General features: G+C 29.2%; 3 protein-coding genes across 6 annotated transcripts in view; 1 reads left to right on the top strand and 2 right to left on the bottom strand.

The window, feature by feature from the left end:
* LOC107446883 (required for meiotic nuclear division 5 protein souji) overlaps positions 1 to 3,965 on the bottom strand; it is a 22,602-nt gene extending 18,637 nt beyond the window's left edge. The window contains exons 1-3 of one of the 3 annotated variants that reach the window (XM_016061660.3): positions 3,543 to 3,965; positions 2,196 to 2,341; positions 653 to 790 (exon numbers count right to left, since the gene is read on the bottom strand). In XM_016061660.3, the coding sequence (XP_015917146.1) occupies positions 653 to 790; positions 2,196 to 2,341; positions 3,543 to 3,678 (420 nt within the window). In that variant the 5' untranslated portion in view covers positions 3,679 to 3,965. Of the gene's footprint in view, positions 1 to 652; positions 791 to 2,195; positions 2,345 to 3,235; positions 3,255 to 3,542 lie in introns of those variants that run through there. The other 2 variants (XM_016061659.3, XM_043042042.2) reach the window with 2 other exon arrangements.
* A 241-nt stretch (positions 3,966 to 4,206) lies between these two features.
* On the top strand, positions 4,207 to 15,157 carry LOC107446886 (E3 ubiquitin-protein ligase RNF103). Its single transcript, XM_016061665.3, has 4 exons — positions 4,207 to 4,599; positions 4,715 to 4,994; positions 9,467 to 9,719; positions 12,801 to 15,157. Exons 2-4 carry the CDS (start codon positions 4,760 to 4,762, stop codon positions 14,305 to 14,307), a joined length of 1,995 nt encoding a protein of 664 aa, XP_015917151.2. The 5' UTR covers positions 4,207 to 4,599; positions 4,715 to 4,759; the 3' UTR covers positions 14,308 to 15,157.
* A 23,731-nt stretch (positions 15,158 to 38,888) lies between these two features.
* Positions 38,889 to 71,135, bottom strand: LOC107446876 (early growth response protein 1-B). 2 transcript variants are annotated; one of them, XM_021145621.3, is made up of 4 exons: positions 68,338 to 71,135; positions 58,091 to 58,171; positions 47,801 to 48,564; positions 38,889 to 47,033 (listed from the first exon to the last, which is right to left on the bottom strand). In XM_021145621.3, exons 1-4 carry the CDS (start codon positions 68,648 to 68,650, stop codon positions 46,449 to 46,451), a joined length of 1,743 nt encoding a protein of 580 aa, XP_021001280.1. In that variant the 5' UTR covers positions 68,651 to 71,135; the 3' UTR covers positions 38,889 to 46,448. The 2 variants fall into 2 exon arrangements, with proteins under 2 accessions (XP_021001280.1, XP_021001281.1); XM_021145622.3 differs by lacking the exon at positions 58,091 to 58,171.
* Between the last annotated feature and the right edge of the window lie 954 nt (positions 71,136 to 72,089).

The raw sequence follows: 72,089 nt of genomic DNA, 5'->3' as shown, positions 1-72,089 counted from the left end.
AGATTAGCTGTGTTTGTACTGTGTATAGAATAACATTAGAACATATAATATTGGAGTAATAATATTAGTGTATAGAATAATATTGGAACATTTTAAAATAGGAATTGTAGTCAAAATTTGTAGAAATATATTTTGATCTTAAGTTTAGAGTTGAGATTAAATTATAGAACCTTAAATTATATTATTCAGAGTTGTTTTATATCTTTGAAATTTCATGTTTTTCCTATGGAGTTCATGTTTTCTATGGAGTTTTATAAATCATGAAGTCATCTTTAAAATCTAAAGCCTTTAACATATTAAATGAAATCACACTGTGTTCAATAAATAAGAAATATTGAACACATAGCAACAACTACAAAATCTAAAAAAAATATTCAGTTATGGATTTTTAATTTTATCTCAACAATACCTACAAAACACAAGACTTATTCCTATAAAACATTTACTTATTCCTACAAACATTTCTACTATAGTTTAGTTATGTATTATTTTTTTTTTTTAGTATATTAAAAAACATAAATTTATTATTACGTTAAAAGTATTTTTTTAAAAAAAATTATGAATTTAAGAGTTAATTATTGTCTGGCAGTCAAGAGGAATGATTTCAGTGAGAACGGAGGCTCATTTTGTAATTACCAGATATCTTACTTACTTTAATTAATTCTTCAGCAATTTCAAGCATTCCTTGTCTCAGAAAATGTTCACTAATAACTTGATTTAAAAGTTTTGCATTTTCTGAACCTTGAAAAACATCTTCATTGCTTGTGGTAGCAAAATCTGCTATGAAATTCTAAAAGTAAATAAAAAATATAGTTTAAAATACATAAAACTCAAGTCCTCATATCAGGATCATTTTTATTAGCATATAATTTTTTTAGAAGAAGAACTGAAATAGATAAAATGAGTTAGTGGCACTATTGTGCTACTTCAGCCCTGAAAGAGGGGGAGGGGAGAGGAAGAACTGCTGAATCACAAAATAAAGATGCAAGTTAAAACTACTAATTAAGTAACACAATTTTAGCTAAAAAAAACAGTAGACGATGATGATTTAGAATTTCTGAAATTAAAAAAGAAAAAGCTATTGAAGAGCTAATAGTTATTAAATTCTTTAATAATGAAAAAAATATATATATAAACCTGTATATATTTTTAAATATTTACGCTTTTATTCTGTATTTTATTTCATTCAAAACTTATGATATAATACGGTTTTCGTAGCATTCTAAACCAGTTTCTTTTTTTAACTAATTGTGAATAATTTGACTTTTTAAAATTAAAAACAGATCAGAGATATTTATTTTAAATTTGACAATTTAGGAAGAAATATATAGCTCAGAAGATAATCAAAATCAACAGTAAGTTCTTTAATTGAAAAGCTAAGAGGATGAAAGTTACAAATGAGACTGAGTATATTAACTTCAAAGTCTAAGCATTGACAATAGAAAATAAAGATTACGCCTATGATTTCTTTCTTTTTAGAAACACAAACATCTCTTAAAAACTTCGTTCACTACTTCAACTGATTCATTTGCAGCTGGAAAGATAGTAGATACAATATAATATTAAAAAAAATATAAGGAATTCATATCATTAGTAACTTTTAAGCTATAAAAAATCTCACAGAATTATTGATAGTGTGGCTAAAAATCTACAAATAAAATTAAACCAAAAATATTAAGACTAGATGCAGGAAAGCACTCCAAAGCATGCCATCAGCTATTGTACTTTTTTTTTCCTTCCTCATGGGTAGTAAGGGTAAATGAAAAAATTCCATAACCTTATTTCAATTTAAAAATACACATATTGTCAATTTCGCCTACTTTTTATTCTTACACCTCGAAACTTATTTAGGAGCATGACAAATTATCTTAAACACCACTCTTTTTTAAAGATAAACATTTGTTTAAATTAATTAAAATTATGATTTAAATCTCAACGGGCCAAAAAAAAAAGTAATTAATAAAGGGCAGAAGTTTCAGTTACCCAAAAAGAATAAAACATCAGCACATTTGTAGAATAAAAGAAATTTAGATAATTTTCAATTTTTGTATTGGATAAAGCTGAAGATTCTTTACACATTTATTTATATAATTATGAAAACAGAAGATTGTATGGGTAACAGTGATAAAGAAAAAAAAGGTTAATTAAATCTTTAAGAACTAAAAAATATAATAATGAAATATTCTTTTATTTACTTTATCAATAGCTTTTCCAACTTTTGAAACAGTTCCGTGAAGGTCACGATGCTCAGTTGCCAAACTGGTAACAACATCTTTAACTCTAGTTGAACATCTGCTAAGAATGGAGCTTTGTGCAGGAGTAATAGTCTCCATCACTGAAGCTGCTACAATAAAATGGTTTTATTAGATGGTACAATGAGTCAAGAATACTATTAAAATTTATTGAATATTACTGTAACATAAATATATGTACTTGACTTTAAAAAACAGAGGAAATATGATTTTTTTTAAAACTTTAACCAAATAAAATTGTAATCAACAAAAGTAGGAATAATATGATACTTAGTCTTTTAAGCAAATATGTGGGGGTTAGATAAATGTTAAAAAAATAAATCTTAATCACTTATTAAAAGTTTTTCATTTACAAGGAAATTATACATCTGTACTATTACTATTGAAACAGAATCAAGCTTAAAATAAAGAGCAAAGTTAAAAATCTCGTATAGGCTTTAATAACATACATACATCTCCTTCTCATTATTTATTATCATAAATTTTTTTGGCAACAAATTGAATAATAGTAGTTAAACAGATTGAATAATAGTAGTTGCACATATATACTTAATGTAAAACTAGAGTAGTAAAAAATATATTAAAGATTTATATTAAAGTATGTCTTTAGACAACTTGGAAAAAGATTCTGGAATGGATAATCTTAATATTAAATGAACAAGCTGCATCTGAAGTGAAAACATTTGTCTGGCATCCTTAATGTAGCCATTGCTAATATTAAACAGGAGACATGTAAGGAGGGTATATTTCCATTTTGAAATCTATGCCAAGTCTTGGTAACTCTCAGGGCAGTGGGCTGCGAGAAACTAAGAAAAAATGACAGAAGGGGGACCAACTCCAAGGGTATAACTTGTAACCACCCCCAGACAAACCTTGACTTGCTTTTTTCTTTTTTTAAAAATTGCAAGTTTAAAACCTCATTTTAATGCATATAATAAATTGAGTAACAAAGATGTAGATCAAAATTTAAAAAATTTTATTACCCATATTCCTAATGATTTTTTTTGCAAATATGAAAATTAAATTTATGGATATTTAAACCCATTTTTAAATATGATGTGTCCTTTTTATTCAGCTATAAATTTCTTATCCACACATTAAAATATACATAAAATGCAAATAGAATTCTGAAAAAGAAACTAATCAAATTTCAACACGTAAGTAAATCGAATTTGACAAGAAACATTTCAAGTACAGAAAAGAAAATCTTGAGCAAATGCAATCTTTTCATCTATAAAATATGCAAGTCGGGAATTACAGTTAAAGTATAAACACACAAATAAATCATACATTCAATGTATTCTTGTTGAAGATTTTGAACATATTCAATCAGTTCATCCAGCGTTCTGCGGACATGCTCATTGAAAGCTCCAAATTTAGTCAAGACTTTTTCTATTTCTTTCTCAACATTATTGCAGGACTCCATGACTTTCAAATTAGATAATTAATTTATAAAAGTTAAAAAAAGCTTTTCTCTTTCTTAAATTTTAGACCCCATTACTAAACAATTTTTGTAATAGTTCCATTATCGTTCTTTTTTTCCTTTCGAGTTGGTAAACAAGCATACAAAAGTTACAGTTAGTATTTTCAATAATAGTATTCATTTTCCATAATTCATCGAAATTTTTCAACTTTATCAACTTTTTAAGAACTAAAATTACAGTATATTTTCTCCAATTACTAAAGAAACTGAAAATACAGTTCATTCGGTTTGCAGAGTTGAGAAATTTTTATTCAGCATATAATAATGAAACAAGAAGAAAACTATTGTTTTTTTTTTAAAGGAAAAAGTATGTTTTAAAGTAATTTATAATTAAGTTATTGCCTTATCAATTCCAAAAATATTTTCTGTTGTGGTAAATTAGTAAATAGTTTAAAATAAAAATTATTGAGAAATATCGTCGGCTAAAAAGTGTTTACTTTCGTTTTCAAAACCCTGAGTTTAATTGAAATTAAAGGATAAAAATCGAATTTCTTTATTCATAAGAACTTTAAAACGGAACTTCAATTATTTATTATATAATTCTACTCTCATCAGAACTAACCTAAAAAATAAAAGATTAAAACTCATGATAAAAGTTGTGCAACATGATGCCTGTAGGCTGTATTTGTATTATTATTTACACTACATTAGCTGACTTACGTCAGGGCTTCTTTATTCAAAGGGCTGCATTTGTATCAAACTTTCTTAGATGTTTGATTAATGCCATGCCCCTTTGAGTTAATATGGTTTAAAATAGCTGAATTTTTATTTCTTTTTTCTAAGAACTGTTCTTAAATTATCCAAACAGGAAAAGGATAATTCAATAACTTCCGCTATTTTTTATGTAAACAAAGGAATCAACAGGCAAGTTATAATTGCTCGTATTCGTTCCATTATATTTTCACATCTTTTTCAAAAATTAAAACAATAAATATTTTTAAATTTCACGATCGTTAACATTTTTCTTTTTTCTTAATAGGTGATTTCTGATGCTAATTTTGAAAATTGAGTTACGAGCCTTACTATGTGGTTAAAATTGTTATTGTTGACTCTGTATTTCGTTTTTTTATTCGTCTTGTGTCGAATGTTAGAAACTTTCTCCTGGTATAATGATACAGGATCATTAGTTACATCATTTGTTGTTTTGGATCCGATTTCATTGAGTGTGAAGAAGTTGAAAGAGCTGCTGGATAACCGAGGCGTGAGTTATTCTGGAGTATTTGAAAAGCCAGAATTAGTGGAACTGGTGAAGTCTTCAGGTTACATTTTTACTAAATTATTATTTTTCATTTCAACATATGCTCATTACATGTTTTTATATGTTAGATAATTAAAAATGTTGATAAACATTCTGTAGATTTGTAACGAAACAGATGGTAACCTTGAGGGTAAAAATTGATTACCAGGATCTCATTATGTTATAGGAAGAAGCAACATTTACTCCTGGCATCCAAATTTTAAGATTCTGACAATGTAGTTTTAAAGATTATAATATAAGGTTTTTGAGATTTTAAATTTAAGCTTTCTTGGGGTTTGTGACTTGCTAATTCAATAAACTTTTGTAATACTCCAAAATTGGTCTTCATATTTACAAAAAGCTTTGAAATTAATGGAGAATGTTTTCTAATAATTATGTTTATTACTGTGAAAAAGTAGTTACAATGTATTTCTATTTCAATCGAAAGTTTTTTGGATTTAATAATAACAGTGCACAAAATCTTGTGCATAGAATCAATGCACTAATCAGATTCTCTGTTGTTGGGTTGACACAAATCATACAATCTTACAAAACAGTAATTTTATTATCGAACTACAAAAGAACATTAATGCATGACAGGATAACATGCGAAGCGAGAGTAAGTAAAAACATTCAATCAAGTTTTAAAAATGTATCAGCTACTGGATATGCACAGTGTTAGGCTCCATCTGCAATTGCACTTAATGACAACTTCATCTGCACATAAGGGTGGATTGGTAAAGGTATTGATCTTTATATTTAAAACCAAACCTAGCAGAAGGTTTACCCGATGAATTTAGAATCTGATTTTTACCAATATTAAGATGCAAAGTTAATATCACATTGTGCAAGTTGTTTTAGACTTGTAAAATTTTTATTAAAATAAGAATCAAACAAGTTCTAAAGTGAAAAGATTTCGGCTTCTAACTTAGTAATCTGCCCGGGTCCTCTGCTTGTTTTTATCTTGGTAATATCACACATTTTTAAAGCTTTGAGGTAAACAGATTTTCCTCTCATATATATTGCAGTAGATGTGTGACTTCTTATGAAAATATACCTGTATTGTACCTTTATTTCTCCACAAAGGCTCAAACTCTTTGGGTATTGTTCATTAATGTGTTGCTATAACACTTACTTTGGTTAATAAAAGGTAGCAGAGATAAATATTGCTTACCTTTGTCTTGTGCATGTTAACTTGTCTGTCTTCACTTTATATTCTTCAATAGTGCAAGTTCTTGGTGACATACTCAAGGATTAATAATTCAGTCTAAAGTTCAGATTGCCTTTTAATACGAGTTTATTATTAATTAAGCATAATAAGTATCAACAATGTAAGTGGGTGAGCTAGTGTTCTTCAGATGAAGGATAGACGAGTAGTGAAGTGAAAGTTATATATTGCATAGTTCAACAGCACTATTAAGTGGCTAAATTAATAAACATTGTATTTTAAGATTAGTAATAAAATATCTAGTTTTATAACGCACTTCCTTAATCTTACAAGTTTTATTTTGAAAAGGAATACTCTTATTTTTATGTAACAAGCATTCTGCTTTAAAATGATAAATTTTTTTTTTGACAATATGTACAAAATTTATTTTCAATCTTTCCTTTATTAATTTTTGAACATTGCACTTTTAAAAGCCTTCAAAGAGGAAAAACTATTAGATGCGTCTGCTTCGATTCTTCACCTGTATTCATCTACAAGTTTTGATTTTATATATTCAGGAATAAGTTCTTCTGGCTTAGCTTCGAGAGCAGTTATTAGATTTTCATAGTCATGGGTAGACTACGCAGCAATAAAGCTAAAATGTGAGAATTAGAAATATTTTCATTAATTGCTTTCAGTCTATCAACAATTTCCAAAATTGACTCAATATGCTTTTGCATGTCATCCCCTCACTAACTTTAATGCTGTATAATTTTCTCGGTAAATATAATTTACTTTAGATAAATTTGTACGTTCATTAGCAGTTTTGAATTTCTCCCATGTGGTTTTTGTACTTGTTTCGTAGTTTACGTGTATAATTTGACTGTCATCTATTCTATATACAGTACAGAACCCGTTATCCGGAAATCAGAAAACCGGAAAACCAAAAAACCGGAACGAAATTCGATTAATTTTCCCACCATTTAAAAGAAAATTTTTTTCCTCATAAGATTTTAGGATTTTTCTTTCTTTTTTTAAAGATGTTTACCTTACCATCAATTTGGAAATAATTATTAGTGTATTACTTCATCGTTTTTTCTTCTTTTTAAGATTATTTCCAATATTTTTTTTTAGTTGGGTTTAACATTAAAAAAACGGCTTTTAGTAGCGATTCAGAAAACCGGAAAAATCAGTTATTTGGAATAGCGATGGTCCCGATCGTTCCGGATAATCGGTTCCCTACTGTATAAATCTATAATGAACGTGCGTGTTCATCCGTTTTTATCCATTTAGTGCTTGGCGTTTCGGGAGTTTTTTTTTTCTGTACCCATGTTTTACTGTATTTATATTTGATTATTAAAGCAGACAAATTAAAAATGTTTAAATTAGGTTTGATATACTGAACACTTGACATAATTTTTTTATATTTTATGACACTACATTTATTAAAATTTATATTTCTTAATAAAATGTGATTCTTGAAAGTAAGAATTTGTTTGACTTCGAACTTTTGTTTTAAATATGATAGGCAATTGCTAAAAGTAAGTAGAAAAAATTAAAAATGAAAATAAATTTGTAATACATAATAGATTTGTTTTTAAAAAAAAGTTTCGTTACATGAAATGACATGTATTGTACACCAATCTCTAACCTCCATTATGTGTAATAACATGTATTTCTGACATGTTATGTATAAACATTACATGTCATAAATATTAATAGAAGTGCATTGTACACACATTGGAATCAAAAGTGCTTAAAATTTTATAACAGTCAGTGAGATTTCATTTGTGAAGGGAATGCACTGGTACACCAATCTATAATATCTATTACATGTTATAAATACATATAATAACATGTATTTATGACAAGTAATTTATAAAAATTACATGTCAGAAATTGTAACAGAAGTTTGCTTAAAATCTCAAAACAATCAGTAGGATTTGATTTCTGGTGGAAGTGCATTGGTACGTAACTCTATAATCACCAACTTAAATATTTAATTATAAAAAATACATTTAATCAACAAACGAGTTTGTTTTTATACTATTATAAGTCTAAATTATATGGGTTCTATAACTTTCCAGCATCAAGTTATTCAAAGATTTTTTAGGAAATACTGCAGGTTGGCCTACATGGCAGGGAAAAGTCAAAAAACTTTATTAATTTGGAGAAATCAAGGTAATTTATTCAAATAATCTTAAAATATAACCTTCATTATTTGTACCTGTTCCCACCTACTGAATTGCCTACTTCTTGTTCTTGGAATAAATTAGAAAAGCACTGGATTAATCATAGGGGTTATGAGTTTTTGTGTCAAAGTTTTCCTCATTTTGTAATTTTTTTTTAGTGTCTTCCCTACTTATCAGGTCAAAATTATGCAATCATTTTGGTCTTTGTACTGATGCACAAATCTTCCAGTTTTATAAAAGGCTTTATATTTATTATTTAATTACTTGATTACTCATTAGTTATTCAGTTGCTAATTTCAGTTATTAATTGTTTGTCTTAAGAATCATTTACAAATCATTTGACTTTATTTTTTCCCTATGAAACTATTTGACCAACATGCATATCTGCCAAGTCTCCTGTTTTTTAACAAAGACTTCTGTATTTTACGACTATCTCTTGTTTACCCGTGTATTCACAAATTTCTCCATACTTCTTAAAGAAATTTAAACAAAAAAAAAAAAAAAAAAAAAAAAAAAAAAAAAAAAAAAAAAAAAAAAAAAAAAAAAAAAAAAATGGCGATGAAATATTCATTCACGGCAAACATATTTCTCTTATTCCTCAACTGATAGTGATATTGCCAGTACTGCAGTATGTTGAGTGTTAATTGTTTAAGTTAAGTAATTATAAATATTGGTTTTAAAAATTTTTCTTTAGATTAAGATGTATATATGTATATTTTACTTTGGCTAAATGTAAGTGCTTATATTTCCAATTTTGAATTTCTCTTTTCGACTTACATGATTATGCATGATGTATCAAAATTTTATTTTATTAAATATATTTTTAACCTCATACATCTTAATACATCTTAATCTAAAGATACATCTTAATCTTTATATACATCTTAATCTAAAGAAAAATTTTTTCTTTAGATTAAGATGTATATATGTATATTTTACTTTGGCTAAATGTAAGTGCTTATATTTCCAATTTTAAATTTCTCTTTTTGACTTACATGATGTATCAAAATTTTATTTTATTAAATATATTTTTAACCGAGAGCACTAGTCTTTAAAAACTTTATCGATGTAATATTTTTTAAATTATTACCAAAAATTAAGTGTTTTTTCGTATCAATTCTTTTTTTTTAAAACAATATGTACATTTTTTTTTAGGTCAAGTGACTAAGGAGGAGTTGATTGATGCCTTGTTTCCTTCCAAAGCTGCTCCCGAAACCACACATTTCACATGTGGCTCACATTTCTATGAAGAAGTGGAGGACACTAAAGATAGTGCCTGGTTAGTCCAAGTTGATGTTGATGGAGCAGAGTCAACTCTTCTCTCGGAAAAATCTTGGGAAGAAATTAGACAAACAGCTGGGAATTTTGGAGTGAGAAGTGGAGTTTTTAAATGCTCCCTAGATAGAAGGTTTGTTATTTTAGAGCAAAATGTAACCTGTTCTTTTTCCATGTAAATGTAACCATGCTTTAACCTCACTCTGGGGTAAAGTGGTTATATCAAAATATGTTCCTTTAAATGCATTACTGTAAGCAAACAATCAAACTAAACACATAAATTATGCTTCATATTTAATCTATATGAATTCAATGTATATGTTACCGTTAAAGTATATGATGCAGATATTTCATAGAATACCTAGTTATTCCATGAAATAACTGATCGTGTCCAATAAAGTGTGTAATATGTTATTAATTTGACACTTCAACTTGTTATTCTATGAAATAACTAGGTATTCTATAAATTAACTAATGAGAATCAGTTAAAGTGTAAAATAAACAATTTATCTAAAATGAAATAACTAGGTATTCTATAAATAAACTAATGATAGACAATTAAAATGAAAAGGAAGCAATTTATCTGATTTATGCAGCGTATAAATGGTATTTATGGAAACGTACCATAAAATCATTTGTTACAACAAGGATTACTAAAATGACACTTGGAATTACAAAGAACATTATTTATAAAACAAAAAAAATTTTTGTTGACACACTGGGTTTTACACGAAAATTTTTTTAATCCCTGACCAGTACCTAAACTTTGAGCTGTAGCAACCGACTGGAGCGATATTTCTACATCCGGTACTTCTTCGATTTTAATTAATTTTTGTTCGCAGACACTGAACTGGGATCGGGAATATAATTGTTTTATGCGGCCGTTTCTTGTACCCAATTGGAAAAATCATTCTTCAGTTATTTTTATGATGATAGCTAAAATAGATTTGGCATCACCTTTTCCTCTGTCAACTTCAGGCACTGGGATATGGACGGTAAACCCCACAGAGGCTTCAGAATGAGATTTATGCGACATTAATTTAATCTTTTTCGCTTGAATTTCTAAACATTTTTTAGACTTTTCTCTTTCTCTTTGAACATTAAGTTCATTATAACACAATTTTCAGATTTTCTGCTCAACTTCATCTTCTGAAACATAATCTTCCAAACAGGATATATGGACAGGCTCCATACATTTGAAGCAAACTATATCTTCACTGCATTCTTTTAAACAGACAACACATACTTTCGTAATGGGATTATTTAATACTGTTTGTTCAACTACTTTTTCATTATCAGGTTGAGAAGAAACATTCATTGCAGTCAAAGTATTTTGTAATTGATCTTCGTCGACCAACGAATTAAGTGCTTCCTTCGGAATGGCAGTTCTTGACAGTCCAACTCTAGCTGCGCAACCAAGCATAGCCTCGTAGGGAGACCTTTTAATACCAGAATGGAACACTCTGTTCTTCATAAACTGGATAAATTTTAACCCGTAAGTTGACTGGTTGTCTTGCATCCAAGTTGTCAACATATTTTCTGTGTCCTGATTGGCTCTCTCAACACTGCCTTGGCTTTGGCTATGTCTTGGTTTGCCATGCACGATCTTAAGCTCTGGCCAAGTTACTTTTAAGTCATCAATAAGTTTGTTACAAAATTCTCTTCCATTGTCCGACTGCAATATACGTGGGGCTCCAAACAACAGGAATATATCAAGCAACTGTCCTGCAACTTCTTCTGCTCTCTTTGTTTGAAGAGGTCTTGAAACCACAAACTTTGTAAGGTGATCTTGATAAACTAAAATAAATTTATAGTTTCCATCAGGTTGTGATTGAAAATCTATGAGATCAGCCAGACATCTTGAATTCATATGTGAAAAAATCATGGGCTTATCAACAACACCTTTTCCTCCCGCTTTGCGTTTTTGTTGACAAGATTCACAAAAATTCAGGAAAATCTTAATATGATTTTGCGTAATATTTTTGTAACGACGATTAAGTTCTTTATCATTCGGTCTCAACCACCGTGCCCAATAGATAAATGAGTTTCGTACAAAATGTCAAACAAAGAATCACTTAAGCAATAAAACATTACATCTGGTGTTGCATTTGTTACTGGGACTATAAATTTTTCTACTCCTTGAACTTCAAGGACATCGTAATGTTGAAGTAACCAATAATCATGTGGCACTTTCTTATCTGATGTTTTTTATTTCTTTACATCAGCTATCAAACTTAATAATTTTTCACGGGTGAGCAAAGAACTGTTCTCTTTCACATCACACTTATTTAGTAAAGATTCAAACTAAACGTTTCATTCATTGCAGCTTTTTTTTCGTTATCACTTAAAGAATTAATTGTTCAAGGCATTTTAAGGTCTTAAAAATAACTGCACTTTAACGTAAGCAAACTAAATTAACATAATAACAAATGACTAAGTTAATGTATCTCAATACCTGATATGTTTAAACTGTATTTGACAAACAGCAGCTGGCACTGTATGTGTAAGCAATCAATTAACTGGAATGAACTGGCGCCAACATGCTAAACAAGTTCTCTCCCTATGGCCTGGAATTAGGTTCATAAATGCAGTAGAGGTGGAAGGTAAATGTATTTGTCGTGCGAGATATATGATATAGATTATTTTACACTTTAATGGGCTGCAGATCGTTATTCTATGAAATAACTAGTTAAACCATGAAATACAAGAGAGTTTTACACTTTAACGGACACGATCAGTTATTTCATGGAATAACTAGGTATTCTATAAAATAACGGATTTCATACTTTAACGGTAACATGTATAAAATGATCAAAATATTTGGTAAAATTAGTTTCATGGCTGGTTTTAGAACCTTTTTTTTTTTTAAAGAAAAGCTTGATTTTATGCCCACTGGACCCTACTTTGAGTAAACCATGCAGTTTGAAATGCTAAAAAAGTTTATTAAGAGACTGACAAATTATGACAGGATTGTGCAATAGAGAAGTTATCCTGCAACAATTGGTTTTCATTTTGATATTTTGAAAATATTTTTCAGCGTTTAAAACTTCATGGTTTGGCCTAATTTTACTTTTCGTTAAACTTGAAATTTTTAAATACCAATAGAGAGGAAAGAGAGTTTGCCATGAAAAGTTATTTCCACAGTGTAACGTCCTCTTAATGGCTTTCATTACAAAACATCGTATTGATTCATGTTTTCTGTCTCTCCTGTTAGATTGTGCCATCGTAAAGGTTGGACTACTTCCAGACTCATTTTAGCTTTACCACGTGGTCATAAAGCCAAAGAAGATGTCATTCTTCACAACCATCTACTACCTTCCACGCCTTCATCCATTCTTCATTGGGTACGCAAACATCTCGCTTCACGTGTTCATGAAATACAAACAAATGAGGAATTGGACAAATGGCTAACTTATCCAGATGGTAAAAATTCCGAGATTCGAATTCTGTTTTTCTCTCTGTTGAAATCATGTCCCATGTTCCTTTCTGCAATGGCCATTAAATTCAATGGCCGTGTTAAGATTGGGACTGTGGATGTGACTACAGTAAAATCTTATAAAAGATTTGTAAAATCCGAAGATATTCCAGCATATGTTGTTATAACTCCAGAGAAGACTTCTTCCTATGGAGCACGCCGAGGAGAGTGTTACAATTCCAAATCTTTGGAACTTTATTTGAGGACTTTTGTTCCAGAAATGAACGATGTCTTCCTTTGGTCGTTGCTGTTGGTGAATGTTCTTGCAGCTTTTGAATTGTTTTATATGAACTGTTCTTTCTGGAAACATTTCATCCTTTATGCTGTGTGTGTAGTGAAATACAACTGTGCACTGTTCTTGCTGTGGCTTTTAATTTTGGCCTTATACCGATTCCCCGTTACGATGACCCTTACTGAAATTTCTCTGAAGTGTTTGAGAATTGTTAGTGGGTCCAGTGTGGGTGCCATTTTGAGGAATGATTATAAATGTTTTTATTCTAACCCTTTTTTGCTATTTACATTCGCATTTTTTGCCAGTGTATCTGGATACTTCTTGAAAAAATTTAAATGGTTACAACTGGTGGAGGAAGATACAATATTCTCTTCTTTTCAATCTCTGGCAGCTTCTCGGAGAACCGTGTCTTTCCAAGAAATCGATTTGGAAATAGACATGGATCTTTTCGTAGAGCGGTTGTCTGTCCCAAACTTGTATATTCAACCTGTGATATTGATGGATTATATAAAATATCTACCCATGTGGAAATACGAGGGATGGTGCGACGCTGACGATGAACTCGAGCGAAGAAGAGATGTATTATTTTCTAGTGATGATGAGAGTGTAAAAATTTCAAACAAACCCCCAGTGCCTGAAATTAAGACATATACCTCGGATGGTATCAATTCCATTGATGTATCAATCTCAGACAATGTATCTAGTCAGACGCAGTGTGATGTGAATGCCGGTGTTGTTCTTCAATCCAGACCTACAATACACTCAGAACTTGAATCTTCCAGATCTATATTACAGAAACCTAGAGCTCCAGATGGAATGCTTGAATTGCGTGAATGTTCTATTTGCTTAGAAAATTATCGATATTCAGAATGTCTTTGCGGATTACCTTGTGGTCACAATTTTCACATGAACTGCATTATGGTCTGGCTTACACGTGATAATCATTGTTGTCCAATTTGTCGCAGGCCTTCCTACAAACCTAGAAATGCAATGTATCATCAGCATTCTCAATGATTTAAAATGAAAACTAAAGTGAGTTTTCGGCTTCTGTGAAAATATGAATAACAAGGAGATATTTTTTGAATCTAAGTTTAAATAGTTTTTTATCTCCAGAGTTATACTTTAATTGCTATGTATTTTTAAAATCCTTTAGAATATTTATAGAATAGCATAATAATTTTACTACGTGTAATTTAAATTTTGTAAAATGTAACTACTTTGTTTCTTTATTGTTTTAATCTTTTTTTCCTAATAAATATAAAAAAATAAGTCTAAACCGAACTTAGATTATTTTTTATTTGTTAAATTAATAATGCCTTTTTCTTAAATTTTATTTTCCTGCAAATTTCTAGAATATTTATTTTTTGTAATTCTTTTATTTAACAGAAAGTGCATGCATAAATTTCCAAAAATTTTAACCACCTAAAAACGTTGAACTTAAAAGACTAACAAAATAATTTTGCTTATTGTAGTTTATTTATTTTTATTTAATGATGTTAAAAATGTATTAAATTAAATTTTAACATTTTAAGAAGAGAATATAATTGTTTGTATTTGGTCACTCATTTAGTGTCACTTTTATAATGTATGACATTCTGTTTGTAGATTTCTGTCGCAAAATTAGCCTTGCCGAAAATAATTAGAGATATTAATATTGTAAATGTATATTTTGTAACGTTATTGCTTAATGAGACGCATACTGTTGTGTAATTACATTCCTTATAGTATGTTGTTTATTGCTGTTACATTATCTTATTTTGATATACCTAAATCTCTCTTTTATTTTATTGTAAATCTTTATTTTCTTTGTTAATGTGGATGCTTAAAAATTTATATAAAATAAACACATAAGCGAATTTTGAAATTGTTTGCTTAGCTAATTATAATTAATAGTTTGATTAATAAATTGTTTTTTATTAGATTATTTGATTAAAAAAAGTTACTAATTTATAATATATATTTTGAGTTTTTAGTAATGTACAAATTTAATTTATATTAACCTTTCTTTTCAGCAATGTAACATTAAATTTTAACTGTGACTACAACATTTAATAAGCCTGATTGCAGTTTAGAACCATGTTTTAAGTATTTCATTTGAATTTTTCTAAAGCATTCTCTTTTAACTGTGAAAATTGCAATTAAATGTATGCTAGAAATAACTCTGAAATTTAGTTAAACATTTAACTGTTAACCAACCCTGAACTCAGTTTTGATTACAGCCTTATTATGGTTTTCATTGCTTTCAAGCATAGTAATTGGAAAGAGCTAAAAATTACAAAATTAAATTTCATGTTTTAAACAATTCAGTTTAAAATTATAAAATATTTATTTTATCTTTAAAAGAAGATATGAGGAAAAAAAAAAGCTATTTTATTACTAACCAGAATAATGTGGTATTTTCTTTCAGTAGGGAACATGTATCACACAAGCAAATTAGTTAAATAAAATACCATATATCCTTGTGTATAAGTTGACTTTTCAAACCCCACGCTTACACAAGAAATTGTGATGCATTATAAACAATGAAATAGAAATGAATAACGCAGTATCATGTTGAGCAGTTATGTTTTCATTATAAAGAGAAAATATTAGCTTTTTGCACTGTTATTGTACTATGACTATGCATTTTGTGATGTCATATACAAAAGTTAAACCTGATTGGTTAATGCATCTTTATTTGCGGGTAGACTTGAAAATTTAAAATTTCAGGTACTAGCCAGTGATCTGTAGATTCCAGTGACTTGGTAGTCACTTATTCCTCAAACCTAATGAGTTAGTGACCGATATCAATTAGTTTTTTTCATTAAATGACCACGTTTTGCGAATTTTATTTTTAGAAACATTTCATATTAGAAATAATCTAAGGCCATAAAAAGTTAATTTAACAATCAAAATAATATGATTATGTGACAAAATTTAGTTAAACGTACTGAAGAACTTAATGTAAAAATATTTGTGGAGGCAAAATATATTTAGTTACTTTACAACTTTGTTTGAAGAACATGAATCTTTTCACCCGAAATTAATGGATTCTAAAGGATCAAAATTTTGAATAGGGACTTTTTAATGAAAACTATGTTTTCCAGAATCTCTTTCTACATTGATGTACTTTTATCACTAAACGATTTTTTAAAAAAAAGTTACGGGAAAAAGGTTGTTTATTTAAGTCGCCTTTTTTTCTTGTTTACTTGCCATGTGGTTAGTGGTTATTTTCAGATCTATTTGAGGGTAAATGTATCATATGCAGAGAGAATCGTGAGAAATATTTTCAACTTGACAAAATTTTGTAAACTTATTAAGATTTTTTTTAATTTTAGAAATTTACAAGTTTTTAATTTTTTTAGTTGATTAAAAATAACTCTTAAGAAGCCATTAAAATATTTAATAGTTTAGTAGTTTACATTAAAGCAAATAGGAATTTCTTTTTTCAAGATACCACTTTAAAATTTTGAGATATGGCAGGGTAGAGTTTTTATAAAAATATATTTTATTTGAAAAAATGATAAATTGACAGGGTCACAAATATTTTTAAATGATTTATATTTTCTTAGTGTTACCGTTTTTAAAATTTTTTTAGACATTTGAAAACCCTATAAGACGCATGTGTTTCTCCCTTGTCAGCAAATCACAAATATTTATGTATGAAAATCACATCTTTCCCTTGTTTTTCACCATCACTTTGACTGTAGTAATATAATTTTAAGATTAAATTCAAGTTGATGTAACTTTGCATGAAACAAAATTTACATTTTGACTCTTTGATGCAGATTTTTTATTGAACATATTTTTCACACTTTTTTCATTATTTTGTATTAGTTTAGGTCAAATTAAGTAAAAAATATTATATTTAACGGTTTAATAATTTATGGTTATGAAATGCGGCATGAACCACTTGTCTTTTCTGCGTTGAAAGTGAAATCTTCCAAACAATAATTTTTCAAATTTGCACTTATTTTCATTTATTTAGATCTGAGAAAAACAGTTAATCTTCATTAAAATTTCTTTAATTTACGAAATCAGATATTGATAAAGTTTTCATGAATGAGGAAAACAATTTCAAACTACTAATTTTTTTTATATTTTAGTACAAATATAATTCTGATAATCTAATAGATTTTTTTAAGGTAATTATTAGACTGTTTTTTATAATTAAAAAGTGCCAAAACGTATTTTTACTTCTAATTAGAGTATCAGAAAAAAAAACATTTAAAAGATTCACTGATGTCCCATCTGCATCAAAGAGTTAATATATTTTATTAAATTTTTAATAAAATAATCTTTAAACATCACTTTCTTTCTTTTTTTTTTTTTTTTTTTTTTTTTTTTTTTTTTTTTTTTTTTTGCTTTTCTAGTCGTCTTGACTTTTAAAGCCTTTAGAAGAAATTGGTTTTAAATTTTTCTTCTTCTCCAAATTAAACTTTTTGTTTGTTTTAGATTTGCAATTTTTCAAAGTGAAATTTTTTTCCTAAGTGTAATTTTTTACTACAGTTACAAATAAATCAAAGATGATACAGTTAAAAATAAATTAATGATTTATCCAAGCATTGCTCATACATCATTTTCTTGTCAGCAAAAATAATCAAACCTTCTCACCCCTCAGGTGCTTAGATAAAATTTGTAGGACCCCTAAAATAAGAGATATGTTTCAAGCATCTGAAATTAATTATAATTAGTGCATAAGAAAAAATTTATAAAAGAGACACTGATGTCCCATCTGCATCAAACAGTTAATTTATTTATTAAATTTTGAATAAAATAATCTTTAAACATCTTTTTTTTTTTGCTTTTGTAGTCAAAAGTCTTGACCCTTGAAGAAATGTTTTTTTTTTTTTCAATTCCCCCCCCCTCTCCAAATTAAGCTTTAGTTTTAGATTTGCAATTTTTCAAAGTGTAATTTTTTTCTTCATCTAAAAATGAATCAAAAGTAAGGAGACTTACCATTTTACGCGAGCATTGCTCATACCTTTCTCATTTTGTCAGCAAAAATAATCAAATCTTCTCACCCCTTAGTTTGCTTACATAAAATTTGTTCGACCCCTAAAATAAGAGATATATTTCAAGTTTCTAAAATTTAACTACAGAAATTCAATTATGCTTTAAAATTTTCATAAGTCATAGAAAAACTAGAAGAAAAAAAAGCTGTTTCTATTTTGAAAATTTAATAAGAGTTTTTAAATCGAGTTGAATTTTGATGCTTTTTCTGCTACCAAATGTAAAAGAAAGCCTTGAAATAGATGACCTCTTTTGAATAAATTTTTCTTAATTTTTTTTTTTTTTATAGAATGCATTTTTCATTTAATTTCATTCTGGTTTTGGAAAAAATTGTTTTTACATTACAAAATTACTTTTAATGTAAAAAGGTATTTTATTTGTTATAATTTTTATTAACATTTATAATTTAAAATGAGAAATGTATTTTATAGCCCTTCTCATTTGTTGTTATTGCATTTTTTGCTAGGAAAAAAAAATTCCATATTACAATAACTGTGATAATTGCATAGCTCTGCTGAGCTTCAAATTGTAAATAATTTTGTCTTTCTTCTTGTTGGATTTATTATGATTAAATTGATATCTAAACAAGACATTTTCCAAACTGATATATCATATAGATTCTTTTCATTTTGAAAGTTGTAAAACTTGTTAATTTGAAATAGTTTTAGTAAAACTTGTTAATTTGAAATAGTTTTAGTAAAACTTGTTAATTTGAATTTTATGTCACAAATTACATAAATAATATTGTGTTTATTGTATTTAGAACATATGAAGGGTGGTAAGTTTCTTCCATAGCGGTATAAACCGTGGTAAAAAACCGCCCTAGCAGAAATTGGTTTCTTCATATTCAAGTGGAAGAATATGTTTTTATTAAGAAAAATTATAAAATAATTTTTAAAATTTTTTTTAATTGCAATCCAATATTAATAAAATAGTAATAATTTCTAAGAAAATTTTTCAGTAAAGGAAAACTAAAAAACAAACCATCAGATAGAAAAATAAATGTATTGATTTTTTAAGAAATTAAAATAGCTGTATCTCTTCAATATTTTAAAAAATTGAGTTTAATGAAACTTAATTTTTTTTAATTATATAAAGAACTGTTAAAATATCATAATCAAATTTTGCTATTGCTTTTAAATTAACTAATTACCTACTAAACATAAACACTACTGCAAATCACATATTGATATTCACAATTGCAAATAGCTTGTTAATTTTTAAAATCAAAAGCAGTTAAGTATGAATACTCAATCTTACTCTTATATAATATGATACATTTAAAATTTCTGCATAATTCTTAAATAAATTTGTATGAAAATATTTTTTATTTCAGAAAAGTAGATATGGTACCATATTAATTTTACAATATTAACGCTAGGTATATTAATTTTAATATTAGTGAAACTACTATATTAATTTTAATCTGTTTAAATTTAAGCTATTCTTCTAATATTAATTGCAAAACAACTGTATTCATCATTTTTAGTTTCTTCCATTTCATGCAGTCTGTCCCATTTCGTATAGTTTCTTCTAGTATTTTCCAGTTTTTTGAAAGAAATAGGTTTCTTCTGGATAAAATGCCAACCCTGTTACATAATACCATTATTGTAAACTTATTTTATGTTTTTAATGAAAATATTGTTTGAAACTTATCTATAATTCAATGATACATGTTGATTACATCCTATACTGTACTGCATGAGTTCTACAAATTTGTACGAGAATATTTCATATAACTTACGATGCAATTTTTAAACATAATTTGAATTGCAGCAAGGCCTCAGTTATTTAAAGTATTTGGGACTGGTTCTATTTTGATTGATCGAAATTTTAGGATTACAGAGGAAACAATAAATTTTTAATCTCACACACACTTAAAAGATTTTGCTTAGCTTGAGGTATTCAGATTAAAGAGGTTCAGATAATCAAGTTTTAACTGTAATATGAATTATTTCTGAAATCTGATTCCAAACATAAGTATTTCAATCATTATTTTTTACAGATGTAATTTTTTTTTATTGCAAATTAAGAGTAAATATTATTTTCACATAGCTGCCAACTCTACTTGAGTTTACCAATTTCTCCCGGTCTACTGGTTTGATTCTCCTGGTTTTTGTACATTTTAGAAAATTCCCTAAAACTGAGTAAGTTATCCTAAAAAAAAAATTTCTATTGAAATAGAACTTTTGTACAGATTATTGCTTGCTTGCTAGAATATTTAAATAAGTACTGATGCGTAATGAAGTGAACCACATTTATAGAAATCAGTGCAAAACTTTTTTTGTTCTATAATGTTCAATTTATTTTTATTCAGAACTCTCTTTTTAAATTAATTAAAAACATATTTTAACTATCTTTGAGAAATTAAATGCCAATAATATTCGGAATTATGAGTAAGCATAATACATAACATTTCAAGTATGTGTAATGTCAATCATAACTGGAAAATATTGCAGTTTTTCTGTTTTGATGACTATGAATATCCCTAAAATTCCCTATGTGTAAAATATTTAGTACATTATGCAACAATTACCATGAAATTTATATTATTTACGTAAAATCTACTGTTTTTTTTTCCTATCCATGTTGGCAGCTATGTTTTCAGATTAAAAAAATTCAGGTAATTGAGGTTTTACTGTAATTTGAATTATTTCAGAAGTCTACTATAATAAACATTAAATTTTCAATTTTTATTTTCTAAAGACGCTTTTTTATTGCTAATTTTGCATAAATAGTTAATTTACTTAAATATAATTGCTGATTTAGTTATTTTTAAATTCCCTATTTTGTGCTCTATTATTTTGCTTAAACCTTAAAATAAATTTGAAATTTAATTTCTTTTTCATTATATGCATTTTGAGGTTTAGTCCGCCTTTTTTTCAACGTGAAAAGGAAGTAAGTCTTTTTAAAACTATTTCCTCCAATTAGTCTTTCTTATTCTACTAAAATTATAAGAATATTTTTATTAAACATAAATTATTAGTCTTACAGTAAACTAAGAATTGAAATAAATAAAATATGCAATTTTGGCAAGAAATTATATCTAGCCACGAAAAAGGACAATCAAATATTTTTGAAACATATATCAATCTTTGTTATTATACTGTATGAAATTTTCCTTATTATATATCAACTATTTACTTTGTTGAATTTTGTTGGATTTGCAATTATGTGTCCCAAAGATATCTTGTTATGTTTTTATTATTGTTTTGAAAATGCCAATGTTTTGTAATTAACATTATGTTTTTTTCTCTCCTTTTGTAACCTTGTAAAAGGTCGAAATAATGTGTCACAGTAATTAAATTGTATTCATACGTAGTTTCAATTGGTTGAAATGGATTCTTTTAAAAAATTTAAAAAAAACGGAACTATACTTGAATTAAAAATTAGTTAAGAAAACGAAAAATTTAGGAAAAATCAGACCTCAAATTAGATGTTCTGTAGTACATGAAAAATTTATGCTCAGCATTTTTATCTTAGAGATATTTTAATATTATTATTCAGGGTGTGTAGAGTTCTTAAAAAGTGCTTATTTTCGATCTTTAAAAGCCCTTAAAGGTGATTTTTTCATTGGGTGTTTTTAAAAAGTGCTTAATTTTCCTTTTCGGAAATGAGATTTTTTTCTTTACCATGTCGATTTTCGCCATGTATTATCCAAAAGCGTGCTTTTCACAATTCATTTAACCACAATTTATTTCTGCGTCCCGTCGTCCATAGTTCATGAAAGCGCCTATGTAATACTTTTGGGTCCGCATGTGCATATACTGAGCTGGGTTCGGTGAGATTCTTACACTCTCATATGCAATACTGCTGAATTTTGTAGGATATTCTCAATTTCAGACTTCATTTTCCACCCTCTGATATCGAACCAAAAAACCTCTTGATCTTTTTATAATGGCTAATATAATCAAGAAAAAAGTTCTTTGTCAGAAACTGGTTATATTATCTTGATCATGTAAAGTCTGAAAATTATTATGCATTTTGTTAATGTACACAGTGCTTACAAATATTTTTTGAGTGCTTAAAAGGTGCTTATTTTTTGTTAAAAGATTTGGCTATGCACTCTGTTATAATTCAAAAAATTTAGTAAGAAACTGAGCAATAACATGCAGAAGTATGTAGATGCCTGGGGTGATTCCTCAATTAGATGAACTTAAAAAGCGGGTGTAATAATGCAATCTCTGGTGAACAAAAAAGTATCCCATTAAATCAAAAAGAAAAAAAACATTGGAAAGACACGTATACTTCATTATATATGTATACTATATACAATATATATTCTTTTATCCATGTATATACATGGATAAAAGAATATATATTCGTGAAATTCATTTTGATGTTAATGTATGGGAAAGTTTTTATTCTTAAATTTAAAAAAAAAATTCAATTTTAATTATGTTTTACTTCATTATTAAATTTGTTTAAAAAATCATAATTTTTTCTGTAACAAAATATATTTTGTTTCAGCCAAGTATTTACCGTAATTTAAAAAATAAACATTGGATTTGTAGTCACTTGGTTGGAAAATCAAACATGCGATTCGTTTTCTTTCGATTTATGAAACAAACATCATGATTCGTTTTTACGTAATTCAAAAAATAAAAATCGGGATTCGTATTCAGTTCGATTCAAATCCGATTCGATGCAATGAAATTCAAAACATATTATTGTAACAGTTAAAAGTGTTCACACATATAATTAAAAAATAAAATTAATTTTTCCGAATCTATTTTATTTTTTTTTTATTACTCAAGAATAATCCAAATCAGATCTATTGGCTATCGAAATGGGCTACAGGTGGCGCAGATCAGAACTCATTATATATGGCTACATGACAATGACTTATAAGCCTATATATTGAGCACACAAGTCAGCAAATGTACTATACTGTTCGAATTAATTGGGACAAATGAAAAAAAAGTGGTTTATTGAAACTTTAGCTTTTAATCATTACATACCTTTAGTTACATTGATACATGTCTGTATTAATATGAAGTATGTCCTCCTTTAGCAGATATGACTTCAAGAACACGTTTTGGCATTGATTCCACTAGTGTAGCGTACATGTTCTTGACTTCATCGTCGTGGAACCATACTTGAATAGCACTTTTTATCATTTGTTCTGCTGTCGTGCAATTCATCTTGGCTAAGCGATTTTTTAGAATATGCCACAGGTTCTGAATGGAATTTAGGTCTGGTGAATTATCAGGCCAATCAAGCACTTTTATTTTGTTTTCTCGCATAAAATTCTGGACCAGTTTGGAATTGTGACAAGGGGCCAAATCATGTTGAAATGTTCCGTCGAATGTTTCCATGAATGGAACAATCCTACTATGTAATATATCGATGTATTTGGCTGAATTCATCATGCCTTTTAGAGGCACTAAGCTTCCAGTGCTATTTGTTGTGAAGAAACCCCAAAACATTTGTTTAGAAGGGTGTTTTACAGTCTGTTGGATATGATCTGGTCTCAGACTTTCGCCTTCACTTCGTCTAACTACACTTGATTTGTGTCCCTGCACAAATAAATGTGTTTCATCACTGAAAACCACTTTCTTCCAGTCATTTACAGTCCATTTTTGGTATTTTCTGGCCCATGCTAAACGTTTTTTCATCATTTTCTGAGTTAGAAATTGTTTTTTCCTTGGTCTTCTTGCCTTACGTCCAACTTCTAGAAGTCTTTTTCGTACAGTTGAAGTACTCACATCAACACCACAATCCAATAAATCCCTTTGGGGGTCTGTGCTCGTCTTTCTTGGATTAATTTTACTATTTCTTATTAGACTTTTATCAGTTCTTGGAGTAGTTTTCCGTTTGCGTCCACATTTTCCTTTTCTTTTTGGAGAGGATGAGCCGGAATCTTAAAATGTTCTAAGAATTCTGGAAACACTAAATTTCCCTACACCAACTGCTGTAGCGATGTCTCTTACAGTCCTAAAAGTGTGTTCATTAAGAGCGATAATTTTAGAGCGTTTCCTCGGACTAATATCAATCTTTTATAAGCACATAACTTGTGTTAGACTAAACTCAAAATTATAACCACCAGTTTCCACACTGAAATGCTCACAACTGAACTACAAATACACTAAATCCAGTCAGACGAGTAAATTATAGTGAAGGTCTATCCGTCACCGCAGCTCAAGGCAGATATAACTGGTTTGAAGCGGTTCGGGACATCACTGGCAATCCCATACCAACTCGAATGAGAAAATCTTGTTTGTCCCAATTAATTCGAACACTATATTATGTAATTTCAATAAATCAATAAATATGGCTACACTTTGCATCCTTCCATCATTAGCGTGTGGACAATCATAGGAGAAGGAACTGTGGTGGTTCAGGGGATTAAGCGTTCCCCTTCCGATGAGTTCAGCTGGGTTCGAATCCCAGCGATGGCTGGTCGATACGACATCCACACCCGGTCACAGTGCTGATTTGAAATATCCTCAGTAATAAACGGATCAGGGGTTAGAGTCCCCTTGTCATCATTCTAACCGTGGGAGGCTTTCGTGGTTTTCATCTCCATGTAACGCAAATGCGGATTAGTTTCATCAAGAAATCCTTCATGAAGGCAAATTTCTCCCAATACTTGATCATGGAGTTCCTTCGTCTTCTGTGGATTCAAAATTACAAGGCTACGGAGTTGAACGTTAGTAGACGAAAACCCAAAATTGAGTCGACTGTTCAACGACGGTAATAAAATGAAGTCATAGAAAGTTGTCGAGATAGCCTGATTGATAGGGCGTATTCGAGTGTTGCGATCGTGATTATTGTTCGTCTTAAGTATTAAACTTTAAGCATTCTAAACTAAAATGGTTTAACTGAGCTAAAAGTAGCCGATCATTATTATTTTTTTTTTTTTAACTTTGTAAACTTGCTTACTGACAATTATATTTTAATCGTTATAACTGTTGCTGAAAAACTCTGCTATATGTCATCAACTAAGTAAATGTTGTTTCACAATTATATTCTTAACTACTTATTTTGAATTAGTCCCAAGACAGTACTATATAAAGTACTTATACTGACATACAACTTGAAATCGAAGACTATGACTTCAAAAGACGAATGTACAATCGATGCATCGAAAAAAAAATCTTTCGAAGTATTTTCGGTGGTGTCTGAATTAACGGACTACGAAAGAGAAGATTCAACCATGAACTTTACCGGCTTTATAAACAACATGACATTATGAAATATATCAAAATTCAATAGGTGAATGAGGCTGGTCATCTAGAGCGGTCATCGGATGAAGTACATCTAAAAGGATTTTTATGACTATGCCATTTGGGAATCTATTAAGGGGACGATCTAAACTCCGATGGTCCGATTCTGTAGATAGGGATTTCTACATACAGAACTGTAAAAGCTGCAGAACCATTGCTGAGAAAGGGTCACCCTGGGCTGTTACGCCAATGATGATGATTATATGTCAAATGATATATTTTTTAAACTGTCTAAACTACTAATTAGTAATTATTTTTATGAAGATGGTTCTGCATTTGGTATTAGTTATTAATTTTTAAAAAAAATCATTACTGCAAATGTGGATGTTTTTTTTTAAATATCCGTCGTTGAACAACCGACGCAATTTTTGGTTTACGACTACTAATGTTCAACTTTGTAGCCTTGTAATTTTGAACCAATCCAGAAGACAAGGATACCCAGAGGTTTTGATTTGTTACAGGAACACAGAGGATTTTGCGACTCGACAGATTTAACGTGCATCAGTCAACATTTTACTACACGGGGAGTCTTCGGCCGGCGGGGATCGAACCCACGAACTCTTGGACATGCGCCCATTGCCCTACCAACCAGCTATCTCGGCCTAAATGTGGATGGTTAACCGTGTAAAGCTAAAAATAAATGATTCTGCTGGTCGTAAGATTAAGTTACTACTTCCGATTGTTTTTTACGCCTAAGAAAATACTTCGCCTAATATTTGCTCTGAAAATATAAACAAAAGCCGGTTCTGTTTTTTCCCTTTCTCAAATATGCTATAGGTAATAGAACCGATTAAAATCGTTTCTTGCTTTGGAAATCACCTTACTTATGTGACAAACATAATCATTCAAACCGAAACAAATAACTGACTCCGTCCCATTTGCGTTGTGTATTAATTTACTTTTAATCAAATAGTAGCACAATTTTTCCTAGAGGAGAAAAGGTCTTCGCTGGGTTTACCATTATTGAGAAATCCAATCCTTCAGTAGTCCGAAGATTGCGACATCTTTCTAATCATCACCTCCACTGCTCAGTTTATGTTTGTTTTTTTTGAGACTACTAAAGTGATCCACGCGATGGCCTTCTTCGTCTTACGAGATTTTGGTAGTTATAGTTAATTTTACGTCGCACTAGAGCTGCACGATGGGCTATTGGCGACGGTCTGGGAAACACCCCTGAGGATGATCCGAAGACATGCCATCACAATTTTGATCCTCTGCAGAGGGGATGGCACCCCCGCTTCGGTAGCCCGATGACCTGCACGCGAAGTCAAGCACTTTACGGTAGAACAGTTTAACGAGGACCAATACCGCACACCCTCGGTCCCTACGCAGACTGATCCAAGTGGTCACGCGCCCGCACACTGACCGTAGCCAGTGATGCTTGACTTCGGTGATCTGCTGGGAACCGTGTCTTAACGATCAGTCCACTGCGGGACGGTTTTCGGTAGGAGTGAGTGTTCTACAAAAAGTCGAGTTCAACAGCACGCACAAAAAGTGTTCTTTAATGAAAACTTTAATCGGTAACAAAAAAGGAATTGAAAAGTTGAAACAATTCGGTCCTGTATCTGGAGGTTTGTGTCTTCAATGACAGAACAGATTGTCAAATCAAAGACTGAAACATGCATTTAAGACTACGGGGGCAACTTAACCTGCCACCTCCATGTTTTAGAGTGTTAGGAAAATGACAACTCTTAAGCTTTTTATCATTTTTGCTACTTTTTAGAGTACGTTCAATATATACTTTGAGGAGTTTCCATAACCAAGGGGTGTTGTCCTTACTTCCCACACGCTGTAAAGCGAGGAGGTAGCTGGTCCGAATCCCATTGTAACCTTGAATTGATTTTTGTGCTGTTTATTGTTCAATTTAGCAATACTGTAAAAGTCGTTCTTTGCATTGAGCTCACAAAAGTTACACATGTGCGTGCAAAATATGTTTATACCATGATGGGAACCTCCCTAGTCTAGCGATTTAAGATATCTGCTAAACGTCGCTTAGGGTAGAGGTAGCGGGTTCGAATTTCGCCGTAAACCTCGATATATCTTAGTGATGTCGTTCTCTTACTTGTGCTGCATGTTCTTTAACTTGAAAAATGCTTACAAATCGTATTTTGTAATGAGTACACTAGCTCGCATATGTATTTTATTTTATTTTGTAACCATCGTTGGGTTTTGTAACCCAATTTTGGGATTACGACTACTAATGTTCAAGTCTTTTAATTTTGAACCCAGTCTAAAGACAAAGGAACTCTTGGATCAAGTATCGGGAGAAATTTTTGACTTAGTGGAGGACTTTTTAGATGGAACTAACTCGCATTTGCGTAACAAGTAGAGGAAAACCACAAACCCTCCCACGATTTGCTTGCCGACAAGGGGACTATAACCCATGATCCCGTCTACCACTAAGGATATTTTAAGCCAGCACCGTAGTCGGGAGCGAAATTCGTATCGACCAGCTATCAATGGGATTCGAACCCGGGTTATCTTATTGAGAGGCGCGTGCTCTAGTCCTTGAGCCACCCCGACTTATCTTGCATAAGTATGTGTAACGTTAAATAACATGATGCACCAGCGTTATAGTTGATTCTTTTGGGATTTTCCTGGTCGAGCGGTATTGTCTACCAAACACTCTTTAGCGTGGAGGTGGCGGGTTCGAATACCACAGTAGTCCAAGATGTATCTTCGTGCTGTCCCTCTCTGAATTGTATTACATGTCTTTCTGCTTGACAAGTGCTTAAAAGCCGCACTTATGAAATTAAGAGCACAAGCCTGCATCTATGGGTACCAAATAAAAATCAATCGTTCTTTAATTGTGTTGTTTGAAGAAATTTATTGAATTTTAGACCATAAAGTTTATAAGTTAATAATACCCGATGCTTTTTCATTCAGATTCACAATAATCAAACGCTACTTTAATATATATACGTCCCGCAGTGGACTGGTCGTTAAGACACGGTTCCCAGCAGATCACCGAAATCAAGCATCACTGGCTGCGGTCAGTGTGCGGGTGGGTGACCACTTGTATTAGTCTGCGTTATGACAGAGGGTGTGCGATATTGGTCCTCGTTAAACTGTTCTACCGTAAAGTGCTCGACTTCGCGTGCAGGTTGTCGGGCTACCGAAGCGGGGGATGCCATCCCCTCTGCAGAGGATCAAATTTATGATGGCATGTCTTCGGATCATCCTTAGGGATGTTTCCCAGACCGTCGCCAATAGCCCATTGTGCTGCTCAAGTCCGACGTAAATGAACAAATAGAACAACAACAACTGAATTATATTACCTGAATTGTATTTCGACTTGACAAAGGCTTAAAAGCCGTACTTATGAAATTGAGAGCACAAGCCTACATGTATGTGTAACAAATAAAAAATAAAAATCGATCAGTCCGTGGTTTGTGGTAGAAGCATGTTGAATTTGAAGAAGAGCCTCAGAGCTCAAATAAATCTTATTAGGCTAAATTAAGCCTTACCTATTGAAACGCAGTGCTATAAGCGAAAGCAGACAGCACGCCGCACTTTACTATACTCAATAAAAAACGATCGTTCTTTATTGATCTTGTGTTGTTTAAAGACATTTATTGAATTTTTGACCATAAAGTTTATAAGTTGATATAATATCCGGTGCTTTTCCATTGAGATTCACAATAATCAAACGCTACTTTAATATATATACCCAATCGAATCGGAATGGTAAGTACACATAACCTAAATATTTTCTTGTCATCATACCAAAATAACTTTGGTTTTATTCTTGAAAAAGCAGATTTGGATTAATAAATAAATAGAAACTTACTATTTTGACAAGGATTTCTTTTTTCCTTGGAATTTCACTTTAAGTTCCTTGCAATCTAGAGTTTCTGAGAATTTTTCTCTCGCTAAGTTCCTTTTTACGTCAAGGTTTGGAGTAAAGCTTTTAAATCTGCGTCATTAAAGGGTAAGCTCTTTTGCCGGATTTATTTGAGATTGTTGTTGACAGATCTCTTAATACATATATTTTTATCTTCTCAGAATGTTAAAAGAATTATCAGCTGTTTCGTTTGTAAGACAATTCTTCTCTCAACTGATCGGTCGTGATTCGATAGAGTTATGTGTGGGACATTCCATAAAAATAAAATGTTTGCGTTGAAAAAAATAATATAATTGATTTATTTTATGATTTCTTTTCGTAAATATAATAACTGACTGGTTCTGATATGATACCGAGTTATACAGGGAAAGGACAAAAACTTCTACACGAATAAATTTCTTCATGTTTCTCAAGAAATACTAAGGGAATTATTTTATAACTTTAGAAGTGATTAGATCATGCGATTTCTCATAACTTTTGAATTTCTCATATCAGATAGCCTTTAGAGGTTTGAGGGACCGGTAATAAATTACGAACGGAAAAGAAAGCATTTGAACATTCCATGTCCAAAAATGTAGCAAAAAATATGTAACTTAAGACAGTTATTTTTGTTATTATATTCAGTAATTACGCAAAATTTCGTGAAGTCAGTTTAAATATTTATGGAGATAAGGACATTTTTATAAAAAACTAATATTTTTGCCTTACGTTTTTTTTCTACAACCTTAAAATATTAAAAAAAAAATTAAACAAAATTTTTAGAGTAATTTAAAATTAATGACAAAATTTTTGCTTTAAAAAAATTAATTTGAAACTAATTTTAAAAAAATTTATTTTAATTTAAAAAAAAATTCATCTAAATCTGTGCAATATTTAAAGCCGTTCTTTTATACCGCCCAAAAGCTGAAGAAATTAAATATTCTTTTCCTTATAATTTTGCAATATGAATCGTATTTGGCGAGTAGTGAAGAAATTCCGATTGGAAACGTCTCAAAAATTTAAAAAGTTTCACGCAATTTTCTAAGTAGTTTTTGTACTCTCTAAAAGAAAGCCCAAAAATGATAAGGGGTTTTCTACAAATATTATTTTGTTTCAGAAAGCAGAATTTAATAACAAATGATAATATCCTACGATAAACGTTCATACACCAAAATGTGGGGGTATTTTTGTAGATGATCCCCAACAATGTTTGTGTCATTTTAATAAACCTTGTTTAATAGTGCCAAATAAAATTTGTGAAAAAACCCTTATCATTTTGAGCTTTCTTTTATAAGTACGAAAATTCCTTAGAAAATTGGTTGAAACTTTTTAAATTAAGATATTTACATCGAACTTTTTTTAATAGCTGCCAAATACTATTCACCTCAAGATTAAGAATTTTTTTTTGTAATTTTTTCCGCCCATGCGCATTATATATATAACCTGCTATAATTATTCATACTTTACGCAGTTTTAAACGAATTTTTCTCAAATTTCATAGCAATAATTTTGTAATTAATTCTAAATTGTTCCAAAAAACTTTGTTCAATTTTAGAGTTTAAAATTATAGCAAAAAAACGCTTTTTAATAAAAATGTCCATTTGTTCATATATGGGTGATTCTCACGAAACATGACAATTTGGACCAAAAAATTTCTTCAAATTTAAAGTTTTCAAAATAATCAAAAAAATTTTTTGTATACTTCTTTAGCTACATTTATTAATATCTTATAGACAGCAGTGTAGTTTATTGACATTTGCTCGAGAAAAAAAATAAAATAGAAATTCACCAAATCTTGAATGCCAGGAAAATGACATATTACCTTAGAAGTTTAAAAAAACAGTCATTTTAAGTTAATAGTAAGTAGCTCAACTTAAGCCTTTATGTTAGATGGACCATAAATTGCTTAAATTAATTCTTTTTGTCCACTGTAGAAGGAATTAAAAAAAATTTTGTTGCTGATATGTACAGAATAAAATTGTGTATAATAATCAATCATTAAATAAATAAATAACTTTGATTACATCCAAGCATATTACAATCATACATAAACTTGGTATTAGGTTAATATTTGCTTTCCCTCTTTACAGTATTAGCAGTTAAAAAGAATTTCTGGTAACACTTCAATGTCCTGGCATTCATAAGCCAGGAAAATGACAGCCAGGATAATGACAAATTCGCCATTTTATAGCATATAACTTTACTTTAATTTAATATTTTGGCCGAAGACGTTTATATTCTGCAGAAAACAACAGTATTTCTTAAAATAACTCAGATAAATCTATGTAGTTTTTGTTACTAATGATTTCAAGAAGCCAGGAAAATGACAGCATAAAAACATACTCACCTTGAAACATTTTTTGAAATAGATTTTGAGCCAGAAAATTGGTTCTTTATTCATGCAACAAGACATGTTCAGATAGGAGGGTATCTCATAAATTTATTAACATAAGATATTGATTCCTGGAGCTATCTATTTTGGTTATAAATCACTAAATAAAAGTAGTCAGGAAAATGACTGATTTTCATGGGACAAGCAGAAAAAATTATTTTAAACGAAGTTTTAGTAAACAATACCCTCTGCGTACATTCTAGAAATGCTTACATAGGATAAAATAAAAAAAAATTAGATTTTGAAAAATGTATGGGAAGTTTTGCAGCTAGTTATTATTGGAAATATTGTTTGGGACATGTCAGGAAAATGACATTTTGATATTCAATTAAATTTTTTAAAGATACAAAACAGTCAATGCTAGTGCAAAGTCATTTTAAAATACTAACAGCAATGCTATTTGTCAATTTTTTTTAAAAAAAAGTTCTTTTAATATTATAGTATTAGATCTTGGAGCAAAGGGACAGTGAATTGTATATTTAAGCTAGCTTTACAAAATTTTGTGCACTTATTACATGTAATAATCAAAATAACTGTCACAAGTTACGAAACTATTTCTATGTTTTTTTTGGCATAGGATGTTTAAAATTACTTTTTTTCGTTTGTAATTTACTGTCGGCCCCTCAAACCTTTAATTTTCATAGATATGAATGAGAGATCGCATGACTTTTAATACTTCTAAAATTATGAAATTATTCTCTAAGTATTTTTTGAGAAAGATAAAGAAATGTGTTATTACATAAGTGTTTCCATTATTTATCCAACCCCTGTAAGCTATTCCTTTAAAATATTACGTTTACGCTGCAATAAAGGACAGAATTTATTTGTTTAATAATTCCTAGTCAGTAATTATGATAGATACACGCTATTGAAGCATTTTTTGCTACAATTTTTTGAAAAAATCATGTGTCCTTACGGGTAAATGTAACTGTTTTTGTGATTTTTCTCCTACTACAACAAAGTACTTTAATTTACCTTTTTTAGAATAATTTTTATTTTACTTCTTGAATTCTTTTTTTTAAAGTAATAAATTTTCATTTTTGCTAAGAAACTTAGACTCCCCCCCAGGGGCACACTGATTCTAAGTATAAAATACTATCAGTACTAACAATTACTTCAAAAGTGTAGTAGAAATAATTTTAATTTATTTTAAAACTGGTGAACAGACCCATTTTTGGGTTTATAACTATCAATGCTCAACTTCGTAATCTGGAGTTTTGAACCCAACCCAGAAGACAAGGGAACTTCCGGATCAAGCATTGGAACGATGCTAGCCTTAGTGAAAGCCTTTTATGGTACTAACCGGCATTTGCGTTTCAACAGGAGAGGAAAATCACGAAAACCTCCAAGGATGGCCTGATCAGCCATCGCTGGGATTTGAACCTAGGTAACGTCATTGAGTGATGAGTGCTCTAGCTTTGGAAACCCTGCAACAGTATCAAATTAAAACGGATCACTATAGAGGAAAACAGGTTAAAAAACAGCTTGATTGCCTGATGAAATTCGAAGATGTTTCTTATTCGTGAACCATCGCGGCTCATAAGAAAAGTCATGACACAGGGCGCGTTTTTAGTGAGCTAAATATGATACTGATGAACTTAACGTTTATGGTGTTGAATCGAATGTCCCTTGGTTTGGGGATAAATTTGGCGACAATTGTACTAAAGCCCCGTTTTTGATTTCCATGATATTCTTTGCTTTCATTGACGTCAACTTCGGATTATTATAACTTCTGTTTATCGTATTGAGATTGGTTTTTGGTTTGTTTTCATATATATTGGTTTTTTAAAATATTAACTGACGTTATTTTTTTACTATATATCGCTATACTATATGCTTGCTATATATAGCTATCCTTATGGCTCATATAAGAATGTCTGTTGAAAAAAAATAGTGCGTGGAGTCCCTCCGAGGAAGAAGTTAAACTTCGCAATCTGCGACGTTAATTGTAGAAGAATCAGCAGTCGTAGAAGGATCACTAGTTCTATTCAACGACTCTTTTTCCTGCTCCGCTCGCTTCCGTGCTCTGTAATCACGGTAATATTGTGCATTTTTCCCTCGTGGACCTCTTGAACCAGTGGAAGTGCTTGTGGTTGCCTCATCGTCTCGCCCTGGAAAATGTATTTGTATTAATAATGTATGTGAATGCGTCATAATGTAATTTCAGAAGAGAAAACCTAACAATCAATTGATATTCACAAGAGACGTACCTTGACATAACCTTAAATCCGTCGCATTGTCCGTGGGATTGTTTTCACTCATTTTTTACAATTGTTATCCACTAAATTTGAAAATAAAAAATACTACCCTATTAAATTATATGTGTATCAAAACAAACTAAAAAAATATTTATAGAAAAACAATACTTTTATGACTTTTATTATTTTTATGCTAGTGAGAACCAAAACAATATGGTAATGAATCAGGGAAAACTGGATCCTACCACGTGATTTCCCGGCCAATAAAAATGTAGCATTAAACGTTTAACGCAACCTTGTTGGAAGTCGCATAAGAAGTGTAACTTCAATAAGCATTATTTTTCTTATTATTATTTTTGAATTGGGGTCATGATATCTGAAAACAAAATTAAAATTTTATATTGATGTTTTTTGATAAATAAAGATCAATATTAAATGTTAAAACATTTAGGTAGTGTTATTATTTCTTGTTGACATTATTTCGTGTTATTCTAGCTTGTTGCTATCATTGTTTCCTTGTTGATGAATTAACATCAGTATTGAAATACTTAGTTTAGTTGATGTTTTAGTTGTTTAAAAAGATTTGTAAAAGAAAATTAAAAATTTGTTGTGTTTTGAAGCCGATCTTGGCTTCGAAATTCGCCAAAAATAAGAGTGGCAACAATATGTAAACTATTAAAAATAACAATGACTCGGTATAGTTTCGCTTCTTTTTGATTGATACACGCATAAATTGAGTTTTTTTGCTTTCAAAATGACCCCACCGGAATAGTTAAACCCTTTTTAACAGATTGAAAAATAGAAATAATTCCCAGCCTTTTTCGAATCGTTTGAATGAAATATAGTTTAAAGCGCTTAAAACTCCACCAATTTAGTAGTTTAAATTGATAAATTGTTCCTAAATCGCACCGGTGCAATTTAGGAATGATTATGAGGTACGATTTAGGCAACTAAGCAATGTTTTAAAGAAAATGATATTCCAAGCCTCAAACAAAAGTTATCAAGCAAAGAAACAAGTTAAACTAAACAGACTACATTGTTTAAAAATTATGCCGTGGATTGATCGGTTCCGAGCAGATCACCAAGTCAAGCATCACTGGCTGCGGTCAGTGTGTGGGTGGGTGACCACTTGGATCAGTCTGCGTAGGGACCGAGGGTGTGCGGTATTGGTCCTCATTAAACTGTTCTACCGTAAAGTGCTCGACTTCGCGTGCAGGTCGTCGGACTACCGAAGCGGGGGTGCCATCCCCTCTGCAGAGGATCAAAATTGTGATGGCATGTCTTCGGATCATCCTGAGGGATGTTTCTCAGACCGTCGCCAATAGCCCATTGTGCAGCTCTAGTGCGACGTAAATGAACTACAACAACAACAGCTTAAAAATTATATGATGAATTTGATATTGTATGGTACTTTTATTTACGTCGCACTGGATCTGTACAATGGGCTATTGGCGACGGTCTGGGAAACATCTCTGATGATGATCCGGGGACAACATACATGCGTCACATCCCATTTTACAGGAAAGTCACACTCACTCACCATCCATCCTCAGATCGTAATTTTGACCTGAACCAGAACACAATCTGCGATGCAGTATCCCCAGAGGTATTGATTTGTTATGGGAACTTAGAGGACTTTGCGACCTCGATAGATTAAGCGGACTCCAGTCACCATTTTGGACACGGGAATCGAACTCACGACCTCTCGGACACGGGCATATCGCCTTACCCGCCAAGCTATCTCGGCCCCATGATGTATTTGTAAAATCAGTAAATTTTGTCTTGCTATATCCCTACACAGGATGTTCGAAAACAGTGAAAACTAGTAAATCGACTAATTTAAATAAAAGTTTTAACTTAGTACATAGCGTTTAGATTCTTTTGCATGGATCTTCGCATGAAAAAAGCTTCCCAATTTATCAGTGCGTATTGTACTGTACTGATTCCCAAATGGTGCACCGCGAAACTCTAGGGTTCCGTGGAAGAATTAGCACTTTTTATAAAGCTCTTTTCATAAGTTTTGAAATTTTAATTTAGATACAACCTATGATTCATAATTTATTCAATCTATATCCCTCATAAAATTATTTTAAGTGTATACCAATGAAATAGAAATGTTATTTTTTATAAGAAAATATGATATGTCTAATATCAATATATTAAATTACGAAAAGAACTTATATTTATAAAATATTGCATAAGTATTTCCTATCTCGCTTTTCAAATCAACTAATTTATTTCATGTATATTAAGGGTGGTCTTTGCGGAACACTCTGTTTAATTAGTGAGTTGATAGTGCAAGTCTGGATTCCACCGAAAGAAGGTTGATTATTTAGAGTTCCATAGCCGAAAAGAAAGTGGGAGCCGCTGCTGTACACAATGCTACTTTAAAAATCAAAGATAGTGCGATTTGGGAGAGGTATGACTTAAACAATTTTCCTCTTCTCATTTATTTTGTGAGATTAAGGGTGGTGTTTACGAAACACTGCGTTTAATAAGTGAGTTGATAGCGCAAATTTATGGTACATAAATAAGGTCTGGATGAAAAACAATAACACCTTTAAAAGCAAAAGAATAACTACACATGAAAAGTCAACTCAGAATGTAAATATAATTTTTATTATCTCTCATGTTTTGACATCATGTCAGTAACTTTTCTTGCCCATCCTGATTCTAAAGCAACACTTGCACTAATGTGTGATGCTTCTGATAAGGCCATTGGAGCATCGATTCAGCAAGTAACCAGTGACAATAGTTGGGAGCCTCTTGGTTTTTTCTCTCGTAAACTTAGCATGACAGAGCAAAAGTACAGCACATATGACCGAGAACTTTTAGCCATTTTTGCAGCTATTAAATATTTCCGATACATATTAGAAGGAGTAAACTTCATCGTTTTCACTGATCATAAAGCTTTAACTCATGCCTTGAATCAAAAATATGACAAACTCTCACCTCGACAAATTAACCATCTAAATTTCATTGCTCAATTTACAAGTGACATTCGACATATTGACGGATNAGGGAAAACTGGATCCTACCACGTGATTTCCCGGCCAATAAAAATGTAGCATTAAACGTTTAACGCAACCTTGTTGGAAGTCGCATAAGAAGTGTAACTTCAATAAGCATTATTTTTCTTATTATTATTTTTGAATTGGGGTCATGATATCTGAAAACAAAATTAAAATTTTATATTGATGTTTTTTGATAAATAAAGATCAATATTAAATGTTAAAACATTTAGGTAGTGTTATTATTTCTTGTTGACATTATTTCGTGTTATTCTAGCTTGTTGCTATCATTGTTTCCTTGTTGATGAATTAACATCAGTATTGAAATACTTAGTTTAGTTGATGTTTTAGTTGTTTAAAAAGATTTGTAAAAGAAAATTAAAATTTTTTTGTGTTTTGAAGCCGATCTTGGCGTCGAAATTCACCAAAAATAAGAGTGGCAATAATATGTAAATTATTAATAATAACAATAACTCAATGGAATAGTTTCGTTTCTTTCCGACTGATTCACGCATAAATTGAGGTTTCTTGCTTTCACAAAGACACCACCGGAATAATTAAACCCTTTTTAACAGATTTAAAAATAAAAGTAATTCCCAGACTTTTTCGACCGTTTGGATGAAATATAGTTTAAAGTGCTTAAAATTCCACCGATTTAGTAGTTTAAATTGTTTGTTCCTAAATCGTACAGGTGCCATTTAGGAATGAATATGAGGTACGATTTAAGCAACTAAGCAATGTTTTAAAGAACATGTTATTCCAAGCCTCAAACAATAGTTAGCAAGCAAAGAAACAAGTAAAACTAAACAGAGTAAAATTATATGATGAATTTGATTCCGTATGGTACTTTTATTTTTTACGTCGCACATTGGACTTTTGGCAACTGTCTGGGAAACATCTCGGAGGATGATCCGGCGACAACATACATGCGTCACATCCCGTTTTACAGAGAGGTCACACTAACACTCCATCCTCAGATCGTAATTTTGACCTGAACCAGAACACTATCTTCGATCCAGTATCCCCAGAGGTATTGATTTGTTATGGTAACTTGGAGGACTTTGCGACCTCGATAGATTAAGCTGGTTCCAGTCACCCTTTTGTACACGGGAATCGAACTCCCGACCTTTCGAACACGGGCCAAACGCCTTACCAGCCAAGCTATCTTGGCCGCATGATGTATTTGCATTTAGTCCTGCTATGTCCTTACACAGGATGTTCGAAAACAGTGAAAACTAGTAAATTGACCAATTTAAATAAAAGTTTAACGTAATCAGTTCGTTCTGTACACTACTGATTCCCAAATGGTGCACCGCGGAACTTTACGGTTCCGTGGAAAAGTTAGCACTTTTTATAAGCTATGATACGTTTTGAAACTTTCAATTTAGATACAAGCTATGATTCATAATTTATTTAATCTTTTGGTTACTGCCCTCATAAATTTTTTTCACTTTTCACATCATTTTTTATAAGAAAAGATAATACGTTTAATATCAATATATTAAATAAATTACGAAAAGAACAAGTATTTATAAAATATAGCATAAGTATTTCCTATCTCGCTTTTCAAATCTACTCATTTATTTAATGTAGATTAAGGGTGGTCTTTGTGCAACACACTGTTCAATTTAGTGAGTTGATAGCACAAGTTTGGATTCCATCGGAACAAGGTTGATTATTAAAGAGTTTCATAGCCGAAAAAAAAGTGGGAGCCGCTGCTGTACACAATGCTACTTTGAAAATCAAAATCAGTGCGATTTGGGATAGGTACGATTTAAACAACTTTCCTCTACTCATTTATTAAATGAGATTAAGGGTGGTGTTTACGGAACACTGCGTTCAACAAGTCAGTTGATTGCGCAAGTTTCTGATATCTAAATAAGGCCTGGAAGAAAGTAACACCTTTAAATGGAAATCAAGCAAAAGAATAACTACACATGAAAAGTCAACTCAGAATGTAAATATAATTTTTATTATCTCTCATGTTTTGACATCATGTCAACCATGTTATATGTACATCAATTAAAACATTTTTTTTTTAATATTTAATCTCATCGTGACAAAAGATGTGTTTTGTAAAGATGTATCGTCATTTGCCCTCTATAATTATGACACACTAAAGTACATGCAACGTGTGATGAATATTAAAAAATATACATCGTATATATGTATATATATATATATTTCACATTTGGCAATATTAATAACAATAACAGTTAAAAAGCTCTGAGAAATAAACAATGAAGCACTAACAACACACGGTACAACAATACAATTAGTTCATTTTATGTTTATATAACCCGAAAATATAGCATTCAATTCTTTAATAAGAAGATTCATCAACAGTGGACGCCTCTAACAAGGCTGAACTTAACTGTAACCGGTTGTATACAGGCTGTTATATTACCATGATAGATTGACGGATGCATCGAAAATTGATGATTCATACCGTCACAGAAAACGATTTTTTTACGATTTGAATTTATATATTTTTTAAATGAATTTTATGAATTTGTTACCGTCACAGAAAACGATTTTTTTTACGATTTGAATTTATATATATGTTTTAAATGAGTTTTATGAATTCCAGAAATAATTTATGATTTATAAGTCAGAAAACGCAGATTGATATATGATAAATTGTTAGTTTTTAATCGTTATAAGTTCAAGCTACTATGCAGTTTTAGAATATTTGCCGAAATTGAGGCCAAAAAAATTAACTTTTAGAGTGTAAACTTAGTATATAAGCGAGGGCAAAAGCGCAATTAAAATTTTGCGAATCACTACTGAGGAAAGTGAAGCTAGAAACATCAAAACGTATTAGATTGCTGAGGGAAACAAAGAGGAGTTAAAGACAAATTCATATTTCATCAGGCAATTATACTGGTTTTGGTATTTTTCTGATCGCCTTCTTCACTAATGATTCAGCAGATTTCGTTTTTTCCTCGCTTATACACTGATTTGTAACCTAGTGTTTCTACTATTTTGACTCAATTTTTGACAAGGATTTTAAAAACAAATATAAAGAGTGATGATTAGAGAACACCGGTATAAATTGCCATTCAATTTGTTTTCCTCGATGACATTATTTATTGTTTAAAAAAACAATTTTGCTTGGTGACATTGTTACAGCCTGATACATAAGTATAAAATTACTATCAAGTTTTGCCTTGCTTCTTATAAGAGAAATTTATAAAAAGCGTGCACCACACGGGTATATCGGGCATCTCACTAACACGTAAGAGGTCGAAGGTGTTTTGCGTTTAAAATAGGTATTTAAGTATATCACTGAAAAATTACCGGTATAGAAAAAACGCATACACCTGACAAAATTCAAAAAAAGTCTTTCCTGAAATTATTTTCTAAATATCCATTAATTTATGTTAGAGGAAAAAATGTTAAGATTTAATTAAAAACTGAGTATATTTACATATATATCGTTAATAAAATAGTTATTGTTAGAGAAATTTTGAACTAACTACTAGTTATCATTAAAAAGTGACTATGAAATTTCTATTCATCAAACTTAATTGAGGGGAAAACAATAGGCGCAATTATTACAAGCGTGATGATAAAGGAATCTTATTAATCTGTTACCATAGTAACGAAATACAGAAAGAGAATAGCAATTATTTTTTAACTAGTTGAAGTTGAGGTTATTTGTAAACTGACAAAAATGTCCTTAGTTATTTTATTTTTAGTAAAAAAATTAAGTGATCAATTTAATTTTAAATGCATCGACTACATTATAAGTGACAACTGATATTAAAATAATCTTCGTTCCCTGGAGTTAATAAGTTAACAAAGTATTTGGGATTAATTGAGATCAATTTATATTAAAGCTGTTAGCTAAAATGTACAACGATTGGAGATATACAAAATAAGGATTCTTATCTACAATATTTTTCTAAAAAAATAATCATTGATGAATCGATCATGGATTATTTTGAAGAAAAAAAAAATCTGAAAGACAAAATTCAGAGTTTGATTTCAGCTTTGATTAATAAAAAACATCAACAGAAATAAAAATAAAAAACAAAACATTTACAAAAGGATCTGTACAAACAGGGGAATTTTTTTAAAATCTTTTAGCCACAAAGAAGTGAAACAGCAAATATACAGACAACAAACCACAGAACTATCAATCACATTAAAATTGACATGAAAAATATTTAGTGCTTTCGCTTATAAATCCATTTTGACAACCAAGCCAACTTGGCGCAATTTTTTTTGATGAATCAAGCAATTAACATTGATACGTTACAACCAAATTGGCGCTTTTTTTTCTCATAAAATTATGTTGAGACATACATTGATTCTTTGTTGTTTCGACAGATGGCATTCTTGATTGTGCAGGCAAAAAACACTCACATAAAACAATGGACACTTAAAACGAACGTCCAGAATATACATAAAACAAGATTTGTTACAAACATTTTGTTTTCGGTCAAATAAAAATAATAAACACCTTGTTAGTTGAAAATGGTGATTTATATACAATGATTCTGAAGGAGCAAATATATATGCGCTTATGCATTTGTTAGACATGATCATGCGATGAAAATTGAAATTATGAACAATATGCAAGCTGAGCACCAACGTTTGATATGATTTTACTTTTATATATCTAATATAGTTCATGAACGTTCATGTATGTAGATTTCACACTATCTAAAAGTTTTCATTCTATTATATTAGAATTTAAAGTATATAATTTTTTTCAATATAAAGTATACATTTTTTTAAAATTTTTATATTTTTTTATTTGATTGAGCTGGTTTTGAAACTAAGTTTTTCATTCATTACTATAACAGCATTTGGATTATATGTAAGTTTTATCCGTTAAAGTTTTTTTCCAAATTTAATATCGTAATAATTTTTTTTTCTAATGCAATATAAATTTTTTTTAAAATTATAAATACGACTTTTACCTAATTGAAGTTATATCAATTTGATTAACCAGATTTCATTGTTAATTATGACGAAATTGTTTAATCTCTGTCCGTTACAAATGCAGTTCGGCAACAATTATAATTTTTGATTGTTACAAATTTTTTTTAACGAATAAATAATTATAATATCTACATACAAGACGATTTTAATTAACTACATAACAGTTATAATAGTTAAAATATTTGTCATAAGAAACAATGGTTAACAAGAGAAAATAAAGTTTTGATTAATAGTTTCATTTTTATATATAACATTAAAAAAATACTAAAATTACATAGAAAATAGAGAGCTTTTCGCGGACTCTGAAAAATTTTGTTTTTACTCAAAGTTCAAAAGTTGTAACGTTTTTAAATAAGGAACTTAATTTCAAAAATTAAAAGAAAAAAAAATCTAATTGTATCATAAAATGTATATTTTTTAAACGATTATATTTTGAGACAATAGAATTTAAATGAATTATAATGGTTAGATTATAAACATACATATTTTTGTAATAGTTTATTGTTTTACAATATTTACTTATAATATGAAATGAGCATTGTTAACCAAATTATCAAATTGGTTAGAAAATTTTTTTATATATAAAATAGTGTGAAATGTGCATTCATGTAACTTTAGCATTAAAGAGCCAAAACAATTACGTTGGCGATCTCTTGCGAGAAAACTATTTATTAACTATTATTCGTTAGTGCACTAATTTCTTTGAAATAATGATGTAGAGAAAAATAATAGTCGTTTTTACCGGCGTTCGATTTCTCATAAAAAGAATACAAAAATATGGTTGCGTTGACGCCGTAAAATATCAAAGCTATCTTAAGGCGTTTAGATAGCAGAACACCTGAATAAAAATATATTATTGAGTTATGATATTTAGCTTAAAATAATTTCTTAATTTTTAAGGGATGTAAACTTGAAAGGGGCAATGTAATTAATTAAATCACCTGATATTCCATTGTTATTATTATTTTTACAGCATAAGACTAATTTATTCTTCTATTTTTAATAAATTGAATGGCTTGGGCAATATAATGATAAGCCATATTTTACAAATTATTCACATTCTTGTGAAAATTGCACAATTTGAGTGCAGACAATAAGATGCTTTTGTGCATTGTGTGTAAATTGTTTACTATAGCTGTTTTGGTGGGGAAAAAAACCACAATATCTATATAGACAATAAGATGTTTTTGTGTATTATGCTGCCCTCTAATGGCAAGAAGATGCACTTGCAAAATATCTATCTGTAAATAATGCTTAAAAAATGAGGATTATATAGCCCAAATTCTTTCAATTATATTTAATAACTATGGTGTCTACAACAATATAAGACGAAATATTTGTTTTAAAGAAAAGTAAGGTAATTATAAAATTGAAAGGCTTAGTGGGATTTGTATGACAATTTAGTACATTTGTTAAACTCAGCTTTAGATTGTATGCAATATAAAAAAGAAGTTTTTCTAAAAAAATAATGAGATAAATGAAAGATTTTGCAAATTAAATTAGTATTACGCAGTTAAAACACTTTTTAACTATGATACAATTGATAATTAGATGCTTTAAGACATATAAAAATTTAACTTAACATGTTTTCCCACTAAGCTCTTTAGTTTAAATATATAAATCAAATCACAGCTTCTTAAACTTTTTTTTCAATAAATCATTTTTGTAATAGTTATAAGCCAAATATACAATTTTAATAAACCAGTGAAGTATATCAAAGACTTTAACGGTTGAATGTGCCTCCTAATTGTATATATCAATGATAGATATCATAGAAGTTAAGTTATGATAGATATTTTTAGCGACAAATAAATTTGATAGTGCGACCCCAAAGAAGATAATTTACTGGTAGTTTAAGAAGCCTTAATTAAGATATACAACTCCAAAATACAATGTTGTCATAGTAAGTAGCATTAACAGACTTAATTTAAATAGTAAGTGACAAATTATCTGATTTTAAACAGAATAAAAATTAATTGTGGCGTGTGCTTTTAAAACCAGCTCAATAGGTTTTAAGATATTTTTCAAAGTCCATAATAAAATTATTTTTTATTTATGAATTAAAAAACTCTTCAGTGAAGAAGAAAAAATAATAATTACTTAGAATTCTACAGAATAGGAGAATCGAACGAATACGCATTCATTATAAAAAAATAAGTAATAGATAGAACTGGTTTTAAAACTAAACGCCTGATAGATAAAAACAGAATATCAAGGCTTATAAATATGATTAACAGATGTGATAAAAATTCTGAATTATAACTCATAACATTTTTACTAATTTCGTGTCTACAGTGTTATATAAATCTTTAAAATAGATAACAGTAATACAAAACAAAACAAAAAATTAAACAAGTTATTTCAGCAAGTAATAATTAGATTATATATATTTTATACATTTTTATAACGTTTTACTGTAGTACCTCCTAATTATAGTGTAAAAAATTATCTTAAAATGCAGAACAGCTTTTAGAGTTGATAGAAAATTAGATTTTGATTAGTAATTATATATACTTTTACACAATATTTGATAAGCAATAAATAAATTTAAGGTAATTTAATTTATATAAATATGATACTGTAATAATTAATCCTAAAACACATAATACTATTAGCAAGGATAAAAATAAGATTTTTATTACTTATTTTTTATCCTAAAACACATTTGGGATAAAAATAAGAAATAATGTTAAAATGAAATAGATCAATACTTCTTATATAATAGATTTTTAATTACAAAATATTAAAATTTATAGAAAGGTGAGTTTTTATGGCTCAAAATTTTTTTTCTATTTAAAAACAAATTTAGGCAGAATAAAACAGATAAAACGTTGTTTCATTTTATAAATAAAAATAAGAAATAAGCTGAAAATAAAATAGTTCAATACTTTGTTTGCAAATATGATACTGTAATAATTAGTTTTAAAATACAATACAGGTCTTAAAATGTATAGAATATTGAATTTTCATGGCTTAATATTTTTCTCTTAGAAATATCTATGGTCATAATAGAATTAATAATACATTGTTACATTTTGTAATTTTAGATTGCACATGAGATGAAAGTCCAAAGAAAATAAAGTTGTTAAAATAAATGCAAAAGCTGCCTTAAGAAGCTATACTAGATTATAAAACCTAGAAATATAAAATGCTCAAAAATTATATAGCCTTGGCACAGGTATTAATTCGTAAACTTGTTAGAAAAATGTTTTAAAAATGTGTAAAAACAAACTTAATGTATTTCAATATACATAAATAGCTATATACAAAAGTAAAAGTTTTTTGAAAATCATAAACGAAAAAAAAAAATCATTGGGATGACAACCTAAAAATTATTGCACTCAATGCAGTTCAAATAGTAAATAAATATCTTTTTATTGCAATTAAAAAGCGCAATGTATACAAATAGATTCATATTGAATAAGCTTTCAAGCATGTTTAAACGACCAGCGTTACTTTTGTTGAAGTTAAAACAATAAGAAAAATTTGTTTTTTCGAATATATTATTCATCTGCAATAAGATTGCATTGCAGAGTCATAGAAATATGGTTGAATGCAATAGAACAAAAAAATAATAAATGGGTTATGATATTAGCTGCTTAATAATAATAAAATTTAAAATGAAATATTTTTATAATCATTGTAATCAAATGTTTATTTTAAGGAAATAACATTCATAGAAAATTTAACGTTATTAAAAAGAAAAAATAACAAAATAATCAGCTTTTTTTAATCTTAAAATTTTTCTCTAAAAATAATCATGTTGTTGCATATAAATTGATAGTTTTTGTTTATAATAAGACCATTAAATCACATAAATATAACTGAAACGTTTAAGAGTATATAATTAAATTTAAGTGCTTTAATTCAATTTTTATTTTATTTTATAGTGCTTTAGTTAACTTTTATTTAGTTAATTATAAATGTAGTTTAATTGTATTCTGAATCAATCATGCATTTATAACAAAAATTATACCCCTCTGTAATTTATTTTTAGCACAATTCTGTAAAAATAAAAAATGCTGAGAAAATCTCAAAAAGTGGCAAATATGATCAAGATTTTGGCAACTTATTTGCTTACTTTAGGTCTATCATTTCCGTGAACGTACTATAGGCAAAATATATGCAACAACTTAATTATATTCTGTAATGTAATTTTTTTTAAAGAAACTTAGTTTCATACAAGGAATTAGAATTTTTGCTGAAATGCAAGGATATAGACTAGATAAAAAAAAATTTATACAGTAATTACGTTTCATTTGAATGTTTTTGACATATATAGAGAGATTAGAAAATTTAATATCGTCAATCAAGGGTATTGTTATAAACTAAAAGATTCGTTGACTATTCTTATAATAAAATTCACGAGGAGAAAAATAGAGAGAGAGAGATAGAGAGAGCTATTAAAATATGGGCGATGGTACAAGACATTAAGTGCAGTTAAGATATCACAAAGACTTTGAAGTCTCTTTTAGAGGAAAAAAAGGAGGTTGAGCTTGGTTCGAAATGACGACAACCGGGAGGTCAACTCTCCCTATAAAAGAACAGTCATCACAATCATCTGAGTGCTGCAGTTGTGGTCACAACTGGAGCTGTAAGCTGTCCAGTGAGTAGACTAGTGGCAACTGAAGACGACGGAATGTCAAGCAATAACAAACCACCCTGATGTTGCTCCTGCTGTTGCAGAGAGGACACAGTGGAGGAAAGCGTCGTCGTGGACGTCGATGCCGACGTTGTGGACGACGATTGCTGCTGTTGCTGACGCTTTGACCTCTGTTTCAAATGCACCTTAGCGTGTCTTTTCTTTTCATCGCTCCGGGCGAACTTGCGACCGCAGGTCTCACAAGTGAATGGTTTCTCGCCAGTATGGGTGCGTATGTGCGTGGTGAGATGGTCTGACCGACTGAATGACCGCATGCAGATTTTACACTGAAATGGTTTTTGTCCTGTGTGTATTCGTATATGTCGGGTGAGTTCATCACTCCGCGAGAACCTTCGGTCGCAACTATCGATGGGGCAGGCGTATGGACGCTCATGCAGGGGCGTCTTGGAGGGACGGTTGGGGTATTTTCGAGGTTTCACCGGTAACAGCTTCAAGGGAACAGTACTGCACTGATAGGCTTGACTAAGAATTTCATGACCCTAAAATAGAAACAATTATATAAGTTTTTTCCTCAGCACCATAAATACTTTTTGAAAGCAATTTTTCTGTTGTTTTAGTAGCATACCGCACGTTTAAGTACGCAAGCTCTATGAACAATCAAGGTTGCTTATTAGTAGCCGCACTGAATTTAGGTAAATGAGGGTACGGGGCATGCTACGCGAGAGTACAAAATCTCTCTAACAGAGAGATTTACACTTTTACGTAGCTCTGTTACTAGAGAACAATCTCAGTTCTTTATAGAGCATGCGCAGAACATTTATACGTGAACGTGCGATATACTATGTAAAAGAGTTAAATATCTCCATTGCCTATTTTGAATCAAGACAGAGAACACTAAAAAAAAAATATATTGCAATTTGAAGCTTGAAGTTGCAAAACGCAATAAAATAATTGATGGGACTAGGGCGATAAACTGTCGAATCAATATCATCATTAAAAACATTACATTGTATTAAAATTAAAAAAAACAGACTTATTATATAACGAAGGCTTAGAAAAAATTATCTTGTTTATTCTTAAAAATATATTTTTTTTTACACGGACTTGCTTCTTTAGATTGATATATGATGATAAATTATGGTTTCAAAAATCTAAAACCTATAATTTTAAGGAAATCATAAATCACATTATTTATGTTATCATTTAGGATGTGTTTCAAAAATGGTTTGAATTGATTGACAACTATAAATCAAATCAATTAATAAGCAACAAAGACAAGAATTATGGGTTACAAAGTGAGCCTTACTTTACTAGTGCTCTGATTATATTCAGCCAGGGAAGCAGATGTCTGTGGACTAGTCAGTAGCATACCAGTATTTCCTGCTGATGCACACGTTGCTGTGGCAGCTTCTTCAGCCAAGGGTTCCATCTTGGGCACCAGGATGGAACCTGGAGCCAACTGCAGGGTAGTTGTGGTAAAGTCAGCAGACGTTGTCCACAGATATTTATCGACATGGGTTGACGACGTAGAAGGTGAGGACGTTGAGTAAACAATGTCATCGGGAGACACTCCGATTAGATCTGTTGCAGTGGGGGTAGAAGAAGACGTGGAGTAAGATGGTGACTGTTGCTTCAGCGTGAACGACACGGGATCGAACTGTTGCTGCGAGACTGCGAACTCCAGAAGCTCTTGTTGGTGTGATGAAGGACTGGATAGAAAAGACTGTTGCTGATCCTGGTGACTTCGGTCACCGTATGACTGTTCAGCTTGCTGTTGGTGATGATGGTGAGGAGGTGTGACTGAGGAAGGTGGAGGTGTCGGTGTGGCTGTCGGGGTGGACGTTCCACCCATGATGTTAATGAGGGGTGTGAGATTATCTGAAGATGTTGGACTGTGGAGCCAGTCAGATGGAGATAGTCCAGACGCCGACGATGAGCAAGCCGATGTGACTGGGGTGGTAGATGTGGTGAAGCTGCCCCGGTAGGTGAAGCGGGGTGAGCCGCCGTGACTTCCGGGGAACATAGTTGCCACACATTCTGTCCTGTCATTTAGAGGATCAGAAGCTTCAGCTGCAGAAAGAAAAAATAACTATCAGTCTTTCAAAGATAAATTCAGCATAATTTTAAATAATACTTTTCCTAATGACTGTTATATAATAGAACACACAGAACACATGTGATACGACTATAACTATTAGAATACATATACTTTACACTCTTCGAGGTTTTATATTTTATACCCAGAAAGACAACGGTTGTGCACGGAGAAAAGAAATTGATGAATATGGAATTGACATTTTTGGTATAAAAAAACAACATAATTCTGGTTAATAAAACTAACACATACAATATTTATACCATTCATTTGGTAATTTTTTCGTTTGTATGGTAACAGTTCACCGGAAATCCTGGTTTTCAAAGCTATAATTCTTATTACCTCACATTTTGCAAAAAATACAAAATTGAGAAGTAAACTTAAAAAAATAAATGGTTTTTATGCCATAATCTAAAGGTATCATGATAAAATCACCAAATTTACTAAATTTTATATTATTAAACCATATTTTATAGTTAATTTTATCAAAATCATTACCAAAACGTTTCATTAAAAATTACTGAGCTTTCTGGTGCTCCTATAGTGCTAGAAATACGGTAAATTTCACCATATTTTGGTAGTTTTAACCATTCTTTTTTCTCAGTGATCCATTAAAAGATTCAAAAGAAACTGTAATTACAAATTTATTTGTTTATGGTTTAAGATCTTGACTTATCTGTTCTAAATATTATTTCAATTTAATAATGACATAGAAACTAATTCGTATAGGAGCCGAGATGTACATAAAAGTAAGTTTTATGCAGTTATTTTCTCATATGTAAAAACATATGTAAACCGATATGTCATTTGTTAAGATTCATTCAAAAATCTAATTTGAACACTGAACAAAAACGTTTATAACACTGATCGCTTAGATTTAAAGGAGACGCATAAGACATGATCCCTATTTAAAATTAAAGATTAAATTAAAAATATATTTAAGTATGAGAAACTGTATTTTTGTTTCCTATGAGAAATGTGCTAACTTGAACTGGACATAATATCCATTGTTGTGAGAAAAAAAATTTATACAAAAAAGTTTTGTTTTACGTCTCAGTTGTTATGAAATCTGAAAAGTTAAGTACTACTTGAATTTGATAGAGCTCAAACTTGCTTAACCGTGTAGTTTTGAGAGTGGTTTCGTTTTTAGATAGTGAAATAAGACATATTTCTCATAAATAACCTGAATTAAAAGAATAGATAATAAGAATATGTTATATAATAAAAGGAGACTACTGCTTTTATTTTAATAAATATTAATTTCAAAAACTCAGTTGTGATGAAATCTGAAAAGTTAAGTACTACATGAATTTGATAGAGCTCAAATTTGCTTAACCATGTAGTTTTGAGAGTGGTTTCATTTATAGAAAATGAAAACTGACATATTTCTTATAAATAACCTGAATTAAAAGAACAGATAATAAGAATATGCTATATAATATAAGGAAACTATTGCTTTTATTTTAATAAATACTAATTTCGAAAACTCAGTTATGATGAAAACTGAAAAGGTAAGTACTGCATGAGTTTGATAGAGCTCAGACTTACTTAACCATGTAGTTTTGAGAGTGGGTACATACTCTAAAAAAATACATTAAAAAAATATGATAAAATAAATACGATACACGTAAAAATATAATTAATATGCATTAAAAAATTTAACCTTGTTAAATTTTCTATTAATACGGCGAGAATAAATATAGAAACTATGTGATAGTTTTTCATCCATAATAGAATAAAAATTACAATGTTAAAAATACCTACATTGTTTTTTAAAATAACTAAAGCTAAACCCTTAACTGAAAATTACTTTTGTTTGAAGAGTTAGTAAAAATATGAGAGCATTAAATTTACTGGCATTCATAGTTCGATACAATATATTTGGAAATGATAAGTATCAGATTATTTCATAGGTTTCATAGAATTATTTCATAATAAATTTCAAATCAGAATTAAAACATTTTTTTTTATATTTCTTTTTTTTTTGAGTAACAAGTTTGATACTCGTAGTTAGCTATAATAATTTTCAGAATTAAATATTATGCGTACAGAAATACAAGAAGTAAGATTAACGAGGTAAACTTTTATTACAGTGCGAAAATTTCACATGTAGTTATATATAATATTAAAATAATAATAATAATAATGTTAACTTTTTAATGAAGTAACTGAAAATGTTTGAAAATATAATTAAACATAAGTTTTACTTATAAGAAGTAATTCTATCAAACAGAACCAAATTTTGTAATGAAATTAGGTAAGATTAATGCCAAAATATCTCTATTTCATTTAACCGCCATATACGTAATGTTGTTCTGAGAGTGTTTTTAATAAATAAGGTAATTCCTGATATATTGTTACTTTTATTTAGACAGAAAATAATTCGATAAAAGGGTCTATTAAAACTCTACGGTTACACAATATATGTTGACTGATTTTCATTTTTAAGCAAATTTGTTATATGGTAAAAATTATTTTGCTTTTAGTATGTATTAATTGTATAAACTTATTTTAGTATGATAATTATTTAATTTTTATTTTTTAGACAATGTATGCAATATTAAAGTTATTTTATTTTAAAAATACTAATAAAAGAAAATCCTAAATAATTACTGATATTATTATAATAATTTTTCAAGAAATATGTAATTATAATTAGATTTATTAACTAAGTACAAAATTATTATACAAAATTTGAAAATTACGATACTGAATCGGCTCAAATTGTATTGCAAAGTTATTTTTTTAGCAATACAATGTATTCAATATGTACACCGATCGCAATTATTTGAAAAACAAAAACAACTACAATTTATTCTTTAAACAACAAAAGAATTCAGTATAAAAATTTTTTGTCCTATTTTCGAAAATCTTACTATTTATTTAATGACCTTTATGTTAAGCGATAGATATTTTTAAAAACTATCGTCCGGTCACTGTGAAATATCGATTAAATTAACCCTAACTTGCTCGAAATTCTAAAGGTCACTGAACTAAACTTCGATACATACGCCCTCGCAAATCTAGCAAACAAACAAATAAATAAATAAAATAAAAAACATGAATGGAAATATTTCATAAATACCCAACGCACCAAAAAGAAATGCACCAAAAACCCTGTACCAAACCTTTGCAAATGTACCAAACATATCGCAGCCACTCACCTGGTACTACCAGATCATCAAAAATGTTATCAGGTACTGTGGTAAATTCTTCATCTTTGGTGGTGGTCATGAACACCAATCGAACAAAAAACAACGCAGCGAAATTAAATCGTTTTCAAATATTAAAATTAAATCGTTTTCAAATATCAACAGGTTGGATGCTAAAACGGCGATACCAATTTCGATCGTTGAAAAAGCACCCACATTTTTAACAACCGGACCGTAGTGCCACGAAAAATCACCATCACCGTGGTGACAATTGGTGGAGAGATCCACATTTTCTGGATTTCATCGAGAAGCGTGTAACTCTCATCCCCCAATTTTGTGTGGGGTAGGTAGCATCCAAAAACGCCTTCGCGCGTGGATAACCCATTCGGCGGCAGGCTGGCTGGGGTAGTCCCGGTTGTTGGGGATGACTCCCACGCTGCTACTGCTGTGGATGGAAGCGTGGGAGTATTTGGGATGGTTGTGGGAAGAGGGTGATTCCGGATTCAGATGGAGGGCGCTTCTAGCAGTAGTCAAATCAACAGGTGGGACAAGTTGCGGTTAAGGGACGAAAAATAATTTAATTTTTTCATACCTCAAGTTTTTTTTTCTTCTGAATTACGTAGCGAAATACAAAACATATTTTCTCATTGATAAAAAGTTATTTTTAGAAATAGCCTCGTATATGTGAATATATATTTTAACAGGAAAACTGCAACATGTGGAATGACGAAACTTGTATATTTCGTGACATAAAATATGATAAATGTACAACAATTTTCACGCGGATAAAAAGTCATTTTAAAAACAAATTTTTATGTGAATAAATATTTTCTATAACAAGAAGAAAAAAAGCTAATTATATCGTGATTCGCGTTTTCTTTTTAAGATTACAAAATGGGAAAAAAAACACGTTTTAAAATGGGCAGAAAAGTTAATATTAGCATTACATTAACTCCATCGCGCGTGGAAATGCCTTTTAGCCTAATTTGCCCCTCTCGACAACTGTAGTTTTTCATCTTTTTTCTCCCTCGGTTACTACGACTATTTTGGTTTCTCAACTTTATTTTTCCATTTTTTGTTCACAACTTTGCGTTTTATATTGCAAATTACTTTTTTTCTTCTTAATCAAGTTTGAAAGTGCGCATCTGTTTTTGATTGCCTAAAACATGTTCGACTGTTATTTCCAATTTGTTTATTTTTGAAGCGAAAGAAGTTTTCAATCAGTATCTTAAAATACGAATAACAGACTATTTGCCGTAAAAATCGCGTCAGTTTTTATTATTATTATTACTAGTCTTGCTTCATACAAACACCGATCACGAACTATATAGTATATTTATATAGAAAACATAAAATTCATGTTTATGTGGTTAGTATTGGTTTAACTAAAAACGCGTTTATTATTTTTTTTACAGAGGTAAAACGTTATTTTTATATTGGTATCCAAGTTTCAAATGTAAATTTAACCGAAAATTGCATAAAATATTTAAAAAAAATTGCTGCATGTGTCTACAAGTCGATACAAATTATTAAATAAACAAAAATATTATATAATTCACATCTTTGTACCTGTTAAAAAAAGAACTTTAGGATTCTTTCGCAAGCGATTTTATAAAGAGTGTATTTTCGTAATCGTCTCCTACTTCTTAATTTCAAGTTACTTATTTTGATGAATTAAACATTTTTGGTTACAAGTAACTGGAAAAACAGTTTGTAAATTGCGTACAATTTGAAAATTAATTTTAACGCATTGTTTCCTATTCTTAAAGTTGCTACATCTACGTTTTCAAGTATGGGTACATCTTAAAAGAATTAAAATTTAGGTACAAGAAGCCTAAATAAGGTAAATTTGAAACAATTTTAGCTCCATAAATTTAAAAACATATTTTCTCAACGAAATGTGTAACGAAAAAATAAATTTTATTTAAATATTTTAATGATTTTGTGAGAAAGAAAGTTCTAACATTTATGGAATTCGGATACAGTGGGATACAGTCGGATAATTCTATAAATGGAAAAATACACATAGGTTGAAAGATTGTGAGACAGTATGCGATTATTGATCAATTAAAAGCTACGACTTTCATTATTAAAATAATCTAATTTAGGACTTTATGAATTGATAAAAAATTAAATAAATATAAGTCATGAAAAAATACATAAATGGAAGAATTAGAAAAAAGTGAGGTGTAAAAATGAGAAAAAGGAAAAAAAGTGAAGATAAAGAAGAAAGTGATCAAGACAAAGCGAAGAAGAATATAATAAATAGTTATTCTTTTAACGTTCATTTTTCAATACATTTCCTTTGTAAGTCCCAACAGATGTCGGAAATGAAAACTTGGATGTGCATTTAAGAAAGTAATTCTAAGCACGTTGTATTAAGCTTTTTTTTTGTATTTGTTAAACGAATTGAAAAAAAAAAGCAATTTAAAACTTACCATTGTACCGATTCACATAATGATTACTCCTACCTCTCCGATAATAATGTGCATCTTGTGGTACAACGGGTACCCTTCGAGGCACAGGTGCAGTCCACCATGGGCTGTAACCACCATGGCTAGGAGGGTGAATCGGACTTTGACACGGTGAAAATCGTCTGCAACAGTTATCCACCTGAGCCATGGGCATAGTGGTTCTTCTATGATTAGGACCCTCAACTGGGACCCATGGATAAGTTGGGGCACCGGTACGGGGTCCCCGGTGTTGGTCCAGTGTTCACACGTTCTTGCTTAAGAATTAGTTTACTCAGTTCTTGGCAATGATGAATATGGTAATATTTTGTAATATATATATTTTACGTCTTCGATGGAAATACACAAATGGAATTATTGATGACTATCGATCCATGCGTAGTAATCGAGCTTAGTCTTGAATGAAAATTCACGAATGGAATTATTGACGACTTACTGATTCATACACACTAAATAAGTTCAGTCTTAAGATGGAAATTCACGAGCTTGAACATGGATATCTCATTAATCCCGTGATGAATAAATTTTAAAAAATATTTCAGACACAAAAATAAACCGTGAAAATAGTCGTCTGCTAATACGTTTGTGAAACTAAAAAAAACCGAACAGTTTGGAATCTTCTTTCTTTACAGAATGGCATCACTCAAAAATAATGTTTATAATTTACCACTCTATAATGCAAACGATTATATTTAAAACACTAATAAATCACGTAATCCACACGAATATGCTCGCTGCTGAGTCCACTTATTGACGTAACGCCGGGACAATACTCGCTGCAAGGTCTGGATGAAAAACAGCAACAGGTTTTGTTCTTTCTTCACCATCCAAGAGGGATGCTCTACAACATCCTCCTCAGAGGAAGAAAGCACGTGTGACAACAGGTATCAGAAGGAGAGACGGAACCCGTCTTTTCGGGGTATAAAACCTGAACTCGAGGCTAGCGCGTGATTGGTCAACAAAGTGCGTAGGCCACACCTCTTTCCTAAACTTTAAATGTCTTCCTTTTTTGTTCGTCCTGTTCATTTTTTTTTTTACCAAGTCCTTTTTTTACGGTTGGTTCGTCAAATAAGGAACGGGTTGAGAGAAAAAAAGAGTAAGGAATATCTGGGGGAAGGGGAAGGAGTGAATGAATAAGTAAACAAACACAATGAATTGAACGCGGTGAGATCACCTTATTCGTGGGAAGATGACTGATAAAGAGGAAGAAAAAAAAGCGCAAATAAATAAAATGATATAATAAAAAAACAATTCTTATAAATTTTTTTTTATCGGTATCTTGGATGTTGTAGCGGGCGTATCATTAAAGGGCAGTTGTCTGGAGTGGTGCTATCAAGAGCCCATCTGACATATAAATAAACGAAGAGATAAATAAAAAAAAATAATAATATAAAAAGAACAGGAAATACAGAGTGGGACCATGCTGTCTGTTAAACATATCTATTCGCGGTTTTCCGCATTTTAACCACATTTCATCAAGATGATTGCTAAGCGGTTTAAAATAAATATAACCTATCTTCACTTGGCAAATAGAGCTTGTTGCTTAATGTTTTCGATTTATATATTTTAAAAGAAAACTTTAAGATTTAGAACTTTTTAAAAGCAGTCAGTTTTTTTATATTTATTCTCATACTGAAAGTTGTGAAGCATAAACAATAATTTATTTAAACAACTCGTACAATTTTGCACAATTTACGAACCACTAATCTAAAACTACTTTTTAAAAATCATTTATGGCAAATACTTCCATTTTTTAAAAACTAGCTTTCATAGATCTTTAACCAAAAAATTTATTAGAAAAATATGAGTTGGCATTTTTATGAATTAGAGGGGAAAATGTTAACTGCTATCATTCTTTAAAATTGAAATCTACTTTATTTAAATTTTGTACAATTTAATGTAAACAGAAAATAAATTCAATTCGAAAACAGTGAAAATTGCCTCTAAAAACTAAATATCTGTCGTTCTTTAGGTGAGAAGTAAAAATTTTAAAAGACTCACCAATGTTTATAATGTAATCCAAAATAATCCAGATTAAAGCTCAAAAACTTAGATTTAAATGTCAATTTAGAGAATAAAAATCTTGACTACTAAAAGTTAATAATAACTAACATTCAAAACACCTTAGTTAACGAACGACATTACGAACTAATTACTTAAACATTATTTCGCGAAAAAACGATATTCAAGTTAGCTCAATAAACATTCGAAGAAACCTATCACTTTTTTTTTATTAATTTATAAACAAAAAAGAATTAATTCGTTGTACGAGAATAAACAATATCAGCAGGTGTTCGCCATTTTTAACTTTTCGGACTTCTCTAAATTAAAATCTAATCTAATTATAAAAGTTCCAAAGATACAAAATGTTGAACAAAAATCTTGTTGCCAGTTAACATTTTGTTAAAAATAATCCGCCGATCGTTTTCATTTGAAACGTGACACTGCAAAATATAAATTCGTCCACTGTAGCTTTGAAAGGTCAATGTATGTACAGCACTGCTTGTTCAACTGGAGCAAAGGTAAATGTCAAGATTGTTTTTGAAAGATGATTCGTCGAGATCCGTTATTTCGAACCACAAAAATATCAACTAAAAATTCGAACGTATTTGCTATTTTTGCATCTGTTACACTGAGATACTTCTATTGACAAACGAAAAAGATACAACGATGAGATATATTTTTCAGCTTATTTCTTATACATTTTATATCCAGTAATGGCGATGATTATTTTTTAATGAACTATTGACTGAATTTTTTTAATTAAAAAATATCAATAATTCAATGATCGGTTTATATCTATTAATAGTTGGTAGAAATTTTGAATGAATCCTGTGTTGACATGCTGAATGATATCCTTATGTTTTAGATCAACAATAAAACTATGTTAAATTTTTTTATAAGAACTATGAGTGAAAAAGTCAAACTATCGGGTTTTCATAGTATTTTGAAACATTATTTCCATATTCAAGAATTCATTTCTATAAGATTAAATTTTACGTTCAATAAAAATACATTTATAGTAAAATAATGAAATATTTTAATAAAATTATAATAAGACTACCAAACGCAAGTATTTAAAATTTAGCGAAAGTACATTAATAAACTGGATAACGATTACTTAAATTTACATTACGAATTATATTGAACTTTTAACTAAGATATTACAACACATTGATGTTTAAAATCAATCGTTTGACAAACAAACTGAATAAAAAATTATCGTTTGCAATTTCATAAAATAAATTATTTCACTATTTATTAATATTTTTTTAATGAAAAAAATAAAGGATAAAATAAAATTAATATATTTAAAGTAAAAGCATTCACAATTATAATTATGGATATTTATACTCAATATTCGTTCTAGTTTTTTAAAAAAAACTTGTGCAAACGATCAATGCGAGGAAAAGAAATGATTTAAAAATATGACGATTTATTTTTAAAAAAAACTTATGGTTGTGCAAACAATCAATGCGAGGAATAGAAATGAATTAAAAATATGACGATTTATTTTTTAAAAAAACTTATCGTTGTGCAAACAATCAATGTGAGGAATAGAAATGAATTAAAAATATGACGATTTATTTTTAAAAAAAACTTATCGTTGTGCAAACAATCAATGTGAGGAATAGAAATAAATTAAAAATATGACGATTTATTTTTAAGAAAAAATAAAACTAGTATAAATAAATAAATAAATATGTTAGTTTGAAAATTATTGGTATGAAAGGTAAAATGTGTGAAGAACATGCAGAATTTTATAAAAAAGCCCAGAGAGATACCAAAAAGAAAAAAAGTGAAGGTAAGAATGAAGGGTAAAAAAGGAAGAGAATTGTTCGAATAATGTTCTAATATATATATTCATTTATACACACCAGTGTTCCAGATCATTCTATATGACTCGAGCAGGGCATCACAGCTTCGTAGGCTTTGGCACGAATCGGTGTCAAACATGTCTAAAATAATAACCGAATCGCCAATTTTAAAGGTCAGAGGTCAGAAAAAACAGCATGTTATGCAAGTGATATAACATTTAAAGGTCAAAGTTATTTATGAATTATATGTAAAAGATAGAAAAACTACTTGAATACTATTTTTTATCAATTATTATATTCTAGTTTTCAATAGAAAAATGCAATTGGAGAGCTTAGTGGATGAAGATTCTAAGTGACATTTTTAAAAAGATTTATCAGTGAAGTATCTTATTTAGATATAAAACATTTATTTATTTTGCAAAGTTTTTAGATTTTGGAGATTTCAGTGGTTAAATATTCGAGTGGTTTCATTTTATTTTATTTGGCAACAAGCCTGTAACCTCAGAAAGCCTTCCTTTAAGCAACAAATAAAAACGCCAAAAATGCGAACGCTACGACGCGAACAGTTTAAATGAATATTACATAATTGGAAGCATGTACATAAAATAAATACAAGGTATAATCAATATTTCCTTTTGTATACATATAAGCTAATTATTCAAAATTACTAAAATGTCACTTGGAACCTTTGTTGACTGAGATTTTTAAATCAATAAACTTCGCTTGTTCGAAATTTTAAAAAAATGTGAAAAATTACCTAATATGCCCTTTAAATTTACGAAAGTTGTGAATAATCAAAAGGAAAGAAATCATAAAAAGCAATAATAATAAAAATCATAAAAATAATCCTAACTGAAAGATTAAAATCAATGCAGCATACAGTTTTAAATAAAATGGAAAGTGAAACAATATACTCTTACTAATTAACAAAACTGTAACAATTAACTCTCATTATTTTTTCCTGTTCTTTAGCTAGCTTTATTTTATTAAATAAATAAAAATTCAAGCAATTTTATTTAAATACCTTCACAATTTTAGTTTTGTTTCTTAGTTATTTCAAACGTTATGTTTAAGAAATAAAAAGCTCTATTTAAATCATAAATAACTAGTTTGACTATTATTAAGGAATTGAAAACATATTCTTTAATTAGTCTTTCTAAAGAATCAAAGTAAAATTTCGATTTTAAAATACTTAAGAAAGCAATATAAACAATACAGAATTTAAAAAAAGAATAGAATAGATAATATGATTAACTGGAAAATTTATAATATGATCGAACAAGATCGGGAAAATAAATTAAAAACCTAAAACAAATTCCATAATTTTTCACCCTCTTCTGTCAGAGTACAACTTTAAAAATACTAATTAGTTTTGTTTAATAAATTTTTAAGAAGACATTTATTAAGTATTGTGTCACAGTGAGAAGAAACTCAAGAGATTAAAAAAAATAAATAAAAAAAACATAGAATTATTAGAACAGAATATTAACTGAATCACGCGATATAATTCAATGCTTTAACAATACATTTGTTTAAAAAATTATTCTATAATATTTTATTTATTTCTTGTTAAACATACCACCTACAACATTATCTATACAAGAAGCTGTTGCCACGCGTGGGCATCGAAGAATAACCTTCAAACAGACAAAGAATAAAGAAAGGCCACTTTACAGCAGATTGTCGCTTCTGCATACATTCATGTCGAGAAAGAATAAATAAAAACAGAGTGCATGCATATGTTTAAAATGTAACAATTACGCCCATCACACTTCAGTTAGTCACGTGAGATTTAAAAAAAAAAAGTGCAGTTTGAAAGCGATATTGAATAAAATTGTTTCCATCTGGCAACGATTTTTCTTTTTTTCTAATAGTTTCGCAACTTATCGTTTGAAGATGTAGTTTGAAAACGATATTTATTAAAATTAGCTTCATTTGGCAACTATTTTGCGTTTTTATATTTTTATTTATCGTAGCAAATCGTTCGAGAGATGAAATGGAAAAATCATTATTGTCCACCCCTTTCTCAGCAAGAATGGTTTCAACCTTCCAGCTGGAATTAAAGAGCGAGAGATATGAAGTGGCGAAGGAGGGATGAGGTGAAAAAAAAGGACCAAAAATGTCAATAGAAGAAAAAAAAGAGGGAGAAAAATGTTGGCTCGTGTCTTCTAGCAATTGAAACGAATTGTATGAACGGCCTTTTGACTAGAAACACTTGTTGCCTCAAATTGTTAGTAACTGAAATGAAGATAATATACGAACGTAAACAATTTAAACTGCAGTTTTCCCGCTAAATAAAAGAGCATTCCATTATTATTTTTTTCGTCTACTTGAGCTTAAACTAATTTACTAAATATTATTTTATTTAACTTGAAATGCTTCGTACAACTATTTTATCAGCTTCAAATAAATGTTTCTTATTTTCGCATGTTTTTCATTCAATTTTGAAATTTTTTTCTTCCAAATTAAAATTCTCGACAAAATAATTTCAACAGTGAACGAAGTGGAGGTTAAAACATAAATCCAAATCATCTTCTGACGTTTATATCATATGGCGTTTGCATTTATTCAGATTTCAGACGATTTAATTAAACACATATAATATTATAAAAAATTGAAATAGAATAATTAAATTTCTGAAAATTTTCAAAATTAATACACATTTTTGACTAAACAAAAAACTTTTTTTTTTCATAATAAATTGATTAAAAATACAACTGAAATGTCATATGAAGCGTGAAGATTCGTCTAACTCAAAGGTCACGCTAATCACGCGTTCCATTTTCTTTTTCTAAAGCCGGATATCACCTTTCCCGACAGAGGGCATGGGCACCAACCATTATTTTCGGCCACGCGACCCCAAGGGTTGCCCACCTTAAATCATCGTGACCATAAGCAAGTAGTCTTCAATGGAATACAATAGAAATCGAAAAGAAAGGGAAACACCTTAACTAAATGTATTACTTTAACTGTTCGGGTTGATGATTATTGATGAAAATAACATTTGTTTCTGACGAATGTGCTAATCATCATTAATAAGCAAAAATAATTCGAAAATTAAAACTATTTTATATGAATTTCTTCGTTATATAAGTTGACTTTACGTTAAAAAACGTAAAACACGCAAGATAAAAAAAATTTAAAATGTCGATATAGAAATAAACAATGAAATTAATTTATTACTGATCAGTCGTTCAGTAGTTTTACTTTAAGATAACGTTTAAAATAGTTTGAACTCATGCAATTATAATAAATTAAAAAAAGTATGTGGAAAATTGAAAGTGAAATTAAATATTATTTTTTTAACTTAAATTTCTTTTTCAGTAATACATATAAAAGCTTTACATTAATTTATTTCACAATATGTTTCCTCTTTTTTAAACGTATAAAAATAGAAAAACCTAATTAATTTTGTGACAGATGTATAAAACTAAAACAAAATACGACAAAAATCGACGCCATTTTCTCCTTTGAATTACATATAAATTGAAAAAAGATTTATATTGGAAGAATAATTAGAAAAAAAAATCCTTTTTAAAACGATTTCTATAAATAAAATTAACTTTCAGAGTAAGATCAAACAATAAACCAGCATTTTTTTAAAAATGATGCTTAGGAATCGGAAAAGACTCCTAACTGAAAAATGAATTTATGAGTAGTTTGATGAAAAATTGTTTTTTTAAAAATATTTATTTAAAAAGAGTTTTTAAACAACGTAAGATAAAACAACTAACTAATATTTCTCTTTAACATTACCTAGGAATTGAAAAAGATTAAAGGCTGGAAAATATTTATCAGTAAATAATATTGAAAAGGGAACATTTTTAAAAAAAATCTTTTTTAATAAAAAGTTCCAATATAACAACAAAGTTATGGTGATTAAACAATTTATTCATTGTTTTAGATAAATTAAACACTTTGTTAGAGTAAAAAGCATTAAATTTGTTCGTATTCATCAAAACGATAAAAACATTCAATAACTATATAACTTTATGGAATTGGGAATAATAAATTCAAAGTAGTTATTTGTTTGATTATTTTGATCAAATTAATTTATTTAAATAACCATAACTTATTCACAAATTATAATCATAAATAATATTCCAAAACTCACTTTAAACATAAATACAACTTATATAAAGTAACTACAAATTAAAACAATGATAAAAAATTTGGAGAAAAAAAATTCATTTTGGGAAATTGTATTTTAAAACTTGCAAGTAACCCATAAATAAGCAAATAACAATCATATTTACGAATTAAAAAATAAATGCGAAAGTTTAAGCAATCATATTTTATTAATGTCATTAAATAAATACAAAATATCACAAGGAATTTTTTAATATTCTTTCTCCTTTAACTGTACATACTATCAATAAGAATTAATTATCCGCAACACTTCTCCCGAAAAGAGTGTGGGCGTTAATGTCAAAAACACACCATCGCGCCCTCCTCCACAATTTAGTAATTTCTTTTTTCTAGCTCGATTCATTCATAAATTCGTACTTTCTCAAACAGAAGAAAAATCTATTATTTTAACATTTCAACATGAGCTAAACAAAAACGCCCACGTAGTCATTTAGAATTCATCAGCTACTGGCATTCTCGAAAACAACGATCAATATTTCTACAAAGCATAAACAGAAGTACATTAAACTCATGAGGGGGGTACTTGAATGAATTTGTAAAAATCGTTAACGTAGTTAGGGATTTATGTAGTTTTGCCATTCGCTTGCTTGAACTATTATCGATACTGTTAAACCAGTTTTCTAGCATGGATACGTGCTGTAAGGGAGAAATGTATTTACAGTAATCGATTTTGAAATTGATTTGTTGTGAAACGAAATAATTGATAAAACTTAAAACTTCTGTGAGAGAAATGTTAAAACTATATTTCAATATGGAAGATTTTAATCGATTAAATAGAAATCAATTTCATAGCGTATAAATGTTAGAAAATGGTTAATGAAGGAAATAATATATAAAAATATTGTTTTATAATGATAAAATTGAATTTGAATTGAGTAGAAAATTAAAAAAGATGTTATAAGTCAAACATAAAAACTGTTTCAAAAGATAAAAAAAATTCTAATTTATTATAAATAGTTCAAACTAATTGAAGAATAAACAAAGAGGAAAATATTATATAAAAATCTTTTTTAATAGAAAAAAAATCATTTAAAAAAATATGATAAATTTTTCTTTATATAAATTTTTTATGTAATAAATTAATCTTCGAAACTTTAAGAAATGATTTTAAAACACTTTTTATAGTTCCTGGGACCTTTTCATTGGCTTTTTGCATGTTAAATTGTTTCAAGAATCAACTAAGATCTTTAAGAACAGTTGCTTGATCAAACGATTTGAAATATGTTAAATTTTCTTAATCGTTTTCTAATTTTTAGTTCCAAACGCTTCTTTTTGAATACATTACGTTACGATATACCAAAAGAGGTTTTACATTATTATAGCACAATTTTGATATTCTGTCTTAATTCTAACATATTATTGAAAATTTGCAAAAAAAATTGAATTAAATCATAGAGGAAGCCATAGAATTCAAGAAAAGGGTAGAATATTGAAATTAGGAATAGAATAATGTCAAAGATAGAGTTAAGGGAATAGAATAAAGTTGAACATTTAATTGAAGAACAAGGTAGAATATTGAATTTAAAAATTAAATAAAGTGGTACATGGAGTTAAAGGATGAAATAAAGTAAAATATTAAATTTAAGAACATTGAACATTTCTGGAAAAATTAAAGTAGATTAGTAGTTAGATTATACTTCAACAAAAAAGTCATAACCTTATGAATAATTCAAAATAAAATATAAAGAAAGGCTTGAATACCACAAAATCTAAAATAATTGTTAGTTTAAAATTGTCTAATCCAAAAACCAATACAATAAAATAACTTTTTGCAATAAAACACATACTTTGTAATAATGGCAGTAACCTTTTAATCAAAAAAAAATTCAAATGAGTAATTTATAGAAACTTACTTAAAACATCATCAATTCTTTGAGTTTAAAAAAATGATCAAAATTATTAAGCATTCTAAACTGTTATTGATCATCGCGAAAAAAATCGTTTTTAGAATTTAGCAAGAAGAAGGGGAATAATATCCCTCTAACATAATCCTACTTTCAGAGAGTAGAGGTTTATGGGTGAGAAAAATTCCACTGTTTTTAAGAACATTTCCGCGATTATTTATTTTTAGCTATGAGGACGATAAGAACACTAAGAGCAGTCTTGGGGTTGCGTTTCGCTAGTAGAAGTACATGAAAAAGTAACGCCGTGTTATATTTAATTATGCTCCCCAAAATGTGAGACTTTTGGCTCCAAAAACAGTAGCCCAGCAGGGCGTTGACTTGGTAAGAACACTTGAGAAAGCCAACTGTGAAAGACTTGGCATTCATTTTTCAGATCCAATTATTGTGTAGCTCAGTCCAGGAGAAAAAAAATGTGTCAGTTTGCGGTTTGAGTTTGATAATAACGTGGAAAAAGACGAAGAAAAATAATAAGTTTAATAATTTTGTAAATATTTATAAAATTCTGAATTTGTGAGACATTGAATTCAAGAATATATTAAATTATTGAATTTTAGATAACTGAATATTTAAAAAAAAAAACTAAAATATACAGTTAGAAGGTTTATTATAATATTTTATAATATGGGCTAATTATTAAGTATAATGCTTACTAAAACATAAAATTTACTATTACATATCTTACAGATCTTTAAAATAATTTTTTTCTTTTAATAATTTTTATTTGTTTATTAGAAATAATTAATGATAATAATTTTTATTTCATCAGCAAAGAAAATGAAGCAAAGATTGAAATATCTGAAACAGGGTTGGGTTTTTGACGTCAAAAAGTGGTTTTTGACATGACATGGGTATAATACTGGTTTAAACCGTCAAAAACCCGTCAAAAATGTCAAAAACTGAAGTTNAAAGATGTGAGCTTTCAAAAGTACAAGATTTTGGTTACTATTCAAAATATAAGTGTTTCTTCAAAATTTAAAATTTATTTTTTCTAGAACATATTTAGAAACACTATCCTTTAAAAAACATATAAATTTTATGTATTAATTAAATTTCTCAAATATAGGTTTTTGACATTTTCGACAGTGAGGTTTTTGACGTGACGGTTTAAACCATGGTTTAAACTGTCAAAAACTGTCACATGTCAAAAACCTGCCAACCCTGATCTGAAAGGATGTTATGTAATTCACTAAAAAAAATCAGGGGAATTACTTATTTGATATATTATTAATGATTTTCTTGTAAGTTTAGCCAGATAATTATTATCATGAAAAAAACTAGTCATCTTAGTAATAGTTTCTTAATATTATTAGCTTCTTTTTATTTTAACGAAAAGTATAAGTAACTATTTTAAGTATTTTAATTTAAGTATTTTTAGATTTTTATTAATTTAAAAATACTAAAATCAAAACATTGTATGAATTATAACTAATTAAAATCCTCTATTTTATAATACTTAAGTTCAATATATCAAAGTGTTCGAAATTTATTTCATTAAATGCAAAGAAATAAACTGTAAATATATTTATCTTAAATAAGAAGAAGAAATGTAATTTCAACATCTCTTTTGAATCTATCAGAGTAAATTTTGCGAGATAAACTAATTAATATATTTATCTCAAATCAGTACATTTTTATAAAAATAGCAAGAGTGTAATATAAGAGTGAGGTATTCAAACGCAATGCATAAAATACATAATATATAAACAAAAATAGTCTTTGAGTTTAATAAAAATTATTCTTTGTAAACTTTTTCTTTTAAAACTAGTATGAAACGTTTATAAATCCAACAACATAAATGAAAGCAATTTTGTTAAAATATTGGTACGTTGGGTATTATAAATGAGTTGAATAATTCATATCTAAAGGGTTTAGAATAAGCTAAATTAATCCAGAATTAATAACCTCAAAAAATATTAAAACTTTTTTTAAATATCAATAATAGAAATACATCTTTATTTCATAAATTTACAACTATCATTTTTAAGCATCATTCAAACTAATGTTTTTAGTTATTCACACTTTTAAATTTTATTAGGATTATAAAAAGTAAAATATTTAGATAGTCTCCAAAGTACAAATTCAAATTTAAAATTGATTAATGTTAATATTTAGTTATTCTTAAAAGTAATTTTTAAAATATATAACATGAAATATTGTTTGAATATGATTACAATTAAATAAATAAAGGAAAGTTAAATAAAATTCAATGTCAATTAAATAATATTGTTAAGTTACACAATTTATTTTTTACGTGGAGAAAAAAAAGTATTTATGAAGTGGGGTGCAAAGAATGAAGATAATTGTTCATATCTATATTTTAGAATGTAAATTATTATAGTACATTAATTTAATAAGGAAACAGATATCATTTAAGTTAATATGTAAACAATATAAAAAACCGAAGAGCAACTAGGTTTAATAAAATCAAATTTTGATTAAATCTAAGCCTTCTATTGAACTGTCCATTTTTAAATATTCTAACTATTTGATAGCTTCATCTTTATTTATATTCAGAATATAAAATAAATCATATACATTATTAGTGATAAAATAATATGTAATTTTTTTTTATTGGGAATAAAAAATAAATATATTTTATGTTTTTATTCTTTAATTAATAACTATAGATAGAACTACATAATAATGGTTATCAATTTGGTAATTCTTATCGGTTATCTTAAATGATAATCTTCGATTATTTCTAAATAATGATCAAGATAATACTCAATGTAACGGTAATAATTTATTAATGATTAATACCTAATATCATATTTGGAATTATCTTTCATTATTTGAAAAAATTAACATAATAAAATAAACAAACAATTATTCCTATCAATTAAATATTTCAATTAATTAAGTTATTAATTTCTCAAATTCTGAATCTATCTCATAATAAGTAAAATTTGTTGAAAAGTAAAATTTATCGAGAGATTAATTATAGATTATTCAGAAAAAAAGGTAGATAAATTCGAAAAAATTTTACTTTTTAATAGATAGTCATTATTAAAACTTCAATATCTAATTATCAATAAACGAAATACTGAAAAAATTAATTCAATTAATGAAATTTTTCTTATAGTTTTTGAATTATCATTCATTATTACGTATTAATACAAAAAAGCATTAAATTTTATAATTTAATTATTATCAATTATACTATTTAATTAAAATTAGTTTTATTGTTCAATTCAAACTAACTTTGTAATTTAATTGATAGTTTATAATATTTTTATAATCCAATACTATCTAAAGAAGAAAGTATGATAGTGATAATTCATTTAAAGTTAAATTAATAAAATATTTATTGAATTATCATTTATCAGTAAAAGACAATTGAAAAATAAACTAACATTTAATTAGTTAAAAAATATTTATCTTCTTAAACTAATAATATCTCTCATAACCATAAATTCAAATTAAATTAAAGATAATGAATCGAAGTTTAAGTAAAAATACTTTAACTCTAAATCAATTTCATTATTTTATGGTAATTTATTAATAAAAATTTGATAATTAATAACACATAATGAAAAAAAATGTAAGAGAATAATAATTCATGCTATGATAAATTCTTAAAATCATTAATTGGATAATCATTCATTACTGAAAATCAATTAAAAAATAAACAAAAATTAATTAATTAAATATATGATATAATTTCTTAAATTCATAACATTAATTTAAAAGTCAAGTTGAAACAAAGATAATGACCCGGAATAAACATAATAATAATTAGACAAATTCTAATTAATTTAATATTATTGAATGATTATTCATTAATATAACTTCAATATATCGAATTATTATATAATGAAAACACTCAGATCATTAACATTCAATTAATGAGAAATTTTTATCATTTATTGAATTATCATTCGTTATTTAAAGTTGAAACAATAAACAAATATTTAATTAATTATGTAAATTTATTAATTTCTCAAACTCAGAATCTCTCTCATGACATTCATTTATAAGTTAAATTCAATTAAAGACAGTGACCTTAAAAAACTTTAATTAATTCTTCCGTTAAAATAATTTAAATCGTAAAGTAAATTTAAAAAAAATATATATATATTTAAATCTTTTAAAGTTTTCTACAAGGTGTCATAAAAGAACATAAATTACAGCCATTGATAAAACTTATCGAAATGTCAAACAGTCACTGCCGCCTGACCTTCTCCCTTTAGAGCGCCATATGAGAGAGATACTAGAGTAAGTCCACAAATAACCAATAAAAAAAAAAAGACTCACCTGTTATAGGTACAGGGTCCGAAATTGTGGTATCCGTACAGAAGAAAGTACTAACATCGGCACTAGTCGACACAGGAGTATTTAAGGTATCATCTTCTTCCATCCCTTCCTCTTGGTCTTCTTTTTTGATTCGGACTGTTGGATTCACAAGTCGAACGTCCACTGTGGGATACGGATGCTGGGGAGCGAGGGGTTTTGAGCCATCGTCCACATCACCCCCAAGTTTGAAAGTATCAAAACTGAGGCTGAAGGTACTGGGCCCAGTGTCCAAGGGCACCCCCGCGAGCACTGATGACAGAGTGTCCATAATCATACTGGACCCCGTGTCCGAAGTCACTGGTTGCTGAGAGTCGGACACTGTGTCCTGATTGGTAAATATAAACAAAAATAAACTAATTCAAGGCCAAACACTGGTATTAAGTAAGAGTAATGACTATAGATTTGTTTTGATGACACTTTTCGACTTCACTGTCTCATATCACCATCAAGTCCGAGCGCGCGACGTCAAATGCGCGTAGAATCATTCAACCTGTACTCTTTATACACAGCGGTTCTGAATGAAGGCCGCTTCCGTGAGCACTTCCATATTTGGCGAGCCGGAACCTTGTCTCAAGCCAATCGAATGGCCAGATCGTCTTGACGTAGTAGTGACGTCAGAATGCTATGCGTTCATTCAATCTCGTATTTTTTTTTTTTTTTTGTNAATTTTTTTTTTTTTTTTCGTTTTGCTGATTGTAAGTTTTCAGTTATGTTATTGCTTTTGTTTGTTTTTTTCCCTTTTTTTTTATGCAACACTTTCACCACAACTGTACTTTTCTGAGTTTATTTCTAAAATGGGAGCATGATTCGGGTGGTTTGTTTATATATTCTCATTTCTACTTTCCACTTTAGCTGACTCAGAAAAAAGTAACCTGTTCGTAACCGGCAAACTGACTACAGCATCGTGGGTCAAGGTTTACTCCTCTTTTAACATAGAGATCTTCGGTCCTGATAATTTTGTTTTGTCAACAAAACCTATTGAACAACTTTCCCTTTCGAAGGAATTAGCTCATATTTTCGCATCTAGGAATCCACACATTCAAAGACAACTCTGATATTTTTATCACTGTTGCATATATTTTTTGGCATTTATTAAATCAAATCATTTAATACAACGATATTTAAATTATAAAAATATTTGAATTACAATAATTCAAACGACTTTTAAATGGGAAAATACGAAAATCAATTATTCAAACGATATTTAAATTTTAAAATACAAAATGCAACAATGCAAATGGTATTTAATTTACAAAACAAGAAATGCAATATTCTCAAAATACAAACGATTTTTAAACTAATCACAAAAGAGTTTTCACATTTATAAATTTAATTACACTTTTTCAACGTTGTATGTATTTGAACACATGGTGGAATTTCGAGAAGGCATGTTTTTGAGAGTCGTTGATGTTTATAATAACAGAGGCAGCCGTATCAAAAGGCTTCTAATTCATATATGGCACGGGTGAATAGATTCAAAAACAACTTTTAGGAATATAATTCGGAAAATTGTAAACGTTGGTAAAAATTGGTAAAATGGTTTAAATCTTCTGGCAACAAAGATGTACAAAAAAGTTCATAATCGAAACTTCCAATCTTAACAAAGAATAAATGCGAATTTCTTTTCATGTAAACAACATTCTTACTTAGAAAATAGATAAAAAAATTTCAATGCATTCAATTCTGATTGATAAGTTTTTTTCCCTTCTTTAAATCTTCAGCTTCTCAAATGTAAGCTCAAAAAATTTATATTCACTTAATAGAAGTTAAATGCTGGGACGGATGTATGTTTTGCAGCCAAGAAAGCATCGGGAGCAGATCCTTCTAGTTAACTTGAAGAAATTTACAAAAAAATATTTAATCAAACATTTTTAAATGCATTGGACTGCATGTAAACATTATCGATGATTAAACAGATGCAATGATGCAAATGATAAGAAACCTATTCTTAAGCCACAGAAAATGAGATACTACCTGAGCGCAAATGAGCATCACTGGCAGGGTGGAGGATGCCGCAGAGCAAAACATTCAGCACAAATCTCTGCGCATTTTTTGAGGGATTCAGACCTATTTTCAGCAACAACATCGTTTTCAGAAATGCAAGAAAAACCCAGGCGATGCTTTAATTTCCGAAATCCCTCCGTTCCACTCTCTTCGTTCTTCCCCATCCATATAACACAAGCAGTCTCTCTCCTCGCGCTCTGCCAAGGGCTCCAAGGTCTCGCTCGGGTTCATGAATAATTCCGAAGCTCATTAGCGATGGTTCGGCATTTTCATGACCATATTTGGTCAACGAGCGAAGCCGAACTCACCCGAAGTGGCTATGACGTCAGAAACAACAGACATCGGAGACGGGTTGGATAATGGCGGCCTGTCAAGAACAAGATGCCAAACGCTGCAGCACTGCGCAGTTGATTTCATTATTTTTATTTTATTTCCTCCTCCACTTGGCACAAAGGTCTTTTTTTCTTCTATTTTTTTTACCATCTCGTTTAATTTTATCTTGACAATTCCTATTATATCTTATCTTTTTGTTCTTTTAACCGCTGTGTTCTTTGAGGCGTTGTGTATTTTTTTACGTAATCGAAAACATTCGAAAATAGATGTGTCTTCTATAATGTTTTCAGCTTGCGCCGCTTGTAGGTTTGAGAAACACCTGTTCAAAAGCATCGTTGTTCCAAAAGGAAGCTCAAGATCAGGAGAAAAATACTGTTTTTTCTGAAGTCTTGGAAGTTGAAAGATGATAAATGTAGCATCAAATGAATCCTTGGATGCAAATTTTTGGTTTTTCACAATGATACTCTTTTATTTAAATTTCACATCAATTTAAACATGAGATTAGAGAAGTTCGAACTCTTGAAATATTTTTAAAAATGATTTTCAGATTCAGGTTTTTATTTACGCACGTAATTTTGAAAGAAATATTTTCAGGTGTCGTCACTTTATATCTTTTTCGGGATTAAAATTTTTTAGACGATTATGATAATTGTATTACCGCTATATACATTTTTGCATTTATTATTACAGATAATTTGATAGTTTAATATTTCAATGTTTAAATTATAAAGAACGAAATTATGTAATGCAAACGATTTTTGAATGACAAAATACGATTGCTATAACGCAAATGACATTTAAAAATTAAAATGTGAGATGCAGATATACAAACTATATTTAATTTACATTATGATTTAAGCTTGCACTGTTCATAGGTTTTAGAAACACCTGTTCAAAAAACCTTCGTGTTCCAAAAAGAAGCATAAAATCAGAAGAAAAATAGTCTTTCTGGACGCGTTCGAAATTGAAACTAATGAATAAATCGATAATTAATTTCGATTAATAATAAATAGAAATTGAACCAAATGAAAAATTTAATCCTTTATTTCCCAATTACAATATATTTTGTTAAAATCCGAACAAAACAAAAAACTAGATATTTAAAAATTTGGATCTTTAGAATATATTTCAGCATTTCGCTTTTAAAGAGGTATTTGAAAAACTTGTAGAATTGTAAAAATATTATATTCTATAAATAACTTACACATAAATGTTGCTTTATGCGCGTTTAGAAAATTAGGAGCTGAACCATCATATTGCTCCTTAATATGGTGCCATAGTAACTTCACACTATGGTTCAACTTATTTTTATGAAAATACATTTCAAAGACGACGCTGTTACTTGAGATGAGTAGTTATTGTTTTTATACGAAAAT

Source organism: Parasteatoda tepidariorum, chromosome 10 (genome assembly GCF_043381705.1).
Source record: "Parasteatoda tepidariorum isolate YZ-2023 chromosome 10, CAS_Ptep_4.0, whole genome shotgun sequence".
Taxonomy (NCBI): Eukaryota; Metazoa; Arthropoda; class Arachnida; order Araneae; family Theridiidae; genus Parasteatoda; species Parasteatoda tepidariorum.
The sequence above is the reverse complement of the archived record's forward strand: the minus strand, read 5'-3'. Positions and strand labels throughout refer to the sequence as shown.

Coding starts and splice junctions, on each gene's coding strand:
- LOC107446886 (XM_016061665.3), top strand. CDS start 4,760: ATGTGGTTAAAATTGTTATTGTTGACTCTGTATTTCGTTTTTTTATTC. Junction 4,995..9,466: donor GGAACTGGTGAAGTCTTCAG/GTTACATTTTTA, acceptor ATTTTTTTTTAG/GTCAAGTGACTAAGGAGGAG. Junction 9,720..12,800: donor AAATGCTCCCTAGATAGAAG/GTTTGTTATTTT, acceptor CTCTCCTGTTAG/ATTGTGCCATCGTAAAGGTT.
- LOC107446876 (XM_021145621.3), bottom strand. CDS start 68,650: ATGATTATGGACACTCTGTCATCAGTGCTCGCGGGGGTGCCCTTGGAC. Junction 58,172..68,337: donor GGACCCTGTACCTATAACAG/GTGAGTCTTTTT, acceptor TTATTATTTTAG/ACATGTTTGACACCGATTCG. Junction 47,034..47,800: donor ATAATCAGAGCACTAGTAAA/GTAAGGCTCACT, acceptor TTTCTATTTTAG/GGTCATGAAATTCTTAGTCA.